This window comes from Odocoileus virginianus, chromosome 20 (genome assembly GCF_023699985.2).
Source record: "Odocoileus virginianus isolate 20LAN1187 ecotype Illinois chromosome 20, Ovbor_1.2, whole genome shotgun sequence".
NCBI classification, from domain to species: Eukaryota; Metazoa; Chordata; class Mammalia; order Artiodactyla; family Cervidae; genus Odocoileus; species Odocoileus virginianus.
In genome coordinates, this window is record NC_069693.1 from 46,593,036 (window position 1) to 46,651,291 (window position 58,256).

The 58,256-nt window shown below is 49.8% G+C and overlaps 2 protein-coding genes and 1 long non-coding RNA gene across 18 annotated transcripts in view; 1 reads left to right on the forward strand and 2 right to left on the reverse strand.

The window, feature by feature from the left end:
• The window catches only part of BANP (BTG3 associated nuclear protein), a 70,285-nt gene extending 54,697 nt beyond the window's left edge, over positions 1-15,588 (reverse strand). For 2 of the 8 annotated variants that reach the window (XM_020905852.2, XM_020905850.2), the window contains exon 1: positions 15,069-15,586. In XM_020905852.2, the coding sequence (XP_020761511.2) occupies positions 15,069-15,338 (270 nt within the window). In that variant the 5' untranslated portion in view covers positions 15,339-15,586. Of the gene's footprint in view, positions 1-14,219; positions 15,035-15,068 lie in introns of those variants that run through there. The other 6 variants (XM_020905849.2, XM_020905853.2, XM_070451417.1 and 3 more) reach the window with 5 other exon arrangements.
• An 11,385-nt stretch (positions 15,589-26,973) lies between these two features.
• CA5A (carbonic anhydrase 5A) lies at positions 26,974-49,964 on the forward strand. 5 transcript variants are annotated; one of them, XM_020905844.2, is made up of 7 exons: positions 26,974-27,246; positions 29,527-29,724; positions 40,478-40,596; positions 43,151-43,246; positions 43,375-43,437; positions 47,027-47,182; positions 49,699-49,964. In XM_020905844.2, the coding sequence occupies exons 1-7, from the start codon at positions 27,090-27,092 to the stop codon at positions 49,840-49,842; spliced, it is 933 nt and encodes a 310-aa protein (XP_020761503.2). In that variant the 5' UTR covers positions 26,974-27,089; the 3' UTR covers positions 49,843-49,964. The 5 variants fall into 5 exon arrangements, with proteins under 5 accessions (XP_020761503.2, XP_020761504.2, XP_070307519.1 ...); XM_020905845.2 differs by lacking the exon at positions 43,375-43,437; XM_070451418.1 differs by lacking the exons at positions 47,027-47,182; positions 49,699-49,964 and adding an exon at positions 43,912-44,388.
• Positions 44,060-52,861, reverse strand: LOC110145504 (uncharacterized). Of its 5 annotated transcripts, XR_011482267.1 has the most exons (4): positions 52,754-52,861; positions 52,374-52,515; positions 51,035-51,279; positions 44,060-49,938 (listed from the first exon to the last, which is right to left on the reverse strand). It is a non-coding gene; the product is annotated as an uncharacterized lncRNA (long non-coding RNA). The 5 variants fall into 5 exon arrangements; XR_002316231.2 differs by lacking the exon at positions 51,035-51,279 and having other exon boundaries at positions 44,060-44,437; XR_002316232.2 differs by lacking the exon at positions 51,035-51,279 and having other exon boundaries at positions 44,060-44,604.
• Between the last annotated feature and the right edge of the window lie 5,395 nt (positions 52,862-58,256).

The following is a 58,256-nucleotide window of genomic DNA, read 5'->3' on the forward strand; positions in this document are numbered from 1 at the left end:
GCCCAAGAAAACTGGAACAGAACAAAGCATGAAGTTGCCATTTTGGCAAATTAAACTTGCCATTTCTCAGAAGTCCTGGAGATAGTCCAGCCTTAATATCATAAAGCAGCTGGACTGCGATTAATGTTCAATAACGTCTCTAACGGCAACGAGAAGAGAGCATCCTCCAGGGAGCACATGGAAAAACGCCCACCAGCCAAGTCACCAGCCCAGCGCTCAGTCACCAGGGACTGTACAGTAAGTGACGTGAGCATCACAGCCATCCATGTGGATGGAACGGTCTCCAGAACATAACACTACATAACAGAAAAAAAGGAGAAAAGGAAAACTGCAGGTATGTACAGTCAAGTGTCTGTGTGTGTGAATGCACACAAAATGCTCTGGAATGACGCATACTGAACCAGAGCAACCCACGAGGGAAGAAGGGCAGGTAACACCAGCTGACCTTCATCCTTTATCCTCTCGACTGCTGAGCCTCCTACAAGCACATACTATTTATTGTGCTTATTACACTGGAAATAGTTTTTCTAAAACAAAGCAGTAACTATACAGACGAAGCCAACCACATCAAATCTGGATAAAAACAAGGGAGCTTTCTTCCACCCTGCCTCAAACCCCCCTCCCAGCCTGCATGCGTGTGCGTCCACAGCCGTGACCTCTGGTGCCCTGGCCCCTGCCCTACGGGCGCTCCTTCTCCCAGGCCGGCGGGGAGGGGCGGGGGGGGAATCAGGCTTTCTCTCTCCCTCCGGCTCGGTCCTGTGCCTCTTCTCACTGGCACTGAAACACCATCTCCCTGCCGACAGCACACAATCAACTCCGCCTCCAACCTGTCCCAGAACTTCAGATCCTGTAACAAACGGCCTCTGGGCTACCTCCCCTAGGTCTCCAGTCTCAATGTGAAGAGGCAGAACTGAACCCATCCCTGTCCACACCTCCAGACCGCCCGCCCAGGTGTGGTTCTCCTCCTCGCATCGGACCTGCAGGCAGAACTTCCCACTGCCCTCGCTCTGGCCTCATCAGTGCATATCTGGGCCCACACTCTGGCCCTACCTGGGTCTCCCTGCTCTGCCTTCGCCCAGAATTGCCACCAATACCTGTTTAAAGGCTATGGATCACGTGAAAGCCCATCTCAGCATCCCTGTCTGCTCAAAGCCCAGCAAAGCTTTCCCGTTCATTCAAGGTGCGTGCCCGGCACCTGGCACCAGCCAGGCTCCCTCTGAGTCCCCAGGCTCCACTCGAGGCTCCTCACTCTGCCATCAGAGGAGGCTACCTCAGCCAAGCAGGCATACACCAGCCCAGCCCTCACCCTCCACCGTCCGCTTGCCCTTCCACCCAGTCAAGCCCCACCCATCACACCCACCAGCAGCACCCATCTCCCGGTTACGAGTTCCTGCTTCATCACAAAGCCCTTCCATCTAACCTGCGACACAGGCGAAACGTCCGTCTGGTTTGACATCTGTCTCCCCTGCTGGAAGACAAGCTCCCCTGGGCAGGAACCCGCACCATCCCCCTCACTGCCCCGCATGGGGCCTGGCACACCATGTACGTCAGTGCAGTGGGGCTGGAGGGGAGCCCTGGGGAGACATCCCACTGCCCACCCAGCACTAAACTCTGGAGGGCGGCATGTCTGCTGACAAACCATGCAGTAAGGTCTGCAGAGTTCTCTCATTTCAATGACTGTAGTGTAATTAAGTCACAGACCTGTTTAGCTTATAACTGTGAATTTCATGCGAACAACATGTTAGGTTTCACAGTGGAAATACAAGCTGCTCACAGATTGTCAACGACAGACAGGAGCAGTTGTTCATCAGCAGACACACAGAACGGTACATTTAGTTTCCATTTTTCTAGTTTTTAAATATTTTGGACACCTGTAGAAAATAAAACCACAAGGCCCCTGAAACAGGGGAAAAAAGAAGAGCTACTGTAACCGAACATGTGACTGCGCAACAGCAATAAAGGTGGGAAAAGGAAACCCCGCAGCCCAGCAGCATTGTCACGCAGCAAAAAGGCATCAAGGAAAAGCAGCCAGGCAAGGCCCGCCGCGTCCACCCTGGGTTTCCTCAGTCACCATGAGAACTACATCACACAGTCATCCCAAGAGGGACGTCACAGCACCTGGGGGTCTTAGGGCAGACACTGTGCAGAGCTGTTTCTCCCACTGGCCCCTGAACAAGCACCTGCGGACACAGTCTGTAGGAGGCTACGTCCGGGGAGGCGCGCAAGGCGGCTGCTGTGACCCCAGGGTGGAGACCTGGCCCTGCTCTACCAGAACCGTCTCCCAGCCATCAGCTCCCTGCAGAGCGACCGTGTGAAGAGACGCAGCCTGCACGCCCTGAAGTCACAGGTGGAAGTGTGGCACCCTTGGCAGGGCCCTGGAGTCGCCATGCCAGTCCGACCTCCCTGTACAGATGCCAAATACTCAGACAACAGTCCTCAGAGGGGCAGGAGTGTCCCTGATGAGTATGAGAGACAGAAGACCCCAAAGACAAGTCTCGAAGAGGAGTTGTGGGATCCGCCAGCCCCAGGCTCGACAGCAAGCCACCACCAGGTCCCAGTCCCCCAGCCACTGCCCCACCTTGGCACCAGCTCTGCTCTGCCCACCTGAGCAGCAAGGCCAAGTCCACACGCCACGAGGACCAGAGCAGCAGCCTCCACTTCCTCTAAGAAGCGGCCCAACGGTGCCCAGGTAAAACCTCAAGCCCAGAAACAGGGCCCCTCCAAGAGAATAAAGACCATTCCGCTGTCAGACCTGTCTGAACACAGATGTAGTAATAAAAATTAATTAAAAACCAGAATGAAGCAAGCAAAGAAATCAACTCTCATTAAACAGAAACATGTGAAGAAGACTCAGCTTTGGCAGGGGGAAGATGCAAAGGAGAAATAGAGAAGAAAGAGAAAATGTGACTATAAACAACCAGTCGGGTACTAGATCATTGGGAAGAAGCACTGATTCATAGGAACATCCAGGCCACACTAGCTCTTCTTCACAACAGGCCCTCTAGAGATGTTTAAGTTTGAAATTAGGAGAAGGTCAAACTAGCCTTAGACAGCAGGTCCTTCCCCTACAATTATCATGTTTGATCAGACTGACCACTTCTAGCCACACTTCCCAAAATGGATAAACCTCCTCAAATACAAACCACTAATGCAAGAAAGGTAAGTGGCGGATTTAAGCTGCTCCCACAGCACTGCTGTCCTCAGTCAAGACGCACTGGTCTTAGCAGCCCCTCCCCCTCTGAAAGTTGGCGAGCTCATGCTCATGGACGCGTGTCTAACAACATCCCCATCTCGGAGATTAGAACAGAAAATGTGTGAACCCTTTATTCATCTAAAAATTACAAAAATCAATACAATACATATTAACACAAAAAACTTCTTTTCTTTACCAAAAATTACTCGAGTTCCCAAAATAATAAAAGCAAAACCTCAGCAAGAAGAGACCCAGTTTTGCATTTCTACAAATTTCTTCAATGTCAGACTTATTGGAAAACAACTAGGTTCTTCTATCTGTTGCTGCAGAGAAAGGGCCAGCCTCACCAGAGGTGCAGCTGGGAGGGGGTGGTGCACCTGAGCAGCGTGTTCAGGTAGGTGCAGAAATGCTCTCAACACACTCATAGCCCCAACATACTCATAAAGGGCTTTATTTCTCCCTGAAGGCAAGCTGCGGTGAGGAATCTAAAACCTTACTGGTGAACTTTTCTTTATGCTATTACTTTAAAATCCACTGATCTGTCTTGCACTTGAAATGGACACTGGCCCAGGTCTGGAAAATACTGGCTCACTGAGTTAGGCAGATCTTCCAAATGTTGTTTATTACAGATTATCTAAAGCATCACATTCCTTAGTATCAGCACTGATCTCATCAGAAAAGTCTTGAAATATCAGGAAGCTGCAGGCTCATAGTGGCACACAAAGCTTTCTGAAATTCCAGTTCCACTTGGAAGTGCAAACATTACCACTGGCAGTAGGGTTAGCTGCTCTCCTTGCAGTCACAGGCTAACTGGCTATTTAGTAAGAAATACTGGTAACATGTCAACTAGTCTGTTCCGGTGGTCCATGAAAAAGAGCGGCCAGTTCAGCTAACAGGGCCTGTCCTCCAAGCAACTTTCCAACTCCAAAACGCAGAAACATTCTCCACACATATCCTGTTTTGTTACAGAGTACTGAAAAGGGCTGTACTCAGGGCTGAGACTTCACAAAATGAAGGATTTTTACTGCTTCATCAAGGACATTCTTAGGTGAGAATGGCTTTTCTGACTTGCACAGCAGTGAAGAATCAGCAAAAAAAAGGCAAATGACCTCTTGACAATCATTATGAAAACTACCCTCACAGCTGCGAAGGTCTCCAGGACATCCCCAGGGTTCTGGAGCCCACACTCTGTCAACTACTGCCTTCAGGAATTACACCTCTAAAAAGAAAGCCTAAGAACCACACACACGTTAAAGTGAATTTCAGATAATGTCTGCCATAAAATAGAAACCATAAAGGCAATTAAAAGCAACTCTTACTTGATTCACTAACTGCCAACAATAAAAGTAAATACACTGCAGAGGTCTACACATATCTTGCAATAAAAGCTTTGGCTTCTACACACATAATGCCCTAAAATTTTAATTCTTCCCTGGTAGCTACTAAACAGCTTACACTGTGAAGTATTACTCTGATAACATAAAATATGCTATCAGCCAAAGATGCAGGACTGTAACAATATACCAAATCTACAGGGTTAAGCACCTTAACCTCATGACTTTTTTCAACAGTAGACACTACGGTACTGCAGAAGCTGCAGCTGGTTGAATCCGAGGATGCATGGATATGGACAGCCGACTGCAAGTTACACTCCGATTTTCCACTACATGGAGGCTGGCTCCCCAACCCCACATTGTTTAAGGGTCAGCTGCACTTTGATAAATAAAAGGGTGCACCACTGAACAGAAGCAGCCACCCAAAATAACCCTTACCCGAGCCAACAGGACTACATATACTACAGAGTGACCTCAGAGAACTTCTCGTAAACCTAGCAAATGCCACCAAGTAAGGTAATGTTCTTTTCTGGGTCCACAACTCTAGCACTTCACAATCCCACTACATCTGCATGTACAACCAGTGGTCTACGGAGACCTTAGAAACAGATGGCATTCTGCCGCTTACCTCTACTCAGTCTCCCCTCCCTCTCTCAAACAGAATGGCAGATGGAAATGATTCAAGGTGATTTCTGTCAACAACAAACATGCACACTTTTGATGTTATTAAACTTGCAGTTTGTAAGGAGTATGGTGCCTAATTTGTGATCATATTGGCCAGGGCAAATATTCTTGGGGAAAATATATCCAAAATTAGTAAAGGAGCCCTTTCTCTTTTGCAAAAAAAAAAAAAGAAAAAAAAGAGGACATACTGGGACATCCCTGGTGGTCCAGTGTTAAGGCTGTGCACTCCCAGTGCAAGGGGCACAGGTTCTACCCCCAGCTGGGGAACTAAGATCCCATGTGCTGCACTGTGCATCCAACAAAAAAAAAGTGGACATTATTGTGATAATCAGTAAAAAGCAAAATGAACTAGATCCGTTGCTTAGATAACACAGCTGCATCGATGAGATTCCTAATTTTGAAAACTGTTATTGTTGTTCAGTCACTAAGTCATGCCCAACTCTTCAGCTTCAGCATCAGCTTTTCCAAAGAATACTCAGTTACTGACTTCAGGGCTGACTGGCTTGATCTCCACGCACTCCAAGAAACTCTCAAGAGTCTTTCCCAGCACCACGACTCAAAGCATCAATTCTTCAGTGCTCAGCCTTCTTTACAGTCCAACTCTCACATCTCTACACGACTACTGGAAAAACCATAGCTTTGACTATATAGACCTTTATCAGCCAAGTGATGCTTTTGTTTTTTAATACACTGTCTAGGTTTATCATAGCTTTTCTTCCAAGGAGCATCTTTTAATTTCGTGGCTGCAGTCACCATCCACAGTTTCTTTGGAGCCCAAGAGAACAAAATCTGTCACTGTTTCCACTCTTTCCCCTTCTATTTGCTATGAAGTGATAGGATCGGATGCCATGATCTTGGTATCTTGAATGCTGAGTTTTCAGCCAGCTTTTTCACTCTCCTCTTTCACCCTCATCAAGACGCTCTTTAGTTCTTCACTTTCTGCCATTAGAGTGGTATCATCTGTGTATCTGAGGTTTTTATTTCTCCAGGCAATCTTGATTCCAGCTTGTTGATTCATCCAGCCCAGCATTTCATACGATGTACTCTGCATATTAGTTTCATAAGCAGGGTGACAACATATAGCCTTGATGTACTCCTCTCCCAATTTTGAACCCCTTGTTGTTTCATGTCTGGTTCTATTGCTTCTTGACCTGCATACAGGTTTCTCAGGAGACAGGTATAGTGGTCTGATACTCCTGTCTCTTTAAGAAGTCTCCACAGTTTGTTGTGATCTACAGTCTAAAGCTTTAATGCAGTCAATGAAACAGAAGTAGATGTTATTCTGGAATTCCCTTGCTTTCTCTATGAGCCAATGAATGTTGGCAATTTGATCTGTCTCCTCTACCTTTTATAAACCCAGCCTGTACAACTGGAATTTCTCAGTTCACATAGTACTGAAGAATTCTGAGCATTACCTTGCTAGCATGTGAAATGAGTGCAAATGCAGGGTAGTCTGAACATTCTTTGGCATTGCTCTTCTTTGGGATTAGAATGAAAACTGACCTTTTCCAGTTCTGTGGCCACAGCTGAGTTTTCCAAATTTGCTGGCATACTGAGTGCAGCACTTCCACAGCATCACCTTTTAAGATTTTAAATAGCTCAGCTGGAATTTCATCACCTCCACTAGCTTTGTTCATAGTGATGCTTCCTAAGGCTCACCTAACTTCACACTCCAGGATGTCTAGCCCCCACTGTGGTTATCCAGGTCATTAAGACATTTTTTGTATAGTTCCTGTGTACTCTCATCTCTTCTTAATCTCTTCTGCTTCTGTTAGGTCCTTGCCATTTGTGTTCTTTACTGTGCCCATCCTTGCATGAAATGTTCCTTTGGCATCTCTAATTTTCTTGAAGAGATCGCCAGTCTTTTCCATCCTACTGTTTTTCCTGTATTTCTTTGCATTGTTCATTTAAGGACTTCTTATCTCTCCTTGCTATTCTCTGGAACTCTGCATTCAGATGGCTCTCTTTCCCTTTCTCCTTTGCCTTTCGCTTCTCTTCTTTCCTCAGCTATTTGTAAGGCTTCCTCAGACAACCATTTTGCCTTGTTACATTTCTTTTTCTTTGGGATGGTTTTCCTCTCTGCTTCCTGTACAATGTTACATACTTCTGTCCATAGTTCTTCAGGCACTCTATCAGATCTAATCCCTTGAATCAATTTGTCACCTCCACTGTATTTCAGTTAGGTCATACCTAACTCAAGGCATTTGAGTCAGGTCACACCTGAATGGCCTAGTGGTTTTCCCTACTTCAATTTAAGCCTGAATTTTGCAATAAGGAGCTCATGATCTGAGCCACAGTCAGCTCCTGGTCTTGTTTTTATTGACCATATAGAGCTTCTCCACCTTTGGCTCCAAAGAACATAATCAATCTGATTTCGGTACTGACCATCTGGTGATGTCTATGTGTAGCCGCTCTTGGGTTTTTGGAAAAGGGTGTTAGCTATGACCAGCATGTTCTCTTGATAAGACTCTGTTAGCCTTGAACACTGTACTGTGGTTATATAAGAGAATGTCCTTGTTTGCAGGAAACATCCACTTAAATGTTTAAGGTTAATGGGACATTATAGCTTAAACTGTTTTGGGGGAAAAAAGAGACACACAAACACAGGAGGTTGCAGAGAAGAGAAAGGATAGAGCAAACATAAAATATTAGCATCTAAGACCCTAAGAAAAGACTACACCACAATTTTCATTTGTACTATTCCTAAAACTCTCAAGCCTGAAAAAAATCCAAACCCAGTTCCTATGAAGAGTTGCTAAGGCTTTTGTTCCAAACAACAGTGCTAAGGACAGAAAGATGCATTCTCATCTGACACCAATTACACTTCAGCAGGGCTGCCTCTGACTTTTCTCTCCACGTAGATTTTTCCAAAATAAAACCTCCAGAATCTCCAAGTCAGTGGTGACAGGCACAGCTGCTGGAGGAGTGGCCTGTGCAAAGAGGGACCCAGCGGGAGCACCCCTCACCATCAGCTTGGTGTTGCTGACTCCCTGCCTGGACATCTTCCACTTGCATTAGCATGGTGTCTGGAGTCACAAACCACAGTCTGAGAGGCAGGTCCCACCAGCAGTTAGTTTTTGTAGAAAAGTTTTATTGGAAAACAGCCACGTCTACTTTGGCTTCTGCAAAGGCAGAGTTGAGTGGTTGGGACAGACCCCAAAGCCAGAATTGTTTACTCATCCAGTCCCTTACAAGTCTGTCGACTTCTCTGGAGCGGAGCGTTTAACATCAGCAGTGGCACCTCTAGACTCTTGAAACTGCCTGGAGACTAAGACGGGGGATAAAGAAACAGGAAATTTTACTGAGAAGTAGAAAAATGATGGTGGCCTCCTGAGGGTGCTCCAGCCTGAGCTGACTCTGCCTGCTTCACCTCCTACTGGCTGGAAGGAGCAATTTCTGCTTCAGGTTACAGCACATCTACAGAAATCCCAAAGAGGCAAAGCAGGCTTCCTGAGCTCTTGAATGATCCCAGGAGAAGCAGTGAGGACCAGTGAAGCCAGGGGAGTGGAGTGTTTTACAGACAATTGGCGTGGAGGGAGCCCAGGCAGCACACTTTGCTTTCATCCTCCTGACCCCTTCAGCCTCCTCTCTCCTAACATAGTAGGACTGTATTTTTATACACATCTGAATTACGTAAACTTAAATCACACAAATTTAAAATAATGTAAAAAATATTAAAGCCCTCACTTCACAAAAAATGTGTTGTTAGTTGAATCCCGCAAACCTTTAAAAATCCATCAACTGTTTCATTTCAAAACCAGAAGGCCACATAACTACAGACTGTGTTTGTGCCTCTTCACTGGTGAACAGGACACCTAGCCTTCTGGGACAGATTCAGTCAAAATCAGGGCGGGGGGGAGGCGGTGGCTGGAGAGGTCGTGAATTAAGTGGCGTGTTTTGCAGATCCCAGCAGTGAGGGCAACTTGACGCAGCACCTGATCCTGAGGTCTACTCTGGTTCCAGCCACGAGCGTTTCCAGAACAGTGTAGCAGCAGGCAGTCCCGTCCTGCAGTCCACCTGCCAATGCGACTACAGGATGCACTTGGTGGTGACAGCTGGCACCCAGCCTGAGTTGTCCCTGCTCCATCCAGGAAGATCAAGGTGCCCGGGGCTCTTGCCACACTCAACGGACACACAGTTCACACCAACAAGGAAATGCCAGCACCAAGTTTTCCCTGCCAGTTTATCCAAACCTACTGTTACTTCAGAAAGGTGTAATTCTGCTTCAAGTTATTTGATGACTTTCCACCGTGAAGAGAAAGGAAAAATCACTAGAGACCAGAAGCGGCATTCTTTGCAGCACACGATGTCAATCTTTATTACAAAAGGTTTGTTGGTACAGGGCTCTGCCCCAATCCACTCAGCATAGTCCCCGGCTTCTTGACACCACTCCACCCCTACCCACCCCTCCTACCCGGGCTCTTCCTGCCGACTCACTCTTTCAGAGCATTCCCCGCACCTAACTACTCTAAACACTAACACGGAAGGACTCAGCGCAAGGAAAGGGTAGTCACCTTCCAGACACTCCCCTCAACTCTCTACCTGTCCTCTTCACCTTCCCTGGCCTTTGCTGATGGATTTCATTCTTCCACCATCTACGTATTGTCAGCAATCCAACCTTATGGGCCACCTGTCTGGGGCAGTGGTCAGCACCATCGCCATCCCCCCACCCCAGTATGAGGGTCACTATAAAGACAAGGCTATCTTACTGTTCACCTCACCATGAAGGCAGGTGGTCCAAAACATTAAATAAAACTGGACGGTCCTTGACAATGGGTAGATGTGAAAAACACAAAGAATTTAATTCAAAAAAGGAATCATTTCAGGTGACTTCCACAATGCTGTGGGTGTGCTATCTGCTTGGGAAGTTAAGGTTTCCATCACGGTTTAAATCAAAAGCATCCACGGGTTTCAAACAGGGGTAGGCCCTGGGTGGTCATCCCAAGCTCAGCCTCCTCTTAAGACATACCCGGGAAGACGTACTATTATGGTGAAGGGATGCTTTCCTGGGGCGGGAGGCTAGGGGATGAGATGGAGTCAAGAGCATGCCCTCTAGATCTGAAGACAGCCCCGTCTTCCCAGGAGGTAGGCTGGGCACAGACAGAGCCGACAGCAAGGCAGATGGCATAAGATGAGATGATTTAGCTAAAGCTCTCATTTTAAACTGGTTTCACAAACTACAAAAAAGTGAGAAACCAAAGGGCTGAGAATTCTTAAAAGTACTCTGAAAGGAGGGTTGATGTTAGAAGTCTATTCTTCTGAGCAGTTAAGTGAGCTCCAGGTCCTATCCCTGAATAAGAAGCACTTGTCACTTTTTAAGAGCAACTTGCAACCACAGGACCCAACAGTTGCTGTCAAATTCCTTCAAACTCCAATGAACATTTCAGAATAGTTCAAGGCACCTCCAATGAACAATTCACTATGTGCTTTTGTTTTTCTGACCATCAAGTATGTGAAGTCAGAGGACACAATAATGATCTTTATCCTCCTCTTGGCAAGGGAGGGCTTTTTACACATTTTTCTAAGACATTCTCAATAAGAACCTTAATACACATTACCCGCAGAACTCCTTTCTTCAAAATGAGAAAATGCTTATTTTTTCCAGATTTAAATAGTTAAAAGTGGTAAAGTCACAAGGACATTTTAAAGTCAGTCTGGCATTATGATATCATGTATTTAACTGTACAGCTAAAGTCTTCAGAATTTATAGTGTAGATGAGATCGTAAGGAAAAACTAAGGCTAGTAAGCTATAAGGGCGTTATCAATGATCTGCTTACACAGACTCACCTAGAGCCTGCGCTAGGCAGACCCATTTACCACCCACCAAACAAGGCTGGTGGGTCATTCTCTCTTAGCTCTTTGTGGACCATCTAGCACAGGAAGTATTTCTTCAGCAAGTGCATGTACTATACCTGACAATCTTTTAAACTGCTAATTCTGAATCTTTCGCTATCTGTCCACACCTGGAACGTTTCTGAGGCACACCAGTCAAGATTCTGGCACCATGTGCCTCAATTTGGGTTTTCTCATGACTAGACTTCATGTATGTGTTTCTGTCTCAATGCATATCATTAAGGAACGTGGTATCATTGTCTTTTTACTGGAGATGCCAGGTTTTTCCACTGTGAGGTTATAATTCTTCCTTTGCAATTTATAAACATTTTGGGAGAGATGTGTAAAAATCCCAAATTGGAAGAGACTAAAGGAGACATGACAAATAAATGCGGAGTGAGGTCCTGGATTAGATCCTGAAACAGAAAAAGGATATTAGTAGAAAACTGATGGAAGTTCAGCAAGGTCCACATTTCAGCTAACAGTACTGTGACAAAGTTAAGTTTCTGATTTTCATGAAGATATCTGATAATGTAAGGTGTCAATGTTAAGGGAAGTGACTTTAAGTTCCTTCAAAAGGAAAAGTTTATAAAGCTGAAGATTTTGATTCCATACATCTGGACAGGGTTTGAGAGTCCATGTTTCTCACAAATCCCCAGCAATGGCAATGCCTCTGCCTCCACTAGCAAGGCCCTGGCAAAAACAACTGGTATATTTCACTATTCACAGCTTTTGAAGGACAATCAGCTAAAATGCATCAAGGTTACACTTCCAGCATAGTAATCACCACTTGCCTAGAGGCAATCCTTAAACTCTGGCCCAGTGATACAAGACAAGCCCCCTGCAGAGGCTAAAACCACAATCTTTGCTCTAACACCAGCTAAGCCTGGCACCCCTCCACAGCTCTGGAGCCAGGAGAAAATCCAGGGGGAATATACACCATCTGCCCACAAGTGCAATGCAGAGGAGGCCATGGGGACCGAGATATGGCCAGTCATCCCACTGCCACTGGGCATTTGTTACCACAGTCAATGGGAGGCAGGAGAGCAGGGTGATGAGAAGGGATGCTGGAATACCTACTCACACAGAGCAACTGGCCTCAGAGGTGAACTTTGCTCATCCCATTAAAGTGACTTTTAGTATCATATAATAAATCCACAAGAAAGAATATAAGATGTGCAAGAGATTCTGCAAATTTCTGGCAGACCAGGAAGGAGGATTAATGGGGGAAGAAGAAACAGTAATCGGAGCACACAGCAGTGCATACAACAAAGGAGGCCTCCAAGCCTGTAAAGGCTAAGACTCCAAACCAGGAGAGGGCGAGGGCTGTGCCTACACATGGAAGTCAGGTCCCTGTACGAAGAGCTGTACAAGGGCCCTCCATAGACCAAGTGGAGCAGCCCCCAGTCAAAGGCATCTTCCTTAAGCTTGAGAGGCCCAGAGAAAATCCACCTTCTGACATCTGAGGTCCCAGCCCAACAAAGTTCCCCAAAACCTAATGGGTAACCTGCATATTTTCAAAAGTAGTCCCACAGGGGAATTCCCTGGTGGTCCAGAGGTCAGGACACCATGCTTTCACTGCTGTGGGCCCGGGTTCAATCCCTGGTTGAGGAACAAAAATTCCCTAAGCCGCCATGTGGGTGTGACCAAAAAAAATCAGCGCCTGAAACTCATGAGTTCTCTGCCTGCCTCCTCTGGCCTTAGACAACAATTGCCAGTATTTGAAGAGTATTTGCCACACAAAGCAAAAAGCCAGCCTTTTTAAAAAGAGAAAAACAGTGACAGACTAGGACACAAAAAAATTAGAGAACAAAAGAGAACTAAAAAAATTCTTACTAGTATCCTCAAAGTCAAGGAGATAATGCATTCATCAAACGATATATTACGAAAAAGGAACAAAATAAATCCTTAGAAATTAAACTTTGATTGTGGAAATAAAAAATTTTAAAGTAGGATTGGAGGATAAATGTTTCTATCCCAGAAACAAGAATAAGATGACACAGGAAGAGGATAAAGACAGAAGATTCGGAAGGTTAATCCAAGATGTCCATCATCCAACTAACAGAAACTCCTAAACAGAAGAGTAAAAGCAGAGCTGGAGAAGGAAATAGCAACCTACTCCAGTATTCTTGCCTGGAGAGTCCATGGACAGAGGAGCCTGGCAGGCTACAGTCCATGGGGTCACAAGAGTCGGACACAACTTAGCGACTAAGCCACCACCAAAAGCAGAGCAGAAGACATTCTCAAGTGACACAAGAGACTTTCAAATTCCAGAGCTGAAGGACAAGTTCCCAGAGTCAGAAAGCAAATTCAGAGAAGGACTCTACATTTTTGGGGAATTCCAGAAATGTCTTAACACCAAAGAGGATCCTGAAGAATTATCCAAAAGGAATAAGGCTACTTGGCAGTAGGTTCTCATTGAAATAAAGGAAGTCAAGATTAAAACATGAGACCTGAACAAACTCAGTTGTATAGTAAAAGAAAATGTCAGGATGATACCGGTGCTGGTCTAAGGAGTAAACAATCCAGATTAGAAAAAGGACACCACAAGGCTGAGGAGGGGGACGGTAAGACATTTAGTGCTATCCTTCAGAATCTAAAACAAGGTAAAGTGGGACTTCCCTAGCAGTCCAGGGGTTGAGACTCCATGCTTCCATTGCAGGGGGGACAGGTTCAATCCCCAGAGAACTAAGATCCCACATGCCTCAGGGAGCAGTTAAAAAAAAAAAAAAAGGTAAAGAGTCAACAGAAACAGCAAACAAAAAGAAAGGCCATCACAAACAACAGAAAAAAGCAAAAACCCGTATAACAGGGGAAATACACTACCTGGCTGTGAAGCAATATCTGCTTAGTTATAAACAACCTGAACTAACTAAACATAATGAATTCAGGGGATAGAAGAGGTGAGGTGCAATATGAAAAATTAAGCCATCCTATCTGTTAACAGCAAGTCAGGAATGTATAAAACCAGTGAAGCGCCAGCTTATTATTTATAGCTACGGAGAACTTCCTCAAGAAACAGCAAAAAGATAAAAGTCTTGGAGGAGTGGAACTGGGAGGTGGGGCAGGGTCTGTTTTATAGTTTTCCACTGACACTTTGTGGCATCATTTTATTAAAGTACCAAACCTGTGCAATTTTTTCAGAACACAGACTTGGGACAGATCACGTTCAAACCTGGCCGTGTGTCCCAGGGAAGCCCCTTCCCTCCGTGGGCCGCAGCCACCTCCCTGTCCACCTGACCGGACCGCCGCGATGAGAAGTGCTGGAAACGCTGGTGGGACCGGCCGCAGCACTGGACCCACACACAGCATCCGCTTTCTCAAAATTGGAGCCTTCATGACAGGACCCGACGTCCCAGGAGCACACGCTTACTTTAATCACCAGACAAAAGGGGGCAAAGGAGCTTAAACACACGGAGTTAAAGTTACCGGCGGCTCGGAAATTCCGAGCACCGGGCAGGGGTCCCCAGGGCCGCCCCTCACCAGGGCCCGCCGCCCGCCCATCACGAACCGCCGCCTCCCGCACTTCCGCCCGCAGCCGCTGTCCCCGAGTCCGCGGCCTCCAGCCTCCCGGGTCCGTCGGGGGGGGGAGCCGCCTAGCCGCCGGCCCGCCCGTGGCCTCACGACCCGGAGCAGCTACATCGCAGCAGTAGCACGACCCCACCCCGCCCGCCCGCGGCTGGACGCTGCTCTTGCGGGCCTGGTCCCGGAAGGGAGGCCCGCTCCGCGACGGACCCCGCGCACCGCGACGGCGGGGGCGGCGGGCCGGGGGATGGGCGGCCAGAGCTGGGTGCGGGTGCGCTGAGGCGCGGCGGGCAGGCGGCTTGACAGAGCTGAGGCGTGGGCGCACAAGACGGCGGGCCGTTGGGGCCGGTCGCCGGGTCGGGGGGGGCGGGGGCGGCGGCGCGGGCGCCGCGGCCGGAGGAGGGCGCAGGGAGGAGGGAGGAGGGGAGATCTCGCTCTCGCTCTCGCCCCGCGGGAAGGGGGAGGTGGAGACGCGACCGGCTGCGGGAGCTGCAATTACCGTGTGGGCTGCGGAATTCTCGTGGTGTTTGTCGGGGAGATGCGATAATGGCGTCCGTCCTCGCGAGAGAAGCCGCCGCTCTGCGCAGGCGCCAGGAGTCCCTCCCCGCGGCCCTCCGCCCTGCACCATCTGCGCAGGCTCACCGGGAGGGGGAGCAGGAGGCGGGGCGAGGCGCGGGGCGGGGCGCGGCGGTGGGGCCTGCCGCTCGGAGTCTCCCGCGCGCGCTGGGCTGGCGCCGACGACCGCCGGGCATGCGCACGGGTCCTGCATCCGCGCCACAGATTGGCCCCCAAACTTCTTACTTCTCTGTCACGAGTTCAGGCTTCTCACTAGCCCATGAAAAGTCGCGTTGGTGGAGCGTTCGAGGAATTTGCATTTTCTTTGAGGCCTAATGAATAGGAATTAGTGCCACAGACGACTACATGTCCCGGAGGGCCCTGCGCAAGCCTCGAGCGTGCATTCTGGGACTCGTGGTTCCTGCGTCTGCGCGAAGCCTGCTGGTACTTGTGGTCCCATCCCCCCGACCCGTGCCAGCGCGTGGGATGCTGGGACTTGTAGTTAAGTTGTGTAAGTCCGCTGCGCCGGGCGCGGCTCTGCCACTGCTGCAGTGGGGTTCCCCTGAGTAGCAGGCGAGTTCAGGGATTCCCAGGGTCGTCACAGGCTCGAAGACACGCTCCTGGAAAAATATATATTAATTATATGTGATATATAGTTTATGTGTAATTGATGTTTGTTATGTATTGGGATGTTTGTTACGTATCCTTAGAAAAGGCAGAGGAACCAGAGATCAAATTGCCAACATCCGTTGGATCATAGAAAAAGCAAGAGAATTCCAGAAGAACATCTACTTCTCCTTCATTCTCTATGCTAAAACTTTTGACGGTGTGGATCACAACAAACTGTGGAAAATTCTTATTAAAGAGATGGAAATACCAGACCATCTTACCTGCCTCCTGAGACACCTATATGCTGATCAAGAAGCAGCAGAACAGGACATGGAACAATGGGACTGGTTCCAAATTAGGAAAGGAGTGTGGTCAATCTTGTATATTGTTACCCTGCTTATTTAACTTACATGCAAAGTGCGTCATGCAAAATGCTGGGCTGGATGAAGCTCAAGCTGGAATCAAAATTCCTGGGAGAACTATCAGTAACTTCAGATATGTAGGTGACACCACCCTTATGGCAGAAAGCAAAGAGGAACTAAAGAGCCTCTTGATGAAAGTGAAAGAGGAGAGTGAAAAAGCTGGCTTAAAACTCAACACTCAAAAAACGATCATGTCCTCCAGTCCCATCACTTCATGGCAAATAGATGGGGAAACAATGGAAACAGTGACAGATTTTATTTTCTTGGGCTCCAAAATCACTGCAGATGGTGATTGTAGCCATGAAATTGAAAAACACTTGCTCCTTGAAAGAAAAGCTATGACAAACCTAGACAGTATATTGAACAGCAGAGACTACTTTGCCAACAAAGGTCTGTCTAGTCAAAGCTATGGTTTTTCCAGTAGTCATGTGTGGATGTGAGAGTTAGACATAAAGAAGGCTGAGCACTGAAGAATTGATGCTTTTGAACTTTGGTGTTGTAGAAGACTCTTGAGAGTCCCTTGGACTGCAAGGAGATCAAAGCAGTCAGTCCTAAAGGAAATCAATCCTGAATATTCTTTGGAAGGACTGATGTTGAAGCTGAAGCTCCAATACTTTGGCTACCTGATGCAAAGTCCTGACTCATTGGAAAAGACCCTGATCCTGGGAAAGATTGAAGGCAGGAAGAGAAGGGGACAACAAGAACGAGATGGTTGAATGGCATCACTGACTCAATGGACATGAGTTTGAGCAAGGAGATGGTGATGGACAGGGAAGCCTGGCATGCTGCAGTCCATGGGGTCACAAAGAGTTGGACAGGACTGAGCACCTGAACAACAATGTATTGTGTATAGAATGTCCATATGTAATAATGCAATGTTATTTATATATGAATATAAACATAAGTATGGTTGTATTGTATTTAAAGAGCATAAAAGTGTGTTTGTGGGTAGTATAGGAAAAACAGTCCCAAACTATAGACAATTCTCAGGAATGTTATTCCTGCTTACCAGTATTGCTAGGAATACCACTGCTTTTCATTTTTCTTTACACTCACCTCTGTCTCCTGAGTTGTTTACAACGAGCTAAAATTCCTTGAATCCTCCAAACATGAAATGGTGGAGCTATTTTCTTTCAGAAAAGAAACGATTTACTGTGAGTTTCCTGCCCAGCTCTCTTTTGCCAATAATAAAACACTACTCAAGGCAGTAACCATCCGTGGGGCCTTGGGTAACCTTGTTGGGGCTCTTCCAGAATTAGCCCACAGGGTTCTTCTGAGACTGGTCACCAGATTCCTCTGCAGGAAAAGTTCCCTCGAGAAAGTCCAAAGAAGGTTAGAGCAGGGAAGATCATGGTATTGAAATGAGATCTGTCCTATTCAGAGGTGAGGAAGAGTCCAAAGAGATTGGAAAGTTGCTCTGCAAAAAAAAAAAAAAAAAAGATGAAAGTGGGGCCCTGAATCCAAAGCACTTGAATCTGGAGTCCAGGGTCTGCTCATAGTGGGGAAAGGGTTTCTGAAGCCAACCACAAAAATCCCGAGAGAGCTGTGCTTTCTGTCCCCACCTCTTCCTCAGTCACAACCAGTCTGAATACTTAACTCTAAAATTCTTGCAAGGATACATGCATATCTGACTAGAAAGCAGATGAATGTAAGGTGATATTTTTCACACTATTTTAAAATATCACCAGGTCCGCGTCTGCAGCCCCCTTTCAGGTGTGGGCTTGCCTGCTCCTTCCTTTCCAGGCCACTGCTCCGTCATCCTGAGTCACTTTTAAGCGGAACAAAACAGTAATTGTCCTTAGGCTGGAGTGCTAGACTTCTCTTTTCTGTTTCTGATGTTTCTGTTTTATTTACTTTTATTTGGGCTTTCCTGATAGCTCAGTTGGTAAAGAATCTGCCTGCAATGCAGGCAGACACTAGTTTGATTCCTGGTTCAGGAAGATTCCCTGGAGAGGGGATAGGCTACCCACTCCAGTATTCTTGGGCTTCCCTTGTGCCTCAGCTGGTAAAGAATCCATTTGCAATGTGGGAGACCTGGGTTTGATCCCTGGGTTGGGAAGATCCCCTGGAGAAGGGAAAGGCTACCCATTCCAGTATTCTGGCCTGGAGAATTCCTTGGACTGTGTGGTCCTTGGGGTTGCAAAGAGTCGGACAGAGCTGAGCTACTTTCACTTTCGTTTTCACTTGCTGCCCAGGAACTGAGACAAGTGAAGGTGTGCAGTATTGACACCTAACTGATTCCCCATGGTTTTAAAAAAAAATCAAATAGCTAGAAATCAGCAAAGACCACGGCCTCCCAGTGAAATTCACTTCCCTACCACAGGGGACCCTTCTCCTTGCCATCAAGCCTTACTAGAATCTGATCCAGGGAACCCCTGGCTGCCCAGTGGTTAGGACTCTGAACTTTCACTCCCAGGGCCCAGGGTTCAATCTCTGTTTGGGAAACTAAGATCCTACAAGTGTCTTAACCAAAAATAAATAAATAAATAAAATAGAAAGAGTCCAATCCAAGTTCCCAGAGTTAACTAGGCTGAAGACACATTGATGGGAGCTTTATAGAAACAGAGGGAGGTGCATGGTGGCCTGGATGGCCCCAGAGATGGGGGCCCATGTGGATGCACATGTGCCAGGCGTTTGCAAATATCTCCCTCGTTTGAAACCGTGCAGGGCCCACTTCAGGCACACCCTGGCATCCTTAGAAGCATCCTGTTCCTGAAGATGCACCCATCAGGGAGAAAAGTAAGTTATTTATGAAGCCCTCAGTCATCCAGGAAAAGCCTAGAGAGAGTATAAACTCCACAGAGCAGGGCTGTTGGAGCAGGCTCAACCTGGGCTTGGAGTCCTCGCTCTCCTGCGGCAAGTCAGCCGCCTCCTCTGGGAAATGGCGTTTCAAACCGACAGCTCGCAGGCACATTGGGAGGATTCAAGGAAGCGGAGTTTGTTAAGGGTTTAGCGGAGGGTCTGTCTCAGGAAACGGGCATATTACTATGTGTTGAGTTACCTCACCTAGGCCAGGCACATGATTATAATCCCTTTGCATTGTGCAGGATGTGAATTTCAGAGAGGTTAAGCAACACTCGTAACCATAGCATGGCAGGGCTATTGTTTCGAGGAGGAAGCTTGCGAGCTGTGGCAGGAAAGGTACTTAGGATGTGGGATGTGGAGGTCCCTGCCACAACTTGCCAAGGGACAAGTTTTGTCTTTGTCCTAAGATAACTCGAAGCCTTTCCAAGTTTTTGGGACAAGGGTGGGTATGAAGAGATTTACATTTTCAAAACTCACTCTGGTTAGAATGTTGGAAAATGAGTTGGGGTGGGGAGGAGGGGTCCGGAGTGGACTTGGGGAGAGCAGCGGAGGCTGTGGCAGGGGTCCAGGCAAGAGACAACGGAGACTTGGACTAGGGTGGTCACAGTGGTGGTAGAGAAGCAGGGGAGACAGAATCAGAAGATTCCAAGGGGTGATTCAACAGGACACAAGCACAGATCTGACCCTCGGGTGGGCGGGGGTAGGGGGGGTGAAGCGCTCGATGCCACCTGGACCTGCAGATGTGAGGCTTGATGGACGGCCGTGCTGTTCCCAGAGCCTGCCCAAGGCAGTGCCACCCTGGGGCCCCTTCTGTAGTTCCTCCCCTTCCCCAGACACCTGGAAGAAACCTGGTTTGGGGTGAACTGGGGTCTTGGGAACAGAGCTCAGAGATGATCCAAAGGAGTGGAAAGGAGCAGGATCCAGCACGTCCTGTAGCTCCACCCCCACCTGGCAGCGAATTTCACCCAAGCCAGGACTGGCAACTGCCGCATATTCTGAGCCATGAAGAAATTTAAGGAAGTATCATCAGTAAAAATTCGCTTAACGTGAAATTAACCATTAACCATTCAAAGGTGTACAACCCAGTAGCACCAAGTGCATTCACAGTGGTGTGCAACCGTCACTAACTGGTTCCCGTATGTTTTCATCACCTTTCCCCCTTACTTGCCCTCCTTCCCCCCTCCTCCCCCAGTTCCTGGCAGCTGTCTATCTGGACATTTCATATAAACGGCATCACACATTTGTGGCCTTTTGTGACTGGCTTCTTCCATTTAGCATAATGTTTTCAACGTTCATCCTTGTAGCATGTGTCAATGCATCACTCCTTTTTTTAAAATTACTAAACTTTATTTTTTAGGGAAGCTTTCAGTTCACAGCAAAATTGAACAGAAAAGTACAGATATCCCATATACCCTCTGCCATGTCCCCAACCTCTCCCTGATTAGCATTCCTTCCGGAGCCAGAGTGGTGCATTTGTTACAGTCGATGACCCTGCATAGACACGCCATCACCGCCCGGAGTCCCAAGTGTACATCAGGATTCACTGTTGGTGTCCTACAATCTATAGATCTGGACAAACATGCAATTTATAGTATCCCCATTTATAGTCTCATACAGAGTAGTTTCACTGTCCTAAAAATCCCCTGTGCTCCACTTGTTCCTCCTTCCTCCCCAAAACCCCTGACAACCACTGATCTTGTCACTTTCTCCATAGCTTTGTCTTTTCCATAACATCATATAGTTAGAATCAACCTATAGCCTTCTTGGATTGGCTTCTGTCACTTAGTAAAACACATTTAAATTTCCTCCATGTCTTTTCATGACTTGACAAACATTTCTTTTTAACATTACATAGTATTCCACTGCCTGGATGTTCCACAGTTTATTCATCCTTTCACCCACTGAAGGACATCTTGGTTGTGCCCAAGTTTTAGCAATTATGAACAAAACTGCTATAAACACCCATAAATTTTCAGCTCCTATGAGTAAATACCAAGGGGAGCAATTGGTAGCTCATATGAGAAGAGGATGGTTAGTTTTGTAAAAAATCACCAAACCATGTTCCAAAGTGGCTGCACCATTTTGCCTTCTGTGGTTGTTGTTCAGTCGTTCATTCACGTCCGACTCTGCAACGCCATGGACCACAGCACCCAGGCTTCCCTGTCCTTCACCAACTTCCGGAGTTTGCTCAAACTCATGACCATTGAAGTCCAGCTTATTGATTATTTCTTTCATGGATATTGTACCTAAAAAGTCATCATCAAGTCCAAGGTCATCTAGATTTTCTCCCATGTTACCTTCTAGGAATTTCGTAGCTTTGGATTTGCATTTAGATCTGTGATCTATTTTTTAAATGTAGTTTTAATTGGATGATAATCACTTTACAATGTTGTGTTGGTTTCTGCCATACAACACGAATCAGCTATGAGTATACATATATCCCCTCCCTCTAGAACCTCCCTCCCAACCCTCCCATTCCACCCTTTGTGATCCATTTTGAGTTACTTTTTGTGAAGGGTGTGAGGTCTGTGTGTAGACTGACTTTTTTGCATGTGGACATGTGTCTGGTTGTGTTAGCACCAGTTGTTGAAAAGAGGATCTTTTGCTTTGTTCCACGGTAGAAATCAATTGACCACGGTTATATGGGTCTATTTCTGGTCTCTCAATTCTGTCCCAATGATTGATGTGTCTGTTTTCTGGCCAATACCATGCTGTCTTGATCACCATAGCTTCATTCCTTTTAATGGCTAAATAATTGCATTTATATCACTTTTGTTTATTCATTCATCCACTGATGCACCTTTGGGTTATTTCTATTTCTGGTTGTTATGAATACCGCCCCTATGAACTTGGATGTACATTTGTGTGGTTTTATGCTTTCATACCTCTTGGATGCATACCTAGGAGTATAATCACTGGGTCACACCAAGTACAACTCTCGATTTATATTGGGGGAACTGCTTCACCTCCTAAATGACACTCCTCATTGTTTTGGGTGAGCAAATGCTGACTTGCTGATTAAGAGAGGTCCACATGGAGGGGAACTGGCAGTAACCCCCAGGAGCCACCGGGGTGTGCCATCTTGAGAGTGGGTCCTCCAGCCCCAGGTGAACTCCTGGTCTGAGGCCTCTTGGAGCAGAGAGAGCTCTTCCCACAGAGCCCGGCCCAGAGTACAGGTGTGTGAGCTCAATAAATGATTGTTGTTTTCAGCCACTGTTTTGGGGTGGTCTGCTGGGCAACAGCACATCATTGGGGTCTAGAGTCTATGCACACCTTTTATTCCAACCAAAGATCTCCTTGGACCCGGTAAGAACCTGGAACAGATGATTGACCTGTCATACCACATGCAATGATTGTGCACCTTATGTATACGCCTGTAGAAGTGGAGACTAGTCGTGTGGTGGGGCCCAAAAGATAAAGAGCTCAAGGCCACACACATGAGCACTGTCTCTGCCTCTTCCTAGCGAGGGCCCTTAGTCCTGTCACCACTCTCAGCTGTGGATACATCATCTGTAAGATGGAGACTAAGGCAGGGCCCTTTGGAATACACAGAAAACAAATTAAACAAGCTTCATAAAAGGAAACTACTGATGCAATACCTGAAACAATGGAAATGGACTTTAGGATACAGCAACAGGAATTCCTCAGCTGAAGCAGTGTCATTTCTCTGTGTGCATCTCTCTCTCTCTGTCTCTGCCTCTCCCTCCCCACCTCCCCATCTTGGGGCTCAATTTTCTCTCCATTCTTGGATCCATTCAGAATCTCACAGTGCATCTGTGAGCTGTTTCATAATGCCCAGGGACAGACAGGGCCTCTCTCCCATAGCTGCAGCGACTCCCAGGGCTGACAGGTACTGTGAGCCACTTTTCCTCTGATTGGCCAAGCCTGATATACACAAGGGAGTGGGTAGGAGTCGGCTGGCAGGGGAGTGAGTGTCCTAGGGAGAACTCTTAGGTGCTGTTACCGAAGGAGACGCGGCCAGGCATGGGGGAGACATCAAGGCATTTGCCCCAGCACGTGTCTCCCTGGGCTCTGGAGAGACCCAAGGAGCACCCGAGCTCCAGCTGTGATGTGGACGCTGAGGTTTGCCAGCAGAGGGGAGGCTCTTTTCTCCCAGAAGCTGTTGAGTCATACTTTCCAGAAAGAGAGGTTTGAGAGCATCTCAGGGCTGGAGGAGGAGCTGGTTCCCTTGGGCTCCCAGGCAAAGCCCAGCTTCATTGTTTTCATTTGACTCAAGGCTCTGAGCAGCGAAGCCAGACAGGTGATGACCATCAGGGCAGCAGTGTGGTGTGACATCCCTGTAAACGTGAAATTTCCACTACAAAGCATTCCCTCAGGCTCTGCAGATCCGGAAACAGCGGGATCCATAAAATCAGTAAAAGTGCAAGCTGAAAAATGTGGTATAGACAATCCAGTGCAGAAGCAAAAGAAATTACTCTGAATAAAACATATTGAAACATCCATGTGTTCTCAAGATTCTGCCCAGTGTGAGTTTTTTCTATTTACTTTTTCTTCCCTTTCTCTCTCTTTTTTTTTTTTTTTTTTTTTTGACTAAAATAGAATTCCTTTATGGACAGTGTTGGCTTCCCTGGTGGCTCAGTAGTAAAGAATCTGCCTGCAGTGCAGGAGAACTCGGTTCGATTCCTGGACTGGGAAGATCCCTTAAGGAAGGGAATGGCTACCCACTCCAGTATTCTTGCCTGGAGAATCCCATGGACAGAGGAGCCTGGTGGGTTACAGTCCTTGGGGTCGCAAAGAGTCGGACACGACTAAGTAACTAACACTCTCACTTTTCACTGTGGACAGTGTAAATACCTGCTGGGATTTAAAGCACTTTGGAGAGCACTTGATTGTGTTTAGGAGCAAATTTGAATTTCTGTCATTTAAGCGCTATTTGTAAAGAGTAATGCCAAGAAATTTGAGGGGTCTCATAGAAAATTTTTCTCAAAGAAAAATTATTTTCTTTGATCACACTCTCATTTCAGCAAAAAGGTTTGGAATCTGCTCCTCTAATGCATGTGTAATTATGTATGAATTATATCTGTATATCAGATTCTAATGTACTGTGTCCTCTAAGAAACATATGGAAAAGAGAAAATATAAAAGGTGAGAAAGGAAATAAAAATAGAAACTTCAGTCTTTCTTTCTGCCCTTTGAAAGATGTGACTGGGGAGGCCTAACAAGTCCAAAATCTGACGGGGTGGGCAGAGGAGTGTGGGGTGAGGTTCAAAAGCAGAATGTCTGCTTGCCCAGGGGAATCTGTCTTTGTTCAGTTAAAGCTTCCGGCTGATCAGACAAGGCCCACTCATATTGTGGCAGATAACCTACTTTACTCAAAGTCTTGTGTTAATCTACGTCCAAGAAGACACCTATCATGAAATATCCAGAATAATGTTTGACCCAATATCTGAGCACCATGGCTCAGTCAAGCTGATGCAGAATTCACCATCATAAATCCACATGAGGACTCATGTGGATTCCTGCAGAGAATTATAGTCCATGAAGCCCACTGATTAGTGTTTATGTGCAAAGGAGATAGCCAAAAATTAGCAGGTGTTGAGTTGGATAAATTGAGACTCTTTGGCTCAAAATATAGGTGAGTGGATGAAAGTGGGACATGGCACAATCTCTCAGGTGAGCAGCGTGACACATGGATCAACGGCGTCAATGCTTTTCTCCTTTGACCCGTAAATGTCAGATCTAGGAATTCCATTCAGAGATGTTCAGTGCAGTGTTACATATAAGACAAAATAAAGTGCATCTGCAGGGAGAGAGATTTGATAAATTATGATAAGTGTTTTAATGAAATGCTATGTTGAAATAAGCTATATACACTGATGGAGAAAATTATTCATGACAATTATTTTTTAAATTTTTATTGAAGTATAGTTAATGTATAGCACAATGTTGTACATGTACAATGTTCTCCTGTACAACAAAGTGACTCAGTAATACAAATACACACTATTAAAATATATTTTTCCCATTATGATTTGTGCATGTCTGCATGCATGCTAAGTTGCCTCAGTTGTGTCTGACTCTTTGTGACCCTATGAACTGTAGCCCACCAGATTCCATGGGATATTTCTTGACAATTATTGAGTGACCAGGTATATACCTTCTACATAGGATATGGTTATCTCCTGTATTTTACTTATTTATTACTTGGCTGAACTGTGCAGCTTGGGGGATCTCAGTTCCTGGACCAGGGAGTGAACCCGTGCCCCCTGCAGTAGAAGTTCAGAGTCCTAACCACTGGTTACTGCCAGGGAAGTCCCATCTCCCTTATTTTAAACAAAAGCAATATACACATATGTAGGCTTATATATAGGGAAATTTCCAGGAAGAGGGACACGAAACTGCTATCAGCAGTTCACTCTGTGAAAGACAGACTTTTCACTTTTGAAGCCCTTAAAATGTTTTGTGTAACATGCACGTATATGACTTTTACATATTTTTCCAATGGCAGAGAGTTTAGCTCCTACTATAACAGCAGTTGAATTGATGTCTGAACCAGCCATGAGGATGTCCAGGACAAGCTGGGAGTGAGGATGTCCACATGTACTTTCTAAGTGAAGCAGGGCCCTCCCATATGGCTTCAGGGAGCAGGGAGACCCCAGACCCATAGAGACAGCCAAGGAGGTGGTCTACCTATGGTAGGGAGGCTGAAGGTGGCAGGGCAGCTGCAGGTGCTGAGGACACACCCCAAGGAGCCAAGGAAGCCCTCGGGGTGTCAGCTGATGGATTTGTGATGCCAGGACCTGCTCCTTCAGGGCACAGTCAGGTCCTGCAAGTCGGTGCTCAGCACACAGTAACTCATGGAAATGGTATCATCTAAGCACTTTCCTTGCATCAATTTATTAAACTCTCACAGCAACATAACAGTACCTACTAGTATTTCCCCACTCCACTGAAGCAAAAGTCAATGAATGAATGAATGGGTGAATGAATGGATGAACAAAGCCACCCAAAGGTGGGTACGTTTCTAAAATGACTCCACAGGAAGAAAAGCATCTATGTTCCAGAGTTGGTTTTTGTTGCTTGCAACCCAGGCAATCAACTCATGAGCACATCAGGGAACTGAACGGAAGCTGCAGACCCAACTATGGATCCAATCAGCAGGTTTCTTGGGCCCTTGGGAGCCCCAAGTGGACTCAGAGTTCAGGACCCCCATCCTGTGGGGTTTCCAGTTCGCAGAATCCAGGATTCTAGGATCAGTTATGATAGACCCACTCTCTTGAAGCTTATATGTTTAACCCCACCCGAAAAATTTTACATACCTTTCCATCTGAACCCTGCCATCTCCATTTCACAGTAGGAAGTATCTGGGGGAATAAACTGCTGTATAATCCAAAGCAGGTTTTTTGTTGTCTGGCATCTACAGATATTACAGGTTGTGTAGTTAGAGTAATCATCTGATTTATTATCCAAATGTGGACATTTTAAGCATGAAAAGGGGCATGTTAATGTTTATGCTGAGACAGGAGGCAAAAACTAGAAGTGTCCCAAGCCAAGCAGGATGTCGTACTTTGGGCAGAATGAATTCCTACCAGATCACGCCTGTTTCATGGACACAGGATGGGCTGCTTCCCAGGGGCCCTGGCAGAGGGGCCACCTGCTCCCCTGCCTTGTCCACCAGCAGCTTTGGCAGATTCCCCTCCTGCCCCTCTGACCCTGCTGCTCCCCGGAAACACACAGCGCGGCTCTGGGCCCGGTCTTGAATGGTCCGAGGCTGGAGGGACCCACAGCCAGGGTCACACCCAAACAGGGACTTTGCTCTGGTCTGTTTGCTCTGGTCTGCTCCCTGGTCTGGCAGCAGGCTCTCCACAAACTCCCCTCACTCCCTGGCACCCTCACCCCACTGTTTATCCGGTCAAAGCACAGTGACCCGAGGGGCTGGCCACAGCAAACGTCCCTAGTCGCAGGGCACCCTTCCCTAAGCCAAACCCCACGTCATCTGAGAAGTTGGGGCGGGCATGGGTTGAAATTTAACCATCAGCGCTTTGGGTGAGGTTTTACAAAAGAGGTGGGCCACCCCCACCCCACCGCTCGGCTGTCCTGCCCAAAGTGAGGGCAGAGAGTGGGGAAACCCCCCTCTGGTTCTTGGGTCCCCTGGGAACAGAGGCAAGATGGTCAGGCCCCCAGTGCCGGGCTGGAGTCATCTGAAGTCCTCAGGTCTGTCTCTCCTGGCCAAGCAGATATGGGGCACCCTCCGTAGCCACTTGCTAAGGCCGGCGCGATGGTGCTCGCAGGTTCCCTGTGCACAGAGAAGGAGAAATGACGCTTGTAAGTAGAGCCTCCGGTCTCCCAGATACAGACTCCCACGCTGTGTGTCTCATGTCATGGCATCTTTCAAAATAGGAGATGGTTGAAGCCAGTTGGCTTGGGTTCAGGTTTCTACTCTGTCTTTCCTGTGGGAGACGTGGGCTGTTCCTTAACCTCAGATCCATCAGGAGGGTGAGAGGCTCGGAACAAGGAGGGAGCAGTGATCACTCCGACCACCCCACTCCCCCCCACCGCCAAGACAAGCTGCTATTACTCAATATCCTGCCCTCCCAGAACCAGCTGTACCAGCCAAGTCATTAGGGCTCCAAGCCCCAGTAGAGAACGTCTCAGTAAATTTGATAAATAGGTCACCAGCCAGTTCCATCCAAAGACTGGCCCAGGGCAGCCTCATCCTGGCGGTGGTGTCCTTGGTGTCCTGTGACCTTGGACTCACCCCTCCCTCTCTCTGGACCTCAGGTTCTTACTGTGTCAGATACAGGGCCTGCAGGTACCCCCAAGTTCACCTCTGACGTCAGTATTCCACACATTCCAGGCTAGGACAGTCGGAAGAGCTTAGACTTTGGAGCTTACCTCCGTGTTGGGCATTGGTGACACTTGTCAGCAGGGAGAGCTGGCCAATTGCTTCATCTCCCCAAGCCTCGGTTTCCTCACCTGTAAAACAGGATGATGAAATCCCACAGGGGGCCACGTGAAGATAAAATGACTCAAGCAGAAAGCCTGGCACACAGTGGACCCTTAAAAATACTACATTAGTTGCTCAGTCCTGTCTGACTCTTTGTGACCCTCTGGACTCTAGCCCACCAAGCTCCTCTATCCATGGGAATTTTCAGGCAATACTGGAGTGGGTTACAATTTCCTTCTGCAGGGGATCTTCCCAACCCAGGGATCGACCTCACGTATCCTATGTCTCCTGTATTGCATGTGGATTCTTTACCCCCTGAGCCATCAGGGAAGCTCAAACATTCTTACTTTTCCCAATTTTTCCGTTGGTCCACACCTGAGGATGATACCAAAATCCCCATTTCTCTGCTGTCCTTAGTCTCTCCTGGCTTCATACTCCCACCAGCGCTGTGTGATAAGTACCATCAAGAGCCACCTTTTACAGGTGATGAAACTGAGACTCAGAGAGGTTAGGAAACTTGCCAAGGGACACACAGCCACAGAGTGGTGGGGCCAGGACTTGGGTTCAGGTGCCTTGATGCTCTTCATGGTCACCAAGTATAAAACAGGAGCCAGGTATGAAGACATCTACAGTTAAGTGAAGAAAACCAAGGCATAGGTCGACTTTGTACTGAGCAGTGCTTTTTTGAGAAGCCTTTAGTGTGTTTCTCTGAGCTTGGAGGAAAGTGCCAGAGGCTGAGCTCTACATCAGCCAGAGCACCTGCCTCTGGGAATCCAGGAGGGAGGGTCTTCCTCTGTGAGCAGACCCTTCTGAACAGATTGAAGCTTGCAGGGTGTCTGGGTGGGGCCTGGTGATCTGCATCTCTAGCAAGCTGCAGCTGGGCAGGGACCCACCTTGTGTGCGTGCTCAGTCATGTCAGACTCTGTGACCCTGTGGACTGCAGCCCATCAGGCTCCTCTGTCCATGGGATTCTCCAGGCAAGAATCTTGGAGTGGGCTGCCATGCCCTCCTCCAGGGCATCTTCCCGGCCCCCAGACTGGACCTTACGTCTCTTATGTCTCCTACATTGGCAGGCGGGTTCTTCACTGCTAGCAGCCGCCTAGGCCAGGAACCGCACCTTGCATGCTGCATAACTGAAAGCCTGGGGGTTGTTGTGGGTGCCAAGGCTTCTATTCCAGGCCCTTCTGAGCAGGGTTTTCCGTGGATCCTGGGACTTTGGTTTCCCGGAGGACACTTGGGTGTCCTGTTCTCTGACACTTGTAGCAACCCCCATGAGTCCACAGTCCTCCACTGCCTGCCTCCCTGGACTGGGCTGGGCTGGACCCCCGCCCCCCCACCTCCCCGACACAACTCCCTGTGACCGCGCTGTGACAATGACCACAGGTCAGAATGACTCCAAGCAGCCACAAGGCCACGATGAGCGGCACTCCCTTCAAAAAGGAATCGGTCCTGGGCGTGGCCCGGGAGAGGAGATGGAGCGAAGGCCCCGCCTATAGGTTCGAGGTTACAGGCCTGGCGGTCCCAGGCTCCACGTGGGGCCAGGTTCTCCAGTGCGGGCTCCTCTGGGACCAAGTTTGCAAGTTTCTGCCTCCTCGCTCTGAGGCTGAAACGGCGCCCACGCACCATGAGGGTCTTCTCTTCCCTGTCTCTGCCCCTAGTGCACCCCGTCTGGAAGGGTCCAGCCTCCGTGCCAGGGGGCACCCGGCAGTCCCCCATCAACATCCGCTGGAGGGACAGCGTCTATGATCCCCAACTGAAGCCCCTGGGGGTCTCTTACAATGCAGAGGCCTGCCTCTATGTCTGGAACACCGGCTACCTCTTCCAAGTGGAATTTGACGACTCCACGGAGGGGTCAGGTGAGCCTGAGAGGGGGTCTGGGCCCCTTGCTCCTGTGAGTCCTGAGAGTGGGTCACAGCAGAGGGAGAAGGCTGAGGCTGGCGGTGGGGATGGACAGGGTGATGGTCACTCTAAAGCTGGTGATGCTGACCAGCTATGTTGGTGTCACATCTCTGGGGGATGAAATGGAACAATGAGGTCCTCCCCTGGGGGTTACATTCCAGGGGCTGGAAGAAAGAAACTGGGAGCTAATAAAACATAAATACATTGCATTCTGAGGAGAAAAGCAGAGTGGGGTGGAGGAGAGAGGCACGGAGGGGGGAAGTCCTGGAAGGAGAGGAGGGAGAATTGTGGCCAGGCGTCCGGGGTCTGGGAACCTCACTGGTCCTCGTTCAGAGTGAGACGGGGCAGTGATGTGGCTGACATCCAGCTGCTTCAGGAAGAGGTGAGGAGCAGGGTCGAGCAGGAGGCTGTGTGGAGTGCTGGTGATGGAGGCTTCGGGGCAGGGCTCAGCGTCCTTCCAAGAAATCTGGCGACCATCTCACTGAAGCCTCACAAGTGTGCCTCACAAGCCTTACAAGGGTGGGGTGGGGACTCTGTAGGTTTGGGAAGTTTCCTTCCGCTTCTGTTTTACTTGGCAAGATTGGCTGTGCTGGAATTTTTTCAGCACCTAGACACATCATCATAAGCCTTGTTTACACTAAACATGTGTTCTCCCTCTGGAGAATTTATGAAAGGCAGAGGATGCCCATGTGACAAGCCCCCAGTGAAAACATCGGACGGACATCATGTCTCCCATGGGCGCCCCTGGTGGGCAATGCTCCATATGTGTTGTCATAGCTTGTTGCTAGGATTCAGGGCATCCCTTGTCACTCCAGAAAGGACCCTGGAAGCTGGTCTCCAGACACTGCCTCGCCCTCTGCTGATTTTCCTTGCATCCTTTCTCTGTAATGTGTCTTAGCCATGCTTATGACTTACTGTGCCAACTTTTCTCTGCCTTTGTTGGTCTGTTCCAAGTCTAGATTCCCAAGGAGCAACTAAAGTTGACTTTTCAGGTTTAATATGCTTTGTATGAAAATTTTCTCAGTTTTACGCAGCAACTTTAAAAAACAGACTCTACCTGAGTCCTAGGAGTTGTCCTAGGGAGCCATCAAACCTGTAGACCCCTGACACAGCCCCGAGACCCAAGCCCTCTCCAGGCCAGCCCTCAGTCCACCTCCTCCCATACGGCCGGTAGTCTTGTTCACTAACCCATCACTCCAGTGAGGGTGTGAACTCCACAAAGGCAGGATCACTCCTACTGGACATTGCAGGTGCTCAATAAATTGGAGGGTAAACCGTGAATGAAAAGTTAAAGGCATGAATGGGCCAGGCAGAGGGACTGGTTGGTGAAGTAAGGCCAAACCTGGCCCTCCCCGACTCTGGTGGACCGATGGTCAACAGGGGACGGGAGCCCTTTTCCGTGTGCTCCTCACACATCGTGCCTCAGTTTCCAGGGTCTCTTTCCTCATCTTGCAGGTGAGAAGGAGTCCGTGTGTCCTGGGCACAGTGTCCATGCCTGGGGAAGCTCTCACAGGATCCCTCAGGGAGGCTTCTCATGTAGGGCTCACAAAAACAAGTGACAGGAACCCAACTCCACCCAGTGCCAACCAAAGGATATGCTTAGGAGGAAAGGCTAGCTCACAGAAGTGAGGGGAAAGTTGGATGTTGGCCAGATCTTAAAAAACACAGAAACCAGACCACTCAGTGATCTGAGTGTACAGCCGAGAAAGGTTTATTGCAGGGCCTAGCAAGGAGAACAGGGGACTGATGCCCCTCAAAACCCTGAACACCCTGAAGGATTTCAGCACAGCATTTTTATTTATTTTTATTGGAGTATAGTTGCTTTACACTGCAACTATAGGTCAGTTTCTGTTGTACAGCGGAGTGAATCAGCCATATGTACATATATACACCCTCTTTTTAACACTGAGCAGAGTTTCCTGTGCTATACGGTAGGTTCTCACTGGTTATTGATTTTATACGTGGTGTCCATAGTGTATATATGTCAATCCCCACCTCCCGATTCATCCCACCTCCCCTTCCCCACTTTGGGGTCCATATGTTTGTTCTGTCTGTGACTCTTTTTCTGCTTTGCAAATAAGATCATCTATGTCATTTTTCTAGATTCCACATATATGAGTGAGTGTACAATATTTGTTTTTCTCTTTCTGACTTATTTCACTCCGTATGACAGTTTCTGGGTCCATCCACCTCTACAAATGGCACTATTTCATTACTTTCTATGACTGAGTAGTATCCCATTGTATACATATACCAAATCTTCTTTTTCCACTCATTGATCAATATACATTTAGGTGGCTCAACACAGCATTTTTTTTTTTAATATATTTTGGAGTGGCTTTTTTTTTTTAGTGCCTTCTGTTTTATTTTTTTTTTAACTCATTTATTTTAACTGGAGGATAATTGCTGTACAATATTGTGATGATTTTTGCAGTACATCAGCATGAATTGGCACAGGTATACATGTGTCCCCCCATCCTGAACATGACATCCCACCTCCCTCCCCACCCGATCCCTCTGGATTGTCCCAGAGCACTGGCTTTGGGTGCCCAGCCTAATGCATCATCAGCACAGCATTTTTAAAGGCCAGGTAAAGGAGAAGTGTCTCAGGGTCTGTGATCAGCTTGTGCACAATTCTCTGATCGGCTGATGATGATAAACCCTTAGGCTCCAGTAGGTCTGGGAACTGTGTGTTCAATTCAGTTCAGTCAGTTCAGTAGCTCAATTATGTCTGATTCTTTGCAACCCCATGCACTGGAGCACACCAGGTCTCCCTGTCCATTACCAACTCCCAGAGCTTGCTCAAACTCATGTTCATTGAGTCAGTGATGCCATCCAACCATCTTACTCTCTGTCATCCCCTTCTCCTCCTGCCTTCAGTCTTTCCCAGCATCAGGGTCTTTTCCAATGAGTCAGTTCTTTGCATCAGGTGGCCAAAGTATTGGAGCTTCAGCTTTAGCATCAGTCCCTCCAATGAATATTCAGCACTGATTTCCTTTAGGACTGACTGGTTGGATCTCCTTGCAGTCCAAGGGACTCTCAAGAGTCTTCTCCAACCCCACAGTTCAAAAGCATCAATTCTTTGGCACTCAGCCTTCTTTATGGTACAGCTCTCACATCCATACATGACTACTGGAAAAACCATACCCTTAACTAGACGGACCTTTGGTGGCAAAGTAACGTCTCTGCTTTTTAATATGCAGTCTAGTCATTGATCCGTTGCTTTTCTTGGTCATCACTTTTCTTCTAAGGAGCAAGCGTTTTTTAATTTCATGGCTGCAGTCACCATCTGCAGTGATTTTGGAGCCTAAGAAAATAAAGTCTGCCGCTGTTTCCATTGTTCCCCCCATCTATTTGCCATGAAGTGAAGGGACCGGATGCCATGATCTTAGTTTTCTGAATGTTGAGCTTTAAGCCAACTTTTTCACTCTCCTCTTTCACTTTCATCAAGAGGCTCTTTAGTTCTTCTTCACTTTCTGCCATAAGGGTGATGTCATCTGCGTATCTGAGGTTATTAGTATTTCTCCCTGCAATCTTGATTCCAGCTTGTGGTTCATCAAGCCCAGCATTTTGCATGATGTACTCTGCATATAGGTTAAATAAGAAGGGTGACAATACACAGCCTTGATGTACTGCTTTCCCTATTTGGAACCAGTCTGTTGTTCCATGTCCAGTTCTAATTGTTGCTTCCTGACCTGCATACAGATTTCTCAAGAGGCATAAAATATGAAAAACTCCAAAGGTCACTTTGGACTTTTGTGTGTGTGTTGTTAAGATACATTTGACAAAATACTTGTGATTCCCCGGGGGAAAGGGACTGGTGGCTGAGCTTGGCACTCACTCTACCCCCTGCTCGGCAGAGCACCCAACACCCTGACTGAGATCCTCACCAAGATCACATGTCAGGGACATGTGAGTCCAGGGGAAATCTTGGCACTGTTTCTCAAAGGGGGAAGGTATGCTGGACAGACAGACATGCAAACAGTCCCTTTCACAATCACTCCCATTGGATGAACGACAGCACACCACAGACAGATGCTGCCGTGGAGGCTCTGAGCATCTTCATTCTATGCAAGGAGGAGACTGGGGGCAGGGCCAGAGGCGTCTGGTTCAAGTCCAATTCCCCCTGATCCTAAAGCCAGCATTGCATCACTGTGTCAGCTGAGTACTGACACGTCCAGGCACAGCTGGTCAGAACCGTGCCTCCCCCAACTCTGCCTTCCTCTGGGCGAATTTGCTCCAGGAGAGGGATTCCCAAATGGGGGATGATGGCGCCTACAAGACGGGCCGCCCCCCTGGCAGAGCAGCACAAGGGGCAGCACCTTGATCCCCAGGACCACTGTGTCGGGCCCCTGCTGATGGTCATCACCCAGTTTCAGTCACTCTTGTGGGGTGAGCCTGCCTGGAGCAGGAGAGAGCCGAGAGGGGAGGACCCCAGGGGTGCTGGGGAGGAGAGGGGCACACTCCCCAAGCGTCCTTGGAGCCGCCACCTTGCGGTTGAACCTGGGCTGACCCTGGGCCCCCCTGATTCTGATCGCTCTCAAATTGAAGGCTCTTGGGCCCTGTTGCAGCCAGGCCTCTGCCTTGACCGGGTCCTGACCCCCAAGTTCTGGCTCCTCCACTACTTCTCAGTCTGGCTTGAAGGGCCCCACCCTGTCCTGCCACAGACCGAAAGAAATATCTGGGTGTCTCTCCCCGGCCATATAAATTAGTTGGATAATTCCCCCTGTGGCCCGTGTCCACACCCGCCAATCTGCTTTCACTTTACTTGTCATTTTCCCCAAAGCCCAGTTTCCTCTGCCTTTCTCTCCTGCTCAATTTCACATGCTGCCCCCACCCTCCAGCCTTGAGCCCCCTCAGTTCAGACTTGCTGTCTTCTTTGTTCACCTCAAATGGAAATTAGGAGCTGCTTGGAGCAGAGGAAATGGAAATTGCAGCTGAAAGACAGGAAGAGCTCAAAAAAGTTCTGCAGTAAGAAAATGAAAATTGTGAGACACTCCCATGATTTTTTTTTTTTAAATGCATAGACAGAAAGGGAAAGCCTCGGGGCAGGAAGGGAAGTGAGTGGAAAAGGACATGGTGCAGAAGTGACCATACACAAAATGTTCACATTGGTCAGGTCACGCCAGCAGGTCAACGTATGAGCCCCAGAGACCCAGAGCCGAGGCCAAGGGCTCTGGGGTTCCACGGGGTGAGGGACAGGCATGCTCGAGATCAAGGCCTGCCAGCAACGATGAGCAGCAGAGCTGGAGCCAGTGGTTCTTTCCAAGGAATGTGCAACTGAAGGCCAGGGAAGGAAGGCTGCCGGCAGGGAGGGACACAGCGCCAGCTCCAAACAGACTCGGGTCACACACCACAAGCCCCTCACAGGCCAGGCCCCCTCATCTCAGCTCCTGAGAGATCCTCTTCTTAAGGAGTGACAGCGCCGCTTCTACCCGATGGGCAGCGTAGGTGCAGAAAATGGGGCTGAAGGTCAAGGGCCAAAGGCCACAGGTAGATCCCGCTGCTCCTCGCAGAGACGCCTGTGTTCTCTAAACCAGGTCCTAGCTTACCACCAGCGGTGACTTCTCTACTACCACCAGGTGCATTTGAATGCCTGTTACGTGAGTGTGTGAATCAGGGTATACTTTTCAAGGCATTTAGTTCCACCTGCCCCTGTGCCATCCACATTCCAGGAGGTCAGGGCGGCCTTGCCTCATCCTCTCCATCCCCAGCACTTAGCAGAGTCTGTGGCACATTGGAGGAACTCAGTGAATGTTTGTTGAATGAATGAATGATTTTCCCTTTTAATGCTTAGTGGTTGGCCAAGCCCCCTCTAAAGGACACTTTCTTAAAATACATTTATCCCTCAAAGTCTTTAAATGCAGGTCCTATCTTAGGGGTATTAGTGGCTGTTTCCGATGACAGCATATCTCCACTTTGATGATGAAGATGGTGACCATGGTATTAGTAATAAAAACGAGACAATAACAATAGCAGAAGGTGCTCCCACTGCTGGAGCTCCTCCCAGGGCCAGGGGCCAGGCCAAGAAACATTTTGTAAGGACCAGCCATGTTCTGATGGGGAAGGTGTCATCGTCATTGTACAGATGTCAGGTCTGAGGTGCAGAGAGATAAGACCACCGTGCAGAGACACGCTGCTTGAAAGCAGGGGCTGTGCTCACGCTTGCCTGGCTTCAGACCCAGAGTCGACATGCAGTGATCCCAGAGGTTAGGACCCCGAGAGCAACCTGATCCGCCATACTTCTGGATTTTGAAATTCTGGGGTGGGGTTGTGCCCCTTGGTGCTAAGCCCCAAGCTGTGGCTCCTGCTTACCTAGAGAGAATGACAAAGACCTCCCTGATCCAGAGAACACTTAGAGCATCAGATCGTCAGATATGCTGAGATGTTAAATCCCAGGGCGTCACCAAGAACAGGCTGATTCTCAGTGCCACTGAGTTTATTTGCAGTTCTAAGTATTAGTCGCTCAGTCACATCCAACTCTTTGCAATCCCATAGACTATAGCCCACCAGGCTCCTCTGTCCATGGGATTTTCCGGGCGAGAATACTGGAGTGGGCAGCCATTCCCTTCTCCAGGCAATCTTCCTGACCCAGGGATTGAACCTGGGTCTCCCGCATTGCAGGCAGATTCTTTACCATCTGAGCCACTAGGGAAGCCTGGCCATTCTAAGTAGAACATCTCAAACTGATACCATTGAGTTATTTGCAGTTTTGATTAAATAGGACATCTCAAACTGCTCTCAGACTTATTTTAAGCCTTAAAACAACTGTGCCTGCCAAATGGCCTGTTTATCCTGATCAAAGCACCAAAGTACTAATAGATGGATATTATCAGCGGCTGTTATGAGAACAGAGACGGTAGATCTGGGCTCAGAGTCAGGCTCCAACATCACTGTCCTTGGGGATGCAATTCCCCAGCTGTGTGTTGAGCACCTGTACCTGGAGCCTGCAGGGGGCAGGGAAGGAGGGAAGAAAAGGTGAGGCGGGGCAGAGGCTGCATGGCCTCCAGTCTGTGAACAGTGGCGCTGCTGGTGGAGTCGGGCTGGCAAACTAAAGGCTTCCTTGTCACAGATTGGGCTCGCCTTTTCAACTGTTTTCTGACACTGTCTGTCATTATGAAAAGGCACTAAGATTATTTTATCCAGGGCGGCCGCCAGTTGTTTTAAAACAACCCAGTTGTTTTAAACTGGGTTCCTAATTTTGCTACAAGAAAGGACAAGTGTTCAGCTTGAACTCCGCCACGAAAGCCAAGGGCTGGACCTTCAAGCAGGCCTGGGCTGGGGCCGCTGGTGGACCTGGAGAAGGTGACTTGGCCCCTGTGAGTTTCAATATTCTCATCTCAAAACTGGGCCAGTAGTAGCTATTTGCAGGGTCATTATGAGGAACGGTCACTGGGGAAGGTGGGAGCTGTGCACGATGCTTAATGTATAGCAGGCACTTGCAAAGGCTGGCTCACCCATGAATGGCACTCGGAGCGCGTGCTGGCTGTCCACCAGGCGTTGACAGGTGGGGGTGCACATCGCCAGGACACAGGAGATGCTGACCATTGAGAACCGATGGGACCCTATCCTCAGTCAGCCGCGTCATCCCATTGCAGAGATGAGTGCTGTGGCTGCCAGCATTGTGTCCTTTGGTGCTTCCAGAAGACCGGGTGTTCTTCTAAGAAGTTTGTATTTAATCCTTGCAGCATCCCTAAGGAGTAGTTGCTAGGATCCTCCCCATTTTACAGGCGTGGAGACTCAGGCTAGGAGCAGTTTGGCAATCGGACCGAGATCACTGCATTTGGAGGTGATGGTGCCAGCACTGACCCAGAGCAAACCCCCGACCACTGCAGCAACAGGACACTGTTCTCTGGTTTTGAAGTAAAGACACTGGTGACCAGCTCGTGACTGTCTGTGCCCATCCATCAACCTTTATGGACATGGTTCCAGAGAAGGAGGGGGAAGAGGCTCGAGGTGTAGAAATGGGACACCCGAGCTTGTACTGGAGCAGCTCCTGTACCAGCTGGTGCTGCTTCTCTGCCGAAATGTGCGTGAAGGAGGGAGGCCTGCAGGCATCTCAGTTACAGGCTCCCGCTGCACCTCCTCCGGCCGGCCGCGGGGCGCCGCTGCAGCCCAGCCCAGCACCAGCGCTCCTCGCACGGTGCTCTGCTCCCGATCCGCACCTGCAGGTCAAAGAGCAGGTGATGGGCAGCAGCCTGCGGGGGTTGCCTGGTCCTAGCCGGGAGTGGCCGCCGCCCACAGACAGATGACCAGGTGTCGGGGAGGAGAGGCCTCGCCGCTGACAGGAGCTCGTCTTCCCTGTGGCCCAGATTCCAAAGCCAACCTCCGTCCACATCCTCTTCTTTAGACGGCTGCCTCTTTGGGAAGCAGGCAAGAAGGAAGCCCCTTGCGAGAAGCTAGCCTTGGAGGGTTCTGGGGGCAGCTAGATGTGGAGGGCGGGGGAGCAAGCGGGGTGGGGTGGGGGAGCGACTGTGGGCCCAGGGCCCTGGTCCAGACCTGGCTGGAGGACGACCTTGAACAAGTCCTTACCTGCCAGAGGAGGGGGTGATGCCCTTGCCCAGCCTCCTTCCCACCCCCCACTCTTTGCTGGTGACCACAGCGGGCAGGGATTTTCTACAAGATTAGTGTTGGCCGGTCCAGCCAATGCCAGCTCATGGGGGGGTTGTGCCTCGTGCAGTTGGTGTCGCTCTTTCTGGACACCTTGTGTGGTGTCTCCAGAGTTCTCAGTCGTTCAAGCTGGAAGGGCCCACTAGGACCACCTAGCTAGGAGTCTTTCCTTCTTTAATCGGTGAAGAGGCCAAGTCCCTGAAAGGTGGCGTGGTGTGTGGTTGCCAGCATCACTGTCACCATCTGATGACTGTGTGTAAAGAGGCCGTCCGGCCAACACGGCACTTCTCACAAGTGGGACCGCTGAGGCTCCGAGAAGCTGAGCAACTTGCTCGAGGTCACACAGCATCTGCACGCATTAGTGCATATTGGTGAGCCCATGTGTCAGCTGGCCAGGGCTGCCACCTCCCCTGCCGTCAGAAATGGCACAAAGATCCCACCACCGGTACTGGTGTAATTTCCTTAGGTGATATTTTGTACCCAAGGCCTGGGTTTGGGTGTCAGATCTGAGGTTGAATCCTACTTCTCGTGGCCAGGATAATCGGAAACCTCTTTGACCTCTCCTAATAAATTGAAAAACTACACAAGGAACTTTCCTGGTGGTCCAGTGGTTAAGACTCCGAGCTTCCACTGCAGGGGGCATGGGTTCGATCCCTGGTCAGGGAACTAGGATCCTGCAAGCTGAGAGGTGCAGCCAAAAAAACAAAAACTGTACAAAACTACGGAAGCCAGTCAGCTCGGGTATCCTCAGTCCTTGAAAGAAAACACCACCCCTTTGTATTTCCAGCCACAGAAAACCCAGTAAAATCTTGTAATCTGAACCCAACAAATAGGTTCCCTCCGTACAGAAAGGCTTCTCCTGACCAGTGGATTCAGGCTTCATGATTTACTGTGTTTTTACTTACTAACTTGTGGGGCAAAGAGGTCCTTCTCTGTGTACATTTAAAGTGAGATAGAATGTGTGTGTTCAGGAGAATTAAGTCATAGACTCTCATGACAAGGTGCCCATAACGACGTCCTGGAGCTGCGTGCTCACTTTCGAGTGAGAACAGATCAAGCGCAGAATCGTGGGCTGAATCCGTTTTCTGGTTCACAGTTCAGTGCCTTCTGCTACCAACACCTTCAGAGGCAAAAGCATTCAGAAAGCACCCTAAGCCCAGTAGTATCTGATGTTTGCAATAGCATCTGTTGTATCACTAAATGTTTCCCCTGCTTTTGCTGCATGGAGGAGCTGATACAGGCAACCTCCCCCAACCCCACCCCACGCCCTGCCAGTGTCTTTTCCAGACTCATCCCAGGATCCCAGTGTCCCAGGACGCTCACCTCAAACACAGGTGGGATATCCAGCAGTTACCATTACTTTCTTGCACTTGGTGGTGGAGCTCTGTTAGCAAAGTGCAGCTGGAGACGGGCTAAACCCTGTGCATCCGAGCCCTGCCCCACCCCCGTGAGCTCATTCAAATGCAGGCTCCCAGCCCCCACCCTGGACCTCTGGGGCCCACATTTCAGAGAAGTTGCCTCCATGCATATGCTCAGGGATAAGCCCGCGTGCATTACGGTCACAGCTCTTGGGGAGGCTCTCTGGGGATCTGGAGTGACTTAGACAGTGGTCATCTGGTGAGACTGGACAGAGCAGGGGCTGCCTAGAGATCAGCCCTGATGGGAAAGTAGCACCTTGTAGCTCAGAATTTGTGTATTTAAACATCTTGCTCATTGCATATTAGCTTATGAAATTATTTGGTGACAGAATTCTGTCTGCTATTATTTCATTCAAAAGACATCTCTCTCTCTCTTTTTTAACTAAAGGAAAGTTGAAAAGTCTTACAGGACTGGCATGCATCTCAGAGACGGTTTTTCTTGCCTTCCTGCTGCCTACTCGACCGCCACCTGGTGGCAGCACTGGACTCTGCATCTCTCCCGGGTTCCCCGTGAGTCACTGGGGGCCGGCCGGGGCCAGGTGACAGGGGATAGACAAGGGCCACCTTTCAGCAGCACGGATCTCTCAAGAGTGACAGCGTGTGAGCCCAGTGTCGCCAGGGTCACAGCAGCTCCCCAGTCTGACAGGCAGGCTAACACCACATCCACGGCTTCACTTTTCAGGAATCAGCGGCGGCCCCTTGGAAAACCACTACAGACTAAAGCAGTTCCACTTCCACTGGGGAGCAGTGAACGAGTGGGGCTCAGAGCACATGGTGGATAACCACGCATACCCGGCAGAGGTTCGTAGCAGCTAACACGTGGGGGCTTCCCGACTGACTTGGTCACCTGAGGTCAGGTGACCGAGCATCCTGGTTGCACAGAAAGAATTTCCTGGGACATGGGACTCGATGTTCAAGCCACTGGCCACCCCATCCGTTTGCTCTCAGGACTGTCCTTAAGGGCAAGAGTAACATTAGCACTTTCACTGACTAGAAGAAGAGACTGAGGTTCTGAGTGGCGCTGTAACTTGCCAGAGTCAGATGGCTGGGTTTCAGGAGAGAGTCTGTGCCCTTAGCTCAGCCTCACTTGAGGCTGGTCCACTGGGAACAAGCTTCCTGTCCTTAGAGGCATACGAGGCCTTTTACTGAGAATAGAAAATCTTTACAATAGAAATTACCTCTTTAAAACAAAGTGATATTTGGGACATTCCAAAATGGGAGTCAGTAAAGAAAAGGTTCAGAGACAAAGGTCAGGAATTGAGTTTGAGGTGGTAAGTGGGGCCTTGTAGATGTCCCCCAATATTTTATTATGAAATTTTTCCAACTTACCCCCTCCCAAAAAAAATGAAAGAACTGCGTAGTGAGAAATTGTAAAGTCGCTCACCATACAGATCCTGTGTTGATATTTGCCATATTCACTGTATTGCACCCCCATCCACCCACCAACCCCACCCACCAATCACCTGGCTTTCTGATGCATTTCAAGTTCTGAACTCTTTCTGTCGCCATCATTATGGAAGTAATACTATAGAACCAGAGTCCAGTCAGACCAAAACCTGAACACTGCTGTGATCACACAGCCAGAGGTGGCCTCTGGGGACAGTTGATAATTAGGGAGTGACATTATCACTCAAACAATTAGTGATTGTTATAACTGCACACATTTTTACAAATATAACAAAAATGAAGGAATAGCAGCTTGTAACACACCTGCTTTCAGCAAGCCACATTCCTCTTAATAACTGTGTTCCTGCCCCCTTGGTCTTTAATGAGCAGCTATTTCAACAGAGGAATTCCCTGCAATGTGCTCATCTAGGAGCCGGATCAGAGCTTGGGACTCACCAGAGCCTGACTGTTCCTGAGTCAGGTGGGCAGGGCCTGCGAGGCCGTGCTGGCCATGCCACTGGCCCCTGTTGGAGCAGGCCATTTCCTGTAGGGTTTGGAAGGCAAGGCCAGCCCCCTATGGCAGGGTCTGAGAAGGAGGTAGGCTGTGGGCGGGGCCCTGAGATTTCTTCTATTTCTGGAAGACCCCACAGGACAGCGGGTAGGGAGTTCCAGGTGAGGCACAGGAGGATAGAGGGAACCCACGCCACCCTAGCGGTCCCCAGTTTGTGTGGTGAGGAACAGTGGGACTTGTTGGCAGTGAGGTGCCACCAGATCCCAGCACCCCGGCAAGGCTCCCCACGCCCCCAAGTCCATCAGCCGACTGGGGGAGGGTCTTGCTGACCATGAGAGGCTGGAGGCTTCTCTGGGCCGAGTCCTCATGGACTCAAGGCCTGGGTCAGGGTTCAGAAAGGCCTCCACCACCACATACGCTGCAGCAGGAGATGCCAACACCCGGGCCCCGGCCCGGTTCTCATCACACAGAACCCAGGGGTCCTGGCTCTGCCTCCTGCTCACCAGCGCCCCAGGAATACCCATTCCCCCAGCCATTCCCTGCTGATTTAAATCTGATTTAAATCATCTGGTCAGCTGTGATGCCGAGTTCAGACTTAGGAAAGCCAGAGGAAGGTGTGAAGAATAAGAAATTCAGGAGAGGGTGACAGAAAAAGTGCCATTTGGGTGGTGTGCTAGCATTAAAAATTATCCACTGTTTATCTGAAACTCAGATTCAACTGAGAGTCCTATGTGTGATCTGGCAACGCTGGTTCAAGGCTGTCCGTGTGTGTGTGTGTGTGTGTGTGTGTGTGTGTGTGTACTTAGTCGCTCAGTCGTGTCAGACTCTTTGCCACCCCATGGACTGTAGCCCACCAGACTCCTCTGTCCATGGAATTCTCCAAGCGAAAATACTGGAGTGGGTTGCCATGCCTTCCTCCAGGTGGTCTCCCCAACCCAGGGATCGAACCCAGGTCTCCTGTGTTGTAGGCGGATTCTTTACCATCTGAGCCACCAGGGAAGCCTGAGCTGTCTGAGCAGTAGCAAATAATCCAACCACCCGTGTGTTTGACATAGTTAAAGCAAGCCTCCTTTCTCTCCCCCTGAGAACTAAGGCTCTGCTTTCTGGGGTTTGAGTGAGCTTGGTCTGGGCGAGGTGGCACTAGTGGTTAAGAACCCTCTTACAGGAGATGTAAGAGACACGGGTTTGATCCCTGGGTGGGGAAGATCTGCTGGTGGAGGGCACGGCAACCCACTCCAGTATTCTTGCCTGGAGAACCCCATGGACAGAGGAGCCTGGCAGGCTACAGTCCACAGAGTTATAAAGAGTCAGACACGACTGATGCATACACACTCACGCACAAGCTGGGCGACCCGGCCTGCAGCCATGAGCTCCTGACAACCACACAGAGGAGAGCGAGGGTTCGCCTCTGGCGTCTGCTGCCCGGTGATGGGGGAACTCTCTCCTCCTGGGTTCCAGCTGCACTTGGTTCACTGGAACACTGTGAAATACCAGAACTACACGGACGCCGTGATGGGAGCAGACGGCTTGGCGGTGGTAGGCGTATTTTTAAAGGTAAGTGGGCCGGGTGCAGCTATCCTAGTGAGACCTGCTTTCTAGGCACGGTCTCCTTAGGATGACATGTGCTTGTCACCCTGTCCCCGGCCCTGTCATGTGACCACTCCCCGTGCCACGCTGTGCAGCTGGGGGCCCGCCACGAGGCGCTGCAGGAGCTGGTGGCAGTCTTGCCGGACATAAAGCACAAGGTAAGCTACATACTTTGAAATCAGCATAACTGAAAAAGCAAGATTGCTTAGAGTAATGGCTCCTCTGCAAAGAAAAACAAGCAAACAAACCAGTTGGGAGGGAGGAGCAGTGCTAAGGGGGTCTGAGTCCGGTCCTGGACCTGGGGCTCCCTGGGGCTGATGCCAGCCTTCTCCAGCTGACTCATCCACTTGAACATGTTCCTGCTATTCCCAGGTCCTCCCCGCTCGGTGTAACGGGATATCCCAATACTCAGCCACTCAGGCAGCAGCTTGAAGATTTTTGCCTTGTCTGCCTGCCAGTAGTACTGTTAGTTATGTAGTATTTTTCATGAGATTAATCCACTTCAAAATTTTTAGCCTTGTCCCAGGCAACAACCTCCATTAGTGATAATGTTAGTTTTAAAACCAATTGAAATGAATTCCCAACTATGGCCATTTAAGAATGTCCACCAGCAAGACATCTGGCCTCCTTAGGGTCAGCCTCATCCTGGGAGAAGAGGGAGGTGGGGCGAGAGGATTCTGTCCGGCCCAGCCCCCCACGCACCTGGCTGCACCCAGCATAGCCCAACAGCACGGCCTGCAAGGTACGAGCTGAGAGAGGGCTTTGATGGAGAAATGGAAATTCCTATACAACCTGCAGTTTATTTGTTCAGTGCCGAACAAAAGAATTCCAAGAGGGAAGGAGTCACCACGTGGTCCTTGGTCGTGGGGACGGATGGGGCGCTGACGTGTCTTGACAATGGCCAGAGAGACTCCAGAGGGGAGCTGGGGATCGGCCCTTCCTCAGCCGCTTCTCGGGGGCTGTTTGATCTGTGTGGCACACTCCCCTTGATGTTGGCCTCCTTGGACCAGACCAGCTCGCCCCCCTGCTGCCCATGTGCCAGCTCAGGAACCTGGCAAGGTCGAGGTGCTGGAAGGACCCTCCTCCTCGCTGGTCCGCAGCCAAAGTAAACCTGGACTGTTCCCTGCAGCATCCACACCCCAGGTGTGGTTCCACCTCCTGGTGGGAAAGAAAGAGCTGCTGTGAGGGCTATATACTAAGGGGGCCATGCTTCTCCGAAGGTTCTGGGCAAACACACAGGCGAAATGGTGCCAGAGGAGGGGAGGGAGGAAACCACCAGTCCAGTTCTGGTCCTGATGCTTGTCCCAGAGCCTCAGCTTCCTCAGCTGAAAAATAAGATTTAGAAGCTTAGGAGAGAAAGGCCATGCCTTGGAGGGCAGGGGCCTGTGCCTCGTGGGTCAGGAGAGTGACAGCTTAAGTCATCTGTCAGTCTGCACTCCCTCCTGGGTTCCCCAACGTCTGGGTGGACTTTGAACATTGGCGGCAGTAGGGGTCACCTCCGTGAGGTCCAGCTCTGAGGGACAGGGCAGGCCTCCTGTAGCACCTGAGTCCCACTGCTGTCTGGTCACGTGGCTTTGGAAAGGTCTTATCTCTCTGTCTTAATCAGTGAAACAGACATAAAGGCTGGTTCTGGAAATCCAAGGTGAGAGCCTCAGAGGGCATCTGGCAGGTCAGTACCTTGGGACCAGGGTCTTGGGGGAGGAGGTCTGAGGGGGTTTGTCTGTCCCCCCACACCTGCTGGTAGGGCTTTCTGCATTTTTTCCTGTGTGCATATGTGGTCTGTGCCCTTTAAGAACTGAGTAGACAATATGGGAGAATATCACTCAGCTAGGTAAAGGAATGGAGCACTGACACCTCCAACAGGGATGGACTTTGAACACATCATTCTGAGTGAAAGAAGCCAGATGCAGAACTCCCCAGGTTATGTGATGCCACTTCTAGGAAGCTTCCAGAATGGGCAGATCACGGAGCCTCTGGTGGGGTCGGGGTTAGCGGAAGTAACAGCTTAAGAGTCTTTACTGGGGCTCTTTTCCCCTGGAGTTCTGTTTTGAGGAACATGTTCTAGAATTGACTGTGCTGAGGGTTCACATGTCTGTGAACACACAGCCATAGGACTGTGCACTTTAGGTGGGTAGGCGCCACACTACGGGAATTGCATTTCAGTGACGCTCTTTAAAAAAGTCGTGACTAGACACTGGTTGCAAGCCATCTGCTGTGGCGTTCCTCCATTAGAAGTGAGCTCCACGACGGCAAGTAGTGGGTCCACCTTGTGTGATCCTGTAGCCGCAGCACGTAAGACGGTGTCAGGTTTACCGTGGTGCTCATCGAATAGCTGAGTGGGCAAGTGACGTGGGATCCCACCAGTCATTAGGAACCTGGAGACAAGTTTCTGTCCATTCTAGAGCGTGGTAAGCAAGCCAGTATGAATTCTGAACACCGGGCTCCCAAGCATGGCATGAGCTGACAGAGCAGCCTGGAGCACTAGGCTGTCCTGGTCCATCAACGCCTCCCCCTCAACCATGATGAGAAGGAAAATTCTCATATGAGTCAGAGAATCTGACCAGAGCAGTGTGTCCTCCTGCACATGTGTAATTGCATGGCTCTCATGTCAGGGAGGGCTGCTTTAAAGAGAGGATCGGCTGTCTCAAAAGTGTAATATTTTCTGGTGCAGCCACTATGGAAAACAGTCTAGTGGTCCCTGAAAAATCTAAACATGGAGTTACCATGGGGTCTTACGTTTCTGCTTCTGGTATCTCCTCAAATCATTAAAAGCAGGGACTTGAAGAGATGTTTGTACACTCGTGTTTATAGCAGCTTTATTAACAGCATAGATGTGGAAGCAACCCGAGTGTCAGTTAGTGATGATGGATACACAGAACATGGTCCATCGGCACAGTGGAATATTACTCGGCAGTAAAAAGTGGGAAATTCTGGGACTTCCCTGGTGGTCCAGTAGTTAAGACTTCAAGCTCCCAATGCAGGGGGCCCAAGTTTGATCCCTGATCAGGGAACTAGATCCCACATGCCAAAACAAAGAATTTGCATGCCACAACTAAAGATCCAGCATCTGGTACAGTTAAATTTAAAAAATAAATAAATAAATATTTTTAAAGGGGGGGGGGGGATTCTGACACAGGCCCCAACACAGATGGACCTAGAGGACCTTGTGCTGAGTGAGATAAGCCAGTCACAAAAAGGACAAACCCCGTATTATTCCATTTATACAAGATCCCTAGAGGAGTCACATTCATAGAGACAGAAAGTAGATGATGAATGCAAGGGGCTGGGGGAGGGGAGGAGTGCTGGAGAGGGGAGGAGAGCTACTGTGTGATGGGGACAGAGTTTCAGTCTGAAATGTTGAAAACCTTCCACAGGTGATGGTGGGATGGTTGCACAACGAGGTGAAGGTACTCAACCCCACTGAACTGTGTGTTTTAAATGGTTAAAATGGCACATTTTGTGTTGTGCCTGTTATTTGACATCAACCTTGAAGAGTGATATTTTCACAGCCAAGGTGTAGGAACATGAGTAGCTTTAAAAGAAAACATGCAAACCTGTGGTGGATACCCCTGCTCAATGCAGAAGGCCACGTTCTCTTGTTACAGTTTCCAAATGTGGCAGCCGCAGCCATGGCCTTTATCCCAGGAATGTGCTCCACTCCAGGCCAGTCACTGAGATGAAGCCGAGCGCGGTGCCCTCTTTCTGGCCTCCTCCACCTGTCTGAGAGCCCATGGTCTCCTCCCCCAGGACATGCGAGCAGCCCTGGGCCCCTTCCAGCCCTCCTGCCTGCTGCCTGCCTGCCAGGACTATTGGACGTACCCGGGCTCCCTGACCACGCCGCCACTGTCCGAGTCGGTCACCTGGATCATCCACAAGAAGCCCATCGAGGTGGCTCAGGACCAGGTCAGTGGCACCTGTATCCGGCGCACGGGACTTCATGGGGATCCCTCTGGTTTGGCTTTCACTGAGACAGTATGAGCGAGCATTGTGTGGTTTCATGCTTTGGTGCATTTTTGATGTTCCTTCACAAGAACAATTTCCAGTTGAAATAGGAGCTTGTGGGGGTTGAATGAAGTTCCCAGTATTGCAGCTCTTCTCCTGACCTAGAAATATTGGTGTATGAGAGGGAGATGGAGACAGAGAGGAGCAAGAGACAGACAGAGAAGAGAGAAAGAGAGACAGACAAAGAGGCAGAGAGACAGAGACAAAGACAAACAGAGATAGAGAAAGGGGCAGAAGGCGGCGGATGAAGGGGAACAGAGGTGGGGACAGACAGTTGTGTTCAGCACCTTCTAATCTTAGTGGTCAGCCTCAGGAGTGGCGAGTTTCCCAGGTGATAGTCTCTGGGGCAAGGCCAGCACCTGCTCTTTGGTCTCCATTGGGGTAAAGCAGCTTTACAGGACAGAAGTGATATTATCATTGGGACATGGATCCTTGCTCATTCAGGGACCTCTGTGGTCCCTGAATATTTTCAGATGAGTAAATTAGGCAATAAGGGATGTCATAGATGACTGCTGGAGAGCTGTGAAAGAAGTAGGGTCGCTGCAGGAGAAAAGGAGGACTAGGGTCTGTCCCACTTCTTTGGCCGACAGAACAGTAAGAAATCACACTGTGATAAGAAGTTATAGAATATAAATGCCCAGAGAAAATTCCAGAGGGGTTGTGTCAGTCAGCTACTGCTGCAAAATGCCACCTAACAAACCACCCCCAAACTCAACAGCTTAAGCATTTATTTTTCCCTACTCATAGATATCTGGGAGCTAGGACCCTGTTTTGGCCAAAGTTGGGTGTTGGGTCAGGCCATGTCTCTCATGGTTCTTGGACCAGTGGCCACCCAGGGCTATTTCTCATGGCACAAGATAGCAATGCAAAAGAAAGGCCAACTCACACAGGCATATTTATGGCCTCTGCTTGCATCACAACTGCTCACATCCTGTTGACCAAAGCAAGTTATGATGGCCAAGCTAAGGCCAGAGGGGCAGGGGGGAGGTGAATGTCTATTTGCTGAGCGATGCCCTAAGGTGTCACACAGAGGTGCACCAAAAAGTTAACCCTGGTTGTCCCAGGGTCACAGGTCTGCAGTGGTTCTTATTTTCTTTCTCTTCCTTTATTAAATATTGTGTGTCTGTGTATATGTGTGTGTGTGTTAGTTGTTCAGTCATGTCTCTTTGTGACCCCATGGACTGTAGCCCACCAGGCTCCTCTCTCCATAGAAATTACAGGGAAAAATACTGGAGTGGGTAGCCATTCCCTCCTCCAGGGGATCTTCCTGACCCTGGGATCAAACTCTGGTCTCCTGCACTGGCAGGCGAGTTCTTTACAGTCTGAAGCAATAGATATTACTTATATACTTTTTTCAAGTTAAAGTATCTTTTTCTCCGGGAATTTCCAGAATCTGGAGAAAGTCTGTCTGTCTAGGGCAGAGTTCCAAGATGACGACTGTGCAGCAGGCATGCTCCTCTCGCCCAGCCCCTGCCCAGGACAGACATTTCTAATCGATCACAGCAGCATTCACCACCTCGGTTTCAGTTATGCACTTCCTGAGGGCTCTCGATGAGCACTTGGATGTCCTTCCAGCCTTTTGCTTCTGTAAAACATCCTCTTATTTAAAAGTCATGAGATGGGGCTTCCCTGGTAGTCCAGTGGCCAAGACTTCACACTCCCAATGCAGGGCGCCAGGGTTCAATCCCTGTTCAGGGAACTAGATCCCGCACGCCACAACTAAAGATCCTGCGTGCCACAACAAAGATCAAAGATGCAGCATGCTGCAACTAAGACCCAGTGAAGCCAAATAAAAAAAAAAAAAAAAAAACCCTTGAGAGGATGCTGTTGTGTGTGTGTTCAGTCACTTAGTCGCGTCCAACTCTTTGTGACCCCATGGACTGCAGCACACCAGTCTTCCCTGAGGTGATGCTATTTGCTTTGAAAGGCTAAAGGTGAGATCTCCAACCTTCCCACAGAATAGAACTGTTCCAGACATGGTTGAAACTGGCCATCCTCACCAACACCCTTCTATTACTCAGCAGATGTGTAGTAAACACTAGTTAGGAGTCAGATGTTACAGCAGGAGAGGGTGGGCAAGTGGCGGGGAGTGGGGGAGGCAACAGCGTAGTGACCATAGTCCCATAGTCTCTATATGCCGCTGCCTGGCAGGAAAGTAGAAACTTAAGTCAATAGTTTTAAGGCAGAGTGGCAAGTATCACACAAAAATGCACGGTGGGGTCAGGCGGCTGGAGAGGCACTATGAGCACCCGTTGAAGGGCAGAGAAGAACCTGAAAAGACATTGCTGTTCTGCCTCATTGGTTTGGTCATACAGGGCCCCAACTCAGGCTGGGAGGGCCCTGCACAGACAGGACAGGCGCAGGGGCTGGTTCACTCCGTGCCTGCAGCCAGCTTACATCGACACCCTCCCTTCCAGCTGGCCGCCTTTCGCTCGCTCCTGTTTTCTGTGCCTGGTGAAGAAGAGAAGACGATGGTGAACAACTACCGTCCACTCCAACCCCTGATGAACCGGAAGGTCCGTTCATCCTTCCAGGCCACTCACAAGAGAGCAAGACTCTAAATTCACTCTGTCCATGCTAACAGGTAGAACTGACTTTAACAAGAGAAAGTGTTTTCTCTTGTTTCCTGGGCTTCACGGTCTGATCGTGTGTAACCTCTGAAATTAAAAAGAGAGGAAAAGGTCATGATTTCCATCAATGTACTTTGCAGTTGCAAGGAAAAGAATCGCTTCAAAGAAGCTTGAGCATCCCAGGGAATGGAAGTCTGGGACGTGGGATTTCTCAGAGGGCTCTCAGCAGTGCCCCAGCCTCAGGGGCGTGCCAGCCCCATGGGCCGAGGTCATCCGCCCTGCCCTCTCTCGGGCCCACAGTGTCCTCTCTCCAGACGCCCAGCGCTTGGCAACACACAGCCTGGGACCAACGTCCCTCCTTCCCAATTCCAAGTTCCTGGTTTTTCAGTGTCCTGGGGCTGCTGACCGATGATGCAACTGGTGACCAACATGCTGTGGGTGTGGGGTACCCAGCAGGGCCTACCTTTCTTCCCACAGCACTGAGACTGGAAGTCCAAGATCAGGTGCCAGCTTGGCTGGGTTCTCAAAGGGTCTCTCTTGGCTTCTTGTTGTGTCCTGTGTGGGGTGTTTTTTGTTTTTGTTTTTGTTTTTTGGTGTATGCACACAGAGAGAATTCTCTCTCTTCCCTTTATTTTTTAAAAAAATATTTATTTTCTTTGTTTGTTTATTTGGCTGTGCCGGGTCTTAGTTGCGGCACTCAGGATCTTTGGTTGGGGCATGTGAACCCTTAGTTATGGCACATGGGATCCAGTTCCCTGACCGGGGATCAAACCTGGGCCCCCTGAATTGAGAGCATGGAGTCTTAATCGCTGGACCACCAGGGAAATACCTCTTCCCCTTATAAGGCCACCAACCCTACTGGGTTAGGACCCCACTTGTAGGACCTCACTTAAGCTTATATACCTCCTAGAAACCCCTTAAGTACCCTGCACCCACAGCGCATTCATCCCCAGCCACATCATCAGTCACAGCAACCCCAGGATACTGACACACCAGGAACTTGGAATTGGGAAGGAGGGATGTTGGTCCCAGGCTCTGTGTTGCCAAGGGCTGGGGGTCTGGAGGGGTGAGGACTTAGGGCCTCAACATGTGAATGCAGGGGACACAATTCAGCCCATAACAGTCACACACTAGGCAGGCGGACAGGGGGGTGGGCTTAAAACATAAAACGACAGAAACTTACTGAGTCAGAGCCTGGAGGCCAGGAGCCCAGTTGAAGGAGACAGCAGGGCTGTCTCCTCCAGAGGCTCTAGTGTGCCTCCTCACCTTTTCCAGCTTCCAGGGGCATCTGCTTCCTTGGCTGGCAGCCCCTCCCCCATCTTCAAAGCCAAAAGGAGTTTTACAAAGTGTTTGCCTGGGACATGTCGCCAGTTAATTGCGGTCGTTCCTCGGGGTGTGTCATGATTTTTCACTGTGGGTTTTTTTTAACTGTGGTAAAACGCACATAGCATAACGTTACCATCCTAACCACCCTTAAGTGCACAGTCTGAGATGCATTCACAGTATGGTGCAGCCATCACCACCGTCAGCCTCTAGAACTTTCTTACCTTCTTAAACTGAAATTCCGTCCCCACTAAACAGTAACTCCCCATTGCCCCCCCACCCTGATCCCTGGTACCTATCGTCCTACTTTCTGTCTCTAAGGTTTTTAAAAAATACTTACTAACTTATCTGCCTGCGCCAGGTCCTAGTTGTGGCACACGGGGTCTTTGGTTGCAGCCTGTGAACTCTTAGCTGTGGCATATGGGGTCTAGTTCCCTGCCCAGGGTTCAAACCCAGGCCCTCTGCATTGGAAGCAGAGCCACTGGAGCACCAGGGAAGTCCCCTGTTGGTAAGATTTTGACCGCTATATGAACCAAACATAAATGGAATCATGCAATATTTGTCTTTTTGTGTCTGGCTTATTTCACTGAGCATCATGTCCTCAAGATTCATCATATGGTGGCAGGTGTGGGAATTTCCTCCCTTTTTAAGGCTGAATGACTTAAAAGTCGCTAGCATGACTGAGCGACTGAACTGAACTGAATATCCTAGCTGATAATGGTATTTTTATTCTTTGTAGCATCACACACATTCCCCTCTAGTAGAGATGAAGCTCCACAAAAAACTTCATCATGTCATCTTCCAGCTTTACCTGACTCTCAGGTAAACACTGAAAAACAGCCCAGTCCAGAAGGCAAACATTTATCCACCTAGCAAGGTGCAGTGATACCCTCCATTTCATCTGGGCAGATAAAGAATAAATAGACTCATCACAGTCCATGAATACCATCTAAGATCAAGGAGAACCTGTATTATGGATGTGGTGTGTTTTGGCAGAGGTTCAGAGTTTTTCCCCAATCACAGAACTTCCTACGGTATCAACAATTTACAGTCTGGCCCTGGGCTATTCCGTGTTCTGGCACCCACTAGAGAGAAAACAATCCTGAACTTCCTTGTACACATTTTCCCTGAAAAAGTGCAGCCGCTCGTCAGCACCCATCAAATGACAGTGCTGAGCAAAGGCAGCGGAGCAAGCTTACCATCAGTTTATGTGGGACGCGGTCACTCTTCAGCACAAAGCGGGACAGTTTGGGTGCATTGGTCACAGGCTTGAGTGTAGCTGCCTTGGCTGGTGCAGAGCATTGGGTGTTGGGTGACTCCAAGGCTGCAGACCCGCAGGATCTAGGAGGGAAGGGGATATTTTAAAGTTTGGTTTGGACTCCAAATTGTTTCTTGTCTTTTGGGAAATTGTAGCCATCCTTGAGTCTCTCGCCCATCAGGAGAGTTTCCTGTGGTCGTCAGAACAGGTGGCCACAGTTCAGGGCCCTCCTGCCCGCCTCTTGCAAGGGCCCTGTGGGGACACTGGGCCCACCCAGATGCCAGGATCATTCCCGCCTGGAGATGCTTAACTCAATCATACCCGCAGAGTCCCTCTGCTGGTTAAGGCCACACATCCACAGGTCACGGGATCAGAATGTGGACACACTCTCTGATTGTGGAGTGTTCCAGAACTCTACCATCCTCCAGGGAAACCCTTGGATACACGTAGCCATTGAGCGCTTAGAATGTGTTCTGTTTGATTGAGGACTGGTGTTTTTTGGCTGTGCTGGGTCTTCATTGCTGCGTTTGGGCTTTTCTCTAGTTGCTACAAGCGGGGAAGCTCTCCAGTTGCAGTATTCAGCCTTCTCCTTGTGGTGGCTTCTCTTGTTGTGGCTCTCGGACTCTCAAGCACAGGCTCAGGAGTTGTGGCTCACGGGCTTAGCTGCCCCATAGCATGTGGGATCTTCCCAGGCCAGGCATCAAACCCATGTTTCCCTGTATTGGCAGGCAGATTCTTAACCACTGGACCACCAGGGAAGTCCCAAGGGACTGAGTTTTAATTGTACATAAGTTTAATCAATGAGAATTGAAACATCACATGTGAGAGGCCTGTGGCCAGCATGCTGGACTTGATGTGAACAGATTTGTGCATTTGTAAACATACCCTCAGGGTGTATGTTGCATCCCATTTACAGGAAACACTGTGCTGTCCCCTCAGCAGCTGAGGTTTCCGAGGCTCTTTCAGGAGCAGGTGGCGCAGGGCAGGGTCAGAAGTGCTGGGATGCGGATCAGGGTGCAAGGACTGCAGAAGGATGGATCGGGGACATTGGTCACCCAGTGGCAGCTGAGCAGTCAGCCCTCTGCTCACATCATTCCTCAGCTATGCAGGCATAACAGAGTCACCACCACCAGGTACCCAGTGCCACTAGGAAAGGTGGCCTCTGTTTACTGAAGCAGGACACAGGTAACTGTTCTCAGACAAGATGGTTTAAAACATACGTGGCCTTATAAGGATCAAGTTGAGTGGTGATGCTGGTGAAAGCAGATTGGCTTGAAGAGTCAAAACAGATGCTGAGAAAGAAATAAGATCAAAAAGGACACGTTTCTGTCCAGCCTCTGAGCTGACATCCCCGCTCAGTTATAATCGATAACTCAGAGGCATTTGCCCAACAACAGGGCTGTCACCACCCATGACAGTGACACAGCTGGGGGCCACCTTCCCGGCCGGGCCTGGGCTGAGCGTTCTCATGACACTGAGCCATCCTTGACCCCGCTGCATGTCAGAACCATGTGGGAGCACGGGCTTGACCCCCGGTGCTGTGGTTCCCAGGGTCTAAGGAAAAATGTTTTTAAAAAACTGCCCAGGCAACTGGGTTGGGTGGGCTGGGATGAGGTCAGCCCACTTACATTTGTTACAAGAAGCTCTGTGAAAGTTCTGTGGGGTCACCCCTGGGTTTTAAAGGGGAAGCCGGGCTTGCTAGAGAAGTTGGAGGCAGGAGGCGACAGAACCAGCAGGAAGCCCATCTGGATTGCAGGCCGCCGTAGGGCCGGGCACAGCCTTTTGCTCCTGTCTCTCTGATGTGTGTGACCAAAGGCGAGATACAGCCTCACGGAAGAAACCCAAAGCCCTGAACTTGACAATCTCATTGTATAATGACCTGCGGTTCTGTCTTGATGGAAACGCCGACCCAAAGGCACGTGTTCAGGCAGCCTGCAGCTTATGAGGGTGGGGTTCTCAGGTATGGAAGGAAGCACAGTAATTGGAAGGGGTCTTCGGGTTGGGAGCTGGGGTTGATAGAGAGCAGCTGTGTGTCAACAGTCCACAGGCCATCCGTTCCCACGGAGACTTCAGGATGGAGGAAGGTCGGTGTCCAGAGGGGCCTTGCCGGAGGAAAAAGGACTACGGGGCCCTGAGCCGGACAATGCCCACCCCTTGGTGACATCCTGTCCCAACAAGAGCCCCGAGAGCAGGTGGTGCTTTCGTCTCCTCTTTCATCTCCATGCCGGGCCTTTCTCTGCGCACAGAAGTCTTAGTCTCCCGGTAGGTGTTCTGCTTTGTAGGTTATTGTTAAAATCTGGCATTAGCCCTGGGACTCTGAGATTCTCCTGGGGATCACACGGAGCCCGGACGCATTGAGCAAAACCACAAACGGGGAGGAAGGACGTCGGTCTGAGCCCTCAAAGCCATGGTACAGAAAACAAACACCGGTCCCGCCACTCCCCATTCTGAGTGGCGGCCAGACGTGGGGCCAAGGTCGTCGGGTCTGTGGGACCCGCTCGCTGTGAGGTGACTGTGACTGAGCTTTGTGGCCTGGGATTCCGGGCCAGCCTTTAACTTCAAAGCTTCCCCACTTTGCTTTCATGTTATTTTCTCGTTTTGTCAAAGTACAAATGTGGACCCTGCCCATACCCCCCCGATGTCCGTTCTGTGCCAACCGGGCGTCTAGCCCCTTCCCACGCAGCAGCCCCCATGCCATCCCTGGAGGCCCCACTCCCACCTGCCTGATGTCGGCTCCTCATCCTCTCCCGGGACACCCACTCCCCGGGGCTCCCGACCGCTCCTGGTGTGGCCCCCTGTACCCCAGCAAGAGTGGGGTTCCTCCTCTGTGGGGGTCGTCCCTCCATCCACCAGCACTAGGGCCAGCCTTGAGGGTCCCCTGGGACCCCTGCCCCTTCCTCCCACGTGCCAGGCATCCGAGGGTACCGTTGGTACAACCCTCCCTGCCGAGACTCCCATCCTCCATTCTCCACGTTCGCACTGCCCCCGCCCCGGCCATCCCGTCTCCAGACAGCATTATGTCGCCAGCCCTCTGGTTTTGCCACGTCCAGCATCTCCCCCAACCACCCACTCTTCTCTTAGAAGAGACTTGGCAGGAAACAGCAACTTGACCATTCCTCCTGCTTCCATATTCAAGACCACAGCTTCTGCTAAACTTAGGAGGAAGCACGAACTCCCTTCCCGTGGGTCTGGGGTGCAGCCCCCACCCAGCTGGGGTTGCTGTGCCCCGTCCATGGGCCTGGGCATCAGTCAGTCGCTTCTCCACAGCCTTGCCCAGAGCATGGCATCTCTGCCTCCTCACCCCAGCCGCGCCCGGGCACCCTCGCTGTTCTCACGCTGGCACCTCGTTCCCTGCTATTTTCCCGAAGGCGGCGTTCTCGTTTGCCTGCTCTCAGTGCTGAGTGAATACCCGCTGGGCGGACACTGCCCGAGGTGCTCTGGCTCCAGGTGCTGCCGGCCACCCCCATCAGCTGTGCCCGCTGCCCCGACCCTGGACGGCTGCCCCTCCCAGGAGCGCCCTAGCCCTCCAGCTCTGCGCCTGACCTTTCCGCCATCCCCAGACTCCCCTCCTGTGATGTTCTCCTCCATCACCCAGCCCTCAGTGATGGGGGCCTCCCGCCCTTGCATACTTCACCTGTATCACACGTTCTCAGGTGCTTACAAGTCGCCCACAGGCCATGGGTCCTCGGACAAAAGTTTTGTCCTTCCGAAGTTAGCCGTCATGGCATGTTAGCTGAGTAGATGGAAGAAAGCAAAGGTATTAGATGTTTCAGATCACCAGAAATTCACCTCCAATCAGGGAATCTGGTGCTTATAACTTGAGAAGTCCAGAGAAAGTAAGCAAAGTGCAGCAGGTGTGAAGGAGGCATAGAATCTGCATGAAGCAGGTGTGGGGCAGGCGTGGGGCAGGTGTGGGGCAGACGTGGGGCAGGCGTGAGGCAGGTGTGGGGCAGACATGGGATAGGTGTGGGCAGATATGGCACAGGTTTGGGGCAGGTGTGGGGCAGACGTGGGGCAGGCATGGAGCAGGTGTGGGGCAGGCATGGGGCAGGTGTGGAGCAGGTGTGGGGCAGACATGGGATAGGTGTGGGCAGATATGGCACAGGTTTGGGGCAGGCGTGAGGCAGGTGTGGGGTAGATGTGGGGCAGGCGTAGAGCAGGTGTGGGGCAGATATGGGGCAGGCGTGGGGCAGACATGGGATAGGTGTGGGCAGATATGGCACAGGTTTGGAGCTGGCATGGGGCAGGTGTGGGGCAGACATGGGGCAGGTGTGGGACAGATGTGGGGCAGGTGTGGAGCAGGTGTGGGGCAGACATGGGACAGTTAAGAGGCAGGTATGGAGCAGAAGTGGGACAGGTGTGGGGCAGACATGACAGGTGAGAGGCAGACATGGGACAGGTGTGGGGCAGATGTGGGGCAGGTGTTGGCAGAAATGGCACAAGTTTGGGGCAGGTGTGGGGCAGACATGGGGCAGGTGTAGGGCAGGTGTAGAGCGTGCATGGTTCACCGTGGAGAGGCAGAGAGCAGCCACACTGCTTGGCCCTCACAACAGAAGGCATCGTGTAGAGGAGTTAACATCCTCCCAGACATTTCTGAAATGCAGAATTGAACTTCAAGCTCCCGAAATCTGCCTTCGCTGCTCCGACCTGCCATCCCTGCCCTGGCGTGTGTGACATTGTCCCCTCAGCCTCTGTGCTGGAGCTGGGAGGAAGGGCCAGGTAGCCCAGGTGAGCAGCTCTGAAAACTGTGGGGGCAAAGAGCACAGGTCCCTCCAGAAGTGATAGGATCACAAGAGCCTCCTGGCCCCCAGCCCTGCTCAGCATAGGGTGGGGGGTGCGGACTCGGTCTGGGGCAGTTTCATTGTGAGAAACAGCCCAGCTCAGGTTCCCTGACCTGACCCACAGGTTGGGTCACACCTTGGGTGCTCTGCAGTAGAAACGCCCAGCTCCCGCGTCTGTGGAAAAGTTCAAACGTGCGTCAACAGGAAAGAAAGATCTTCTGTTTCCGCCATCCTTAAGATACATTCACCAACCACTGCATTGAAGATAAAAGCTGGATATTTTTTCAGTGTTGAGATTATTCTGTCAGAATTTCCTCAGTCAGTGAGTTTGTTTTCTTTTACTGGGATTGAAATAGGGAAATTATTTTTAAGCAAAGAAAAACTGTCTGATCCTTTTTACTGAACTCTGGAAATCCAGAGGGGGGCCACCCTCCAGGTGCGCTAGCTCCCTGAACACATAAACACAAGTCAAAAGTGTGAACATCAAAAACAGGCCTGATACTCAGGCTCCACTCGCCATGGTCTCTGCCTTGTTTCATAGTTTCGTAATGACACACACACTTCCACTCCAGTCTGACAACGCTGTTTATCGAACACCCTCTGGCCGCATGTTCCCGATAGTGGGCAAGACAGTCGGGGAATGTGGGTGACGAGACAACAGACAAGCTGAGACCCCAGCCCCTGTGGTGTCTGTATCAGCAGGGGAGATGGTCCAGAGACGACGGGTGGGGGCGAAGTGACAGGTGGCCAGGGCTCTGAAAAAAGCACAGTGGGGCAGGAAGCCGGGTGCCCGGTCAGGGTGGGTTTCACTGAGAAGCTGACAACGGAGCAAAGACTTGCATGAGGGGCGGGGGTGGGCCGTACAGATACCAGGATGGCTCTGGAAAGTCCAGGAGCGGCAGAGAGGCCAGCATGGCCGAGATGCAGTGCGTGAGGGTCACAGTGGAAGAAGAGGAGGTCAGAGACTGACCAGACGAGCCACATCCAGAGTAGACTTGGGGGGTCACATGCAGGGCTGGGGGGCTTTGCTCTGAGAGGCCTGA

Excerpts from the sequence above, each read along its gene's own strand:
- CA5A (XM_070451418.1), top strand. The coding sequence starts at position 27,090 with ATGGTCAGGCCCCCAGTGCCGGGCTGGAGTCATCTGAAGTCCTCAGGT. Across the intron at positions 27,247-29,526 it reads GAGAAGGAGAAATGACGCTT|TGCACCCCGTCTGGAAGGGT; the intron begins GTAAGTAGAGCC and ends CTCTGCCCCTAG. Across the intron at positions 29,725-40,477 it reads CGACTCCACGGAGGGGTCAG|GAATCAGCGGCGGCCCCTTG; the intron begins GTGAGCCTGAGA and ends TTCACTTTTCAG.